Genomic DNA, 72,089 nt, shown 5'->3' with positions numbered 1-72,089 from the left:
AGGAAGATTCTATAGCAGGGGTCCAGGTGAAAATACAGACGGGAGCAACGCACATCCAACCAGAGAAGATGTCAGGGTGGCCTTTAAAATTCAGAATGGGCACTCAGCTCTCACTTCCTAAAGCAGTTTTCCAAGAGGACTTTTCCTGCATAGCTGTTAGGTGCTTTAATTAATAGTCAGTACGTGCACTCTTTAATACCCATCACCAGGCTAACCCATCCCCCCACCCCCCTCCCCTCTAGAACTCTCAGTTTGTTTCTCAGAGTCCATAGTCTCTCGCGGTTTATCTCCCCCTCCAATTTCCCCCCTTTCATTCTTCCCCTCCTGCTATCTTCTTCTTCTTTTTTTTTTTTTTTAACATATAATGTATTATTTGTTTCAGAGGTACAGGTCTGTGATTCAACAGTCTTACACAATTCACAGTGCTCACCATAGCACATGCCCTCCCCAGTGTCTGTCACCCAGCCACCCCATCCCTCCCACCCCCCACCACTCCAGCAACCCTCAGTTTGTTTCCTGAGATTAAGAATTCCTCATATCAGTGAGATCATATGATACATGTCTTTCTCTGATTGACTTATTTCGCTCAGCATAACACCCTCCAGTTCCATCTACGTCATCGCAAAGGGCAAGATTTCATTCCTTTTGATGGCTGCATAATATTCCATTGTATAAATAAACCACATCTTCTTTATCCATTCATCTGTCGATGGACATCTTGGCTCTTTCCACAGTTTGGCTATTGCGGACATTGCTGCTATAAACATCAGGGTGCACGTACCCCTTCGGATCCCTACGTTTGTATCTTTGGGGTAAATACCCAGTAATGTATGGTGATTAACATAACATAATAAAATTTAAAAAAAAATAGTCATGGGTGGAGTGATCGATATTACTGACTTTGGGTCTCGAGTAACTGTATATGTAAGAGAGCAGCTATGGTGTGTCATCTTATTTTATTATTCCGTAGATACTGGAAGCAAAAGATAAGGCTTTCTTTATTTCTAGAGTGTTTTATACCCCCATTGACACTTGACAATTTTTTCTAGAACTTTCTTAAATCATGACCCTTTCACGGCTATGAGCAGAATGGCACCCTGAGCCCTTCCTCTGGGCCTGTGGCATGAGCCCCAAGGGTTCTAGGGGAGGAAGTCAGCAAACCCTGCCCGTGCCTTTGAAAGCTGCCAGCAAGTGGAGGAGATCTCCCTTCCTTTCAGCTAGACTACAGGCCCATCTCAAGAGAGGGGAGGGGCGCGTGTCCCTGTGTGGAGCCAGGTTCCAAAGCTGCAGCCACCCAGATGTGCAGGACAGATGCAGATGGTACTTCCTGCCCGTCCTTCGGGCCTTTGAGAAATGAACTGTCTGCGTGATGATTAAGCACTCTGTGAGCCCAAATTAGAAATTTCATTCTTGTCGTTCTCCAGCTCAAAGCTAAGCTGCTCATACAGATGCCTGCATGCCTCAGTGCAGGAGACCAGCTTTTATTACCCACTGGTTCTCACCAGAGAAGGCAAGAATCCTGGCAAGATGCCCATCTGTTTGCTGCCCTGGCCTGACCCTGCCTACAGTCTGAATGTGACTGCAAGAAACTCCCATGCTGTGGGGATTTGATAGAATACTTAACTGTTCTTTTTTCTTACATCTGCATATAAAATGAAGTGTCCAGAACCAAAGGATTCTTCCATGTGGCATGGCACTTGGAATGCACCTGGAGAAACCAAGTTTTTTTGTTAGGGCAAGAACTTGCCTCGATCACCATTATTCCTCACTTGAAATCTTGCCTTCTTTGCTAATACTTTCTGTTTCCCTCTTGTTTTTAGCTCAAAACACTGGAATTTCAACTTTGTATAGGAATTCCTATGGTGCGCCCGCTGAAGACATCAAACATAACCAGGTAAAGGAGACGCACACATTTGTGTTCATTTTCCCCTTTGACTTGCATGAAATATCCTGGAATTGGAAAAAATGAATTAGCTTCTACATAACATATGTAAAGGACTGAAAAAAAAGAAAATAACATTCTCTGCTGCTCTCCACTCACATTTAACATAGTGTGCGTGGGGTGGTGGCAATCATCAGAGTGGCCTCAAATTTGAAAACACTCTTTGATTTCACTACAACCACTCGCTTCATTTGGTGGTAGCAAGTTCTCTACTATGATCCAAAATGAAAAGCCTCAAATACACTACTGGAAGAGTCTGGTTACTAGATAATATTGTGTGATTACTAGAGAGGGATTCGGTAGCTCCCATAACCCAACCAGTTCTCATTTGGAAGAAAGCATTCATTATACATGATAGTTACCAATAAAATAGAGACAAGTTCAAGAATGAACAACTAAAAGGGATGTGTTGAGGAGTGCCTTGCTACTCAGTCTAGTTGGGGGACCAGCAGCATCAGCACCCCATGGGAGCTTGTTGGAAGAGATTCTTCTCAGACCCCTACCCCTAATCCATCTGATGCAACAAATGCATCAGAGTTGCATTTCATCAAGACATTTAGGTGATTCATGTACTTGTTCAAGTTTGAGGAATGTTAAGCAGTAACTCCTTCAAGAACTGGGCTAAGTGTGTGTGTGTTTGTCTTCTTTGGCAAACATTCGCTGAAGGTTCGTTTTTTTTTTCTCTGTGGTTTTGTGGGAACTGTAAAAGCAAAAGGCACAGCCTCTGCTCCTTCACTGATTGATAACTTCATACATTTGTCATTCCTCCTAACTGTTGGCTACTAATAACCTTTGCCAGAGCTGGATTCTGCGGATGCTCTAGATTCCTGCCCTAAGTCAGGAAAGTTGGGCTGAGAGATACATCTGAAACCTGTTGGTTTGATCACAATAACCAGATGACAGTAAACATGGGGGAAAATGGGCTGTTTTTGAACATTTCTCAACACCTGATAGGGCAGCATCTTTCTAAAGGAAAGGGACCCACTCCTAGCAGATAGAATATCTTGCGCAAGACCATTTCCAAGAGAAGGAGGAGGACACGGAAAGTATCTCCTTGACCTTAAATTACCTTTTTGTCTAATCACTCATCACCAGGAGAAATGGTAATGGGTAGAGGAGTTATCTCCTTGCTCTGAACATTCCAGGCCATGCACAGCTCCTCTGGAAGACATCTGGTATTGTTGGCAACCCCCTGGTGAATGCCCAGGCCCCATAGCCTGCCTGACACGTTGCTAACATCTACTTTACCTCCCTCAGTTCTGTTCTTTGCTAAAAGCAAAGAGGTCAATGAACAAATAAGTGCATGAGCGCTAGACAAGTGATCACCAGGGGAGGCCACCAGCTATCCACATAACAACATGCCTGCCCAAACACAAAGGAAAATGGAAACAAAATGTATTGGAAATGACAATTTCAGTTATGGAAACCAACCTTTATCTTTTAGCAAATACCAGGTACAATGAGATCTATAGCTCTTAATGATACTGGTCAGGATGTGATAGGACCCTGACTTTGCATCCCAGAGTGTAGGAATAGTCTTCAGTCTCCGTAGGTCAAGAGAAGCTCATCACAAGAATTGGCTTATCTATAGCAGCCTTTCTCTCCCTGGATTCCACTATCATTGGCAGTGAAGAAATGCCCTGGTGTGGCCCAGAGGTTCTTGGCATCTTACAGGGTGGCTGCCATAGTTTCCTTAGGACTGTTTGCAATCTAGATTTACAGGATGGTCCCCAGTGGCTCCGAGGGGCACATTCTGGGATTGTTCATGGTCCTCAGTTTATGTCTCTAATCAACTGGTTGCAGACATCATTTTAAGAGTTAACTACCTAAACTCTCCAAAAATCCTACTAAGCTTCTACTAGTTTATCCCCTACTTATAAAGAAAACGTATTTAACTGTATATATCTAGCAAGAGAATTTTGTGTTCATAAACTAGAGATAGAGGGGTTTGGTGTTTTGATGGCAACCATCAAATTATTACATCAAAACAGCATCTTTAGGTCCTGGTTGGTGTCCTCAGTTTCACCGCCAAGTGGGCAGAGCAGGTAAAATTGTCCCCAGAGATGAGGAAATAAAGATTCAAGGAGGATAAGGGTTTGCTTTTGGTCACCCAGCTCAGAAAAGGCAAAGACTCCAACCTGGCTCATCTGCCTTCTTGTCCCATTTGTCCTCCTCTATACCAGTGGTTCTCAAGTTTGAGCACAAATCAGAATGCCCTGGGTGACTGCTAAACACAGATCACTGGCCCCCAACCCCAGAGTTTCTGACTTGGTAGGTAATTTGCATCTCTAACAAGCTTTCAGGTGATGTTGGTGCTGCTGGTCTCAGGACCAGACTTTGAGAACCATGACTCCTTACCATGTGACCTTTTTCGTTGTATATTAACACCCTGAGTCTTCAGCTTTCGCCCTGTGGTGAAGTTTGAAGATCTGTAATGGGCAGCTATTTTCCTTGTATTAGCAATCAATCCAGTTTGTAGGCAAACCCAGTGAGGACTAAACACAGTTTTCTCTCGTCATGCTAACATTGGGGCGGTTAGAGAAGTGGCACCGTCCTTCATAATTTAAACTAAACATCCTCCTATTGGGGAAAAAGTTCAATAACAATGACTTTATGGGAGTAGGAGCCACAAGACAGAGCGCCAAGAACATGGACCCCAGCCAGTATCCCTACGTTAGCCGGCTGGTTGCACCCCCCACCCCAAAAAGGACGCTGCCTTAAGGCAAAAGCAGGCAACAACCTCAGGCTCTTTGGATGTACCAGGGCTTCTCTGAGCCACAACAGACACACAAATCCAGAATACACCACTGCTATACGTGAGCCTCGTTCTACTTCCTTCATAGGAGTCTGCTTTATGCAAACAGTGCAACATAAAAAAATGCATTTATTTTTAGCTCCTCTTTGGGGAGGGCTTATATTTGAGAGCATTTTATCTGTCTAATTTTGAATACTGTCAGATAATCCCTTAGAGTAAATTATAAAGTACAGTCAACATTCCTCCACTGCAAATGTACATCCGCCGTCGACATCTGCACCACGAGGCCAGTGAGCAAATTTGATCCCTCCAAACACAGCATACCACCCGTCACCCATCCTAGAGAGTCCATTTACACACACTCTCAGAACTGCAGGACTAAACCTTAGAAGGGGTTGACATGAGACTTTTGACCAATACAGATGAATTGAAAAAGGCAATTCCTCAAGGTAAGAGACTAAAATAAACGTGTACACAACCTAAAGACGTCCACCAACCAGAGAGAACATGGTGGCAGTAAGAAATTTGAAACAGGTCATGCAAAAGCCTGAAAGAAGCAGCCGCTGTGGAGGAGAGCCATGAGCCTGTGAGTGATTGCCCGCACAGACCTCCCTATCCCCAGCCACTGAGTCCGGCACAAAGAAGTGAGAGCTCTCCTAGGGTTCCTTTGTCCACTGGCCTCCCTTCTTATTATAGAGCCTGGAGTCAACTCAGTGAGGCTGACCCTCTGAGGATTGGCCACTTGGGCTCCACTGAAACTGTGTTCGTGTGGTGGAGAAAATGTGGACTTCAGAGTCAGCCAGACTCGGGTTCAAATCCCAGTCTCACACCACCACTAGCCATGATATCCTGGACAAGTTTCTTAACTTCTCTGAGCTTCAGTGTCTTCATCTATAAAGGGGCAATTGGATGGATGGATGGATGGATGGATGGATGGATGGATGGATGGATAGGAAAATAGAGAAAAGAGGGAGGAAGGGAAGGAGAGATAGATGATTAAAGGTTAAACAAAGAGGAATTTGTTAAATGTTGGATATAGTGCCCACTGACATAGAAACACAGTAAATTCTAGCTCCCTCCCCATGTGATTTTTCTAAACCACCCAGCTCCAACCCTTTGTATGCTCCATGCTTAGGTCGCAGCACAGTGTTGGAGTGCAGAAGTTCAGCATAGCACCCAGCTCTTCAAAGAACAGCAAAGGACACCTCAGCCTAGCCAAGTAATTTCGTATACCTGGTCTTGTTTAATTACAGATGCTGAAGATTAATTCCAAATGTCCCTCCCATGGCCAAGCTCTTAAGCTAACAGATCTTTTGCAGGTAGCCCGACACCTCACTCATCAGCCACCACTAACTGGAAGTGTGGGACAGAGTGGATGTCAGCTATGATGAAGTTTACCACTTCTTTGAAGAACAGGTCAATTACTAGTGTAAATCAATTACATGTAAAAGAGGGAGTTTCACTTACTTTAGAGAAGAATTATGCACAAGTCATTAGACGCATTCGTTTACACACAACGTGCTAATTACAAATCATTATCTATTGCTAGGACCAATTTCTATAGGACGTTTCCATGCCGAGCCTTAGTTAAATTAATAGGGAATTACTGAATCTGCTTGGAGGTGATCAAATCGTGTTTCTTTAAAAGTGTTCCATCATTCACACCAGACCTCTTCCCCAGTTATTGCCATGAGCAGAGTTTCATGCATGATTGTATGCACTAGCTCTGGGGAGGTTCCACTCACTTTAGAGGCACAATGCTTAAAAAGGGACCCCAGAGGCAGTCAAAAGGAAAGGGGATAGTCAGACCCCCACATACAAGTGCTAATTATCAGCCCGTGAACACTCTTAGTCTTACTGTCCTTAAAACAAAGCAAAGGGAACTAATTCTTGACCTTACCTATCTCAGTGGCTCCTGTGACCCCTTTAGCCTTTCAAGGCCCCTGACATCAGACAGTAACATGCAAAGGACAAAAGGACAAACAAGGAGTATAGGGGTGGGCTGAGGGTCACCAGAGAATACTGAAGACTCCTCCCTGCTAACTAAAAGCTTCATAATCCCACAGCATTCTCAAGGTCAATCAATTCTTAATTAAACCAAGTTGGGAAACGTGTCGGTCCTTCTGAGTAGGTTATATTGGAGTGGATTCCCTCTTTCCATTATGTGCTTTTCTGTGTATCTTTTTGAGGCTACGGTCCCTGATCACTTAGGCAGGTGTGACGGAATAGCCCTACCAGTGGGAAGCCTCCGTCCTCCAGAGAGGGATTGATCACAGCCCACTGCGCTGGCAGGAAGATCCCCGAGTGACCATTAGACCTTGTACATCTTCACTGTCTCTTTGTCTGGGATCACAGCACCTAGAGAACAATTTGTAAGAGAACAAATGCAGGAAAGAGGAAAATCAACTACTCATGTTCTGTAGCTTCTAGTCTATACCTCTTTCATTTAAAAAAGGTTATCTAGAGCACTGGGTTTTATACGCAACTAATGAACACTATGTCAAAAACTAATGAAGTACTATATGTTGGCTAATTGAACATAATAAAAAAATTAATTAATTAAATTAAATTTTTAAAAAAATTTTTTTAAGTTATCTAGGGGCGCCTGGGTGGCTCAGTCATTAAGAGTCTGCCTTCAGCTCGGGTTGTGATCCCAGGGTCCTGGGATCAAGCCCCGCATCGGGCTCCCTGCTCGGTGGGGAGGCTGCTTCTCCCTCTCCCACTCCCCCTGCTTATGTTCCCTCTCTCACTGTCTCTCTCTCTCTCTCTCTGTCAAATAAATAAATAAATCTTTTAATAAAATAAAATTAAAAATTAAAAAAATATATTTAAAAAGGTTATCAAATAAAAAGTCCAGTGCTTAGGTCAGTTTGGCAATTCCTTGAAGAGTTAAACATCGAATTAACAAAGGATCCAGCAATGCCACTTCCAGGTACATACCCCAAAACTGAAAGCAGGGACTCAAACAGGTACCGGTGCACCCACGTTCATTACAGCATTATTCACAACAGTCAAAAGGAGCAAACAACCGAAGTGGCCACCAACAGGTGAATGGATGAACAAAATGTGGTATACTGATACGATGGAATATTGTTCAGCCTTAAGAAGGAACAAAATCCTGTCCCATGCTACAATATGGATGGCCTTTGGGGACATTATGCAAAGTGAAAGAAGCCAGACACAAAAGGATAAATATTATATGATTCCACTTACGCGAGGTGTCTAGAATAGTGAAATTCAGAGAGAAAGTAGAATGATGGCTTCCATAGGCTGAAGCAAGGAGGAAAATGGTGAGTTATGCTCAATGGGTATCGAGTTTCTGTTTGAGGTGATGACAAAGTTCTGGAATATTCTGGTGATGGCCGCACCATGCCACAAATATACTTAATGCCACCGAACTATACACTTAAAAGCGGTCAAAATGGCAAATTATATGTTATGTCTGTCTTACCATAATCATATTTTTAAATAAAGATTCTGTAGAATGCTAGTGTGTGGACACAGGAAGCAACCTTTAAAAGGAAGGGCCATCAACAGTTGGCGGTATTTGGAGACGCGCCATGCTGGTGGATGCGTGGGTGGCCGCCAAGCCTTCCTGGGAGGCTCCAGCGCCTTGGCCCTGGGGAGGCTGCATCCGGGGAAAGCAAACCAGCCCAGGTGGATCTTCTTTTCTGTGCAGGTTCCAGCACAGCCCGTCCCACAGGAGCCCAGCAGGAAGGATTACGAGACCTACCAGCCGTTTCAGAATTCCACGAGAAACTACGACGAGTCCTTCTTCGAGGACCAGGTTCACCATCGCCCTCCCGCCAGTGAGTACACCATGCACCTGGGACTCAAGTCCACCGGCAACTATGTCGACTTCTACTCAGCTGCCCGTCCCTACAGTGAACTGAACTATGAAACGAGCCACTACCCGGCCTCCCCCGACTCCTGGGTGTGAGGAGTGGGCGGCACGAGGCGCTCCGGGAACAGTGCATGTGCATGCATACCACAAGACATTGCTTTTTTTTTCCCCCTGCAAATTTAGTTTGTTAAAGCCTGTTCCGTAGGAAGGCTGTGATAACCAGTAAGGAACTATTAAGAGCTATTTTAGAAAGCTAAATGCACCGAACGTTAACTTGGAAGTCAATAGGAAGCTGAAGTGATCCTGAATATGACATTGTACAACACCTTTCTAGTTGGAGCTGTAGAGTATAAAAAGTGCTTTATCTTGAACGTGGCGGAGGGCAGCAGAGGAGACAGGCGGGGTGGTGGGGCGTGAAGGTTACCGTTAAGCACAAGGGGCGGTGTAGTTCACACACTTTAGAGGGACGGCTTCTCACGCTTTGTTTACTCTCTTCATCCGTTGTGATTCTAGGCTTCAAGTTGCACTGGGGTTCCTGTGTACAGCAAGATGTTTCTTGCCCTTTGTTAATGCATTGTTGTAAAGTATCTGATGTACATTACAGATTAAAGAAGAGAAGCGCATTGTGTATATTACACCATGCGGCAGTGTTTCCTCATCTATGGTTCTAAATATTGCTTCAATTTCAAACTTTTGAAAGATGTATGGATTTCCAGTTTTTCTTTTCTTTTCTTTCTCCCAGTATGTTTTAACAAAAAAAAAAAATGGGAAAAAAAAGGAATATTTAGCAGTATTGTTCGTTCTGATATGTGAATTTGTTTGTGGCAACTAAGCAAGGCATTCAGCAGTTTCTGACAATTAACATACATCATTCCACACTCCTTGTCAACAAAGTGCTTTTTCACTGCCTAAAATTTTAGATGTAGATATTTGAAATAGATTTTTTCATTTATACCAGTTTTCTTTATGATGATACAGTGTTAAAAGAAAATAAATTACAATTGATCTGTCATCCATATTTGCTAAGAATGTCTATTTCCAGGGACCTATCTTACAAAATACACATTCTTGCCTGTGTGTCTGTGCGTGTGAGGGTGTGTGTATGTCCACGTGTGTATAAAAATGACCTGTGTGAGATTTTATTTTGATAGAAGCTATTTCATTTGCTGTTCATCTTGTACAAGCTTTGTTTCTGGTTTTTGGTATAAATGTACATCACTTTGTTCCTCTTGTACTCCATCTATCCTTCCGACCATTTAGTGACTCAGGATATTAGGCCAGTTGAAGTGAAGTTACAAGATTTTCACACATGCACACACTCTTGGATACCACTTCTTTCTACAGGTCCATTTCCTTCCATGTTTTATGCCCTCAGATCACAATAAACCATGGCCAACTCAATAATTTCACTTTAGGGCCAATTACTTGAAGTATCAACAGAAAATGTAAACTGCTCGCCTTATTACCCCCAAACTTTTTGTTCATGTGGCAGGGAGCAGTGGACCATTATGGATTAGATTATTAAAATTGAACTTGAAGCTAATGTTAGAATAGTGGTTAACAGAGCTAAGAAATAAGGCTAACCATTTAAAAGAACACGGGCTGTGGGTAAATTAGCTTTGCTCTTTAGATGCAAGTGACTGAGGCCAATAGGTGCCTAAGTAAATGTTAACTGTTCTTGGAAAAAATAAAAATTAAATAACAAAAGAAATTGGCTGCCATCTTCCTTTAAAACTTGCTCCCCTTCATGCTATATAGTTTAATTCAGCTCAAAGTCCAAAATCAGTGATTCCTTCTCCAAATTTAACAACAATCAAAAGATTTTTTGTTCATGCATATTTTTGCAAACGAAAAGCTAATTTCCCGAATAGAGCAGGAGACAGAAATTTACATATGAATTGTCCTACAAATTACCTGCAAGCTGGACCTTGTTGCACTGTTTACTCCAGGACGCCACATTTGTGGCTTCCCTCACAGGAATGCTCCAGCCCCTGTGGAGAGAGAGAAATCTACAGCACTGAGAACAATGTATCCACTTCATCTGTGTCATAGAAGGAACTAGTGAAGTCCATCCAGGTAGATAAGACTTATGCATAACCCAGTAGCTGGTTGAACTTGTCCAAAAGTAAACAATGCCACTCCTTCCTGGCTGGATTTGCGCACGAGGGAATTCCTGCATGTGCTAAAAAGTCTTCCTAGCAGGAATTTCATATTTCCTTGATGCTTTTGAGTCCATGTGTTGCCTGCCTTTGTGACCGGGGAAGACCAAGGATACCTCTACTGCCTGGGATTCTTTGACGGCACGTTGTGTGGGGCAGGGATGACCAGTTCAGCCAGGGGCCTCTGGCTTCAGACGTAGAGGTAGGAAAAAGAAAATTAAAAGTGTTTGTTGTTATTCAAAGCAATCCTTTTCCCCTTTTCATACACACACACACACACACACACACTCACACACAAGTAAATTAGGAGAGAGTGAGAAGTGATTGATAGATAGAAGATGATAGATGATATAAATACATGAGAGGTATAGATGGGTACTAGACAAATAGATGAGATTTTACATAAACCATGAAATGACCTAAAGCCCCCACAGGCTCCCTTGGCAGTAAAGGTTGATCAGCGGGTGATTTGTTATTCATAACAAGGGCTGTATTGGATAAAAGCCCCCAGTGGCAAGAAAGCTTTGTTTGTTTTTGCTTTCATTGTACTGAAGTGACCCGAGTCCAACACCCCCACCACAACCCTGGCCCCCCGCAAATAGTTGCCTCTTGGGTCTACAAGGGCCTCCAGATCTTGGATTATCTACTGAGATGGGAATGGTGTTTTTCAGAGCAAAGGAGGGAAGAAAAGAAACTAGAAAATTTTTTTCTCTCAATTCCTGTAGTGGACCATGTACATACACCTAATGCATTTAATAAGTTGTAAAACCTGGACATTATGTATGAAAAACAGACCAATTTTTTTTCACTTGAGAGTTTTGATCACCAGGGACTAATGAAGGGAATACTTAAATTATACCACCTTGAATGATATTAATATTTAAAAATAAGATCTTTTAATACTGATTCAGGTTTCATGCCACACATTAATGCTTTAATCCGAATTCCCAATTATGAGTTAGACAATAAAATATCAAACAGGTTTATAAGAAATAGGGTGGCTTAGATGTCACATCCCACTTGGTGCTAACTAGGGGAACGTTAATCACTGATGACCCATTTCACCTTAGCAAGATTCACATGTTACAGAAAACTGCTGTTTAAAAAAAAAAAAAAAAGCAGTGTTAAATTCAGTAGCAAAATTTCAATTTATTTGGTTTGCTTGTTCCGCTTACTTCAGCTCCTCTTTAGGGCCTGATACTGTCCCCCCATCCTTGAGAACTGTGCCCCTGAGAAGTGAGGTCTGGCTGTCTGAAGACACTGAGTATTTTGTCCAACTTTGAGAACCAATTTTCTTCCCACCTGGTGATTCTGTCCCTTCAAAGGGAAAGTGGCACATTTCAGGTCGGGATCTTCATTAAAGTGCACTGGTCTCCGTTCCTTGGAGAGAGCTCATTGGAAAACCTCCTCTCGAGGCAAGGCAACATACTCTTTTGTAACCTGTAAACAGGAAGAAGGATCTGGGATGTGGGGACAATCCTTGGCCTTACGAAGTTGAGAGACCAAGACCTCCAGTTACTTACAAACAACAACAACAACACTCCAAAGCAATGAGCCCATGTTCTTCTCCAAACCAGAGAACTAATACAAATAGCCAGTTCAGGTCTAGCAAGGCAAGCACTTAACCTCAGTGTCTCCCGTCAGTTCAGTAACAAACCACCAGGCTACACCTGCTATCTCCTCAGCCACAGAGGAGGAGGTAGCTAAAAATGCAAACAAACAAAGCACACTAGGAAATGGGGAAAGTGGGGTTTTAAGTCAAGAGTTTGATCCTCAGTTAAGACAATGGAATTCTTGACATGAACTCCAACAATGGCCACGTTAGCATCACACATTTAACATTTTTTCACAATATTTCATTGCTTGGTTCCTCAATAAAATAAAGACAAAACTTTTGATAACATGCCTGGTACTCTACTAGAATGTGCTTACATAAGAGAGACGTCACCTCAGGTGGTGCTGATAACCATCATGAGAGATGATAGAAGACATGCATCGTGCTCCAGAGCTGTTTCTCCACCAATACACTATTGATGTTTGGGGCTGAATAATTCTTTGTTTTGGGGAAAGGGTGAGATGCAGGGTAGGATACTTATCAGCATTTCCGGCCTCTACCCACTGGAGGCCTATAGCACCACCACCCGCAGTTGGGATGATCAAAACTGTCTCCAGATATTGCCAGATATTGCCAGATCAGCCCCAGTAAGAAGCACTCTCTAGTGCAATGCACAAGGTGCTAGCCGCAACTGAGCACAAGGAAGGACCAAGATGCACTCCCAGCTGGGTGACCAGAGAACACCACACAAAGGAGACGCTGTTTGGCTAGAACCTAAAGAATGGATAGGCTTCTGATAAGCAATAATGGAGGCGTTTCTGGAAAAACAGGAATGAAAAAGATGTGGGAAGTATAGGGAATGGACAGGGCACAACATGCAACAAAATTAATTCTAAAATGAAGAACAGGGAGAGCATGGAGAGAAAAAGAAGTCAGGCTGCAAGCAAAGTTGGGGATCTTGAAAGCCATATTACAGAAACACTAAAGATTTTTCACAGCATCTTTATAGACATTCTGGGGGTGTATGGTGGTTGTAAAGGTAAGGTCTAGATCAGTGGTTCTCACACCATGCATCAGAATCACCCAGAGCACATCGCCTGAACAATGTGTTCAGACATTCAGTTTATGTTTGGATAGGGCTGGGACTGGCCAAGAATTTTCATTTCTAACAAGTTCCCAAGTTGATGTTGATGTTACTTGTCTGGGGACTATACTTTGAGAACCTCTGGTCTAGAAAGAGATCACTTCTGCAATGACTAGAATAATCTAGAACCTTGTTACTCAAGGGATAATCAGGAGACTGGCAGCATCAACACCACCCAGAAGCATATCAGAAATGTCCCACTCCATCCTTCCTCATCAGAATCTGCATTTTCATAAAATCCCTGGGTGATTCTTAAGAACACTGAAGTTTGAGAACAATGATCCAGAAAACATAAGAATCTGAGCTAGGAGAATGGCAGATAAAATGAACAAAACTAAGATGAAATGTTGCAGATGTAAAATCCACAGCACTTGAGGAACCCAGTAATGGAGTGAGGGAGGAACCCAGTGATCCTTCAAAGATGGGAGCTTGGGTGACCAGAAGCCCAGCAATGATAACACACTGGTAAGAAGGAAGAAAGATCTTTCTGCCAAGGAAAATCCACTCCATTTTGGACATGTTACAGAGGTTGATGGTAGATCCAGGGAGAATATTGCTGCAGGAAGTGGAAATGCAACCAGGACTCTGAACTAGAGGTGCAGAATTAGGCATCAACTGTTTGGGGTGGAGAGGTGGAAAGTGGCATGGATAGAGCATCCATAGAAAGGGGGATAGAGAGAGGCAACCATCCTGGGGATGCTGAAGGCTCACGGGCAACCAGCGTGATGCAGAAGGACACAATAGCGTATTGGAGGTGAGGTTTGGGGAGAACAAGACCAGTGCACTGTTGTCAAAATCAGGGAGAATCTCATATGAAGAGAGTGGAAAGTGTCACCAGTAAGCACAGAGAATAATAAGCAGGAAGACAACTGAGAAGCCTTTGAGTATGGTAATTCGGAGACCATGCAGGGCCTCAGTGGGTCATTCCAATAGCAGGTTAGGGAGAGTGAATAGCAGGGGAGGGGGCAGAGGCCTGAGAAGCTTAGCAATGAGCTATTGATTATGATGAACCTCTGGCCTGAGATAGTCACAAATAGAATAAAGGATTATTTTAGGGCAGCACAGGAAACTTGTAAAGCAAGGGCCCGTGCTCAGACAAATGGTTTAAAAACAAACGCTTCTGTGTGTGCCGCATTTTCTTGCTTTCACTGTGTTTTAATGGTCATTCTGCTTGTCCTCCTCACTACCAGGTAGGCTCTTACTATAACCCACCCTGTCTTTGAGATGAGGGGAGTAAGATGCAGTGATACCACGTAGCTAGCAAATTTTACTGTTGGACATAAAATTGAGGCTTTGCAACTGTAGACCATAATACCAGGATACCTCTTTCAGGGAAGGTGATCTTCCAGCAGTGGCTTTGGATAGGATCAGGAGTCCATAAAGCAAAGGGGCCATGGGGAGAGGAAAGCCTGATTCCCCGGGATCCACCCTTCACTCAGCACCAGTCCCACCATGTCTCAGGCAGTGGGACTCCAAGTTAGGAGGGGAAGGGTGTCTGTCCGCTGTTCCCAGAGTCTGTTTGTTCACCATACATCCTATACAACCAGTGCTTACCATGTCAGTTACTGCCGCCATTGATTTCACTTCTGGATGTTCATCCTTAATACCCCACCCACCTCCATCTGCTCCAGGCTATTTATTCTCATGTCTCATATGCCCAGCCTGCCCTAAGCCTGAACTTCGTGGAGCCAACAAGATGCCTTTTTTTTCAGAAATTCTAGTTTGGGAGCATGTCCACTCCGTGACCACAGCCTCCCTTAGTGACCAGCTCAACAGAGAAACCTGGTGTCCATTCCCAAACGGTCACGTGTCTTCATGTCCTCATACTAAAGAGCAGACAACTATGAGATGACCACACAGTTAAGTCACAGAGCAGAGGAAAGTGAACTGGCCTTTATGCGAATTAAACCCAAATCACTGGCCATGTGAAAAGCGAATTTGAACTGCATGAGCTGACTTGTCATAAACGGAAAAATTATGACAATACCACTGACTGTATGTATATGTGACTAACTCTTAATTATGAAGGAGGGAGTTGAAAATCACACACATAACAATTGAACAATTGAACTAAACCACTCCAAAATTTAGTGGTTTTTTAAAAAGAGAGAAAGAGAGAAGGATTTATTTTGTTCAAGAATTTGCAGTCTGGCCTGGGTTCCATGAAGACAACTCAGCTCCATTCCACTCAGAACCAGCCATGGAGGCATGAAGGCTGAGCTGGAACCACTTAAAGGCTCAGTCACTTAAGTATCTAGCACTTGTGCTGGGAAGACTCAAGTAGCTCGGGCAGGAAGAACTGCAACTCCTCAGGCATCCTGTGATCTCCACGTGCCTGCCCAGCAGAGATGGTTCACGGGACCAAACTTCTTCTGTATCATCTCAAGTTTCCCAAAGTCTGTCCCAAGAGAAAGAACCAGGCACAAAAGTCAAAATGCATTCCATTAGTCAATACAGTAGCAAAATATTGCTCAGTTCCAGAGGGTGGGGTAAGAAATAAACTATATCTCTTGATAGGGGAAGGGGGCAAGATTCTGGAAGAGCATGCACGGTTGGAAACATTGCTGTTGCCTTTTTGAGACAATCTCCCACAAAACTGATAACATTTTACCTTAATAGGTTCAGCTTCTTTCAAACATTTGTCAGTATTTCTTAATGGCAAAAGCAATGAGTTTTACTGTAAAAAGTTAAAAACTAATACTATAACTCGCAAAAATGGGATAAAACGGCCCTGTAATTTTGTCAGAAGGAAGGGTTTGGATCTTGGGTTTGTGTTTCCTCCAGCTGAATGAGAGCAAGAAAGCATGTGTTGACTCGTTCCTGGCAGCCATCTTGTGACCATGAGGGACCAGGAAAAAACTGAAGTTAAAGCTGAGGAAGGCAGAGGAGATATATAGAAAGAACCTGGCTCTCTTCTCAGAGCACATGAGAACCACCAAATTCCCCAGAATATTCCACAACAGGCAATCATTAAGTACTCATGCCCACATTCTAGAGACTTTCTGCTGCCCTCACCTAGGAAGTAATCAAAGGCTGAACTGACGAAAGCAATCTCATGGCAAAGAGTTAAATATTCACATCATCATTTCCTTAGAATAAAAGCTTACTTTTCCTAAAATTTAGTAAAATAGAATTAATAATAAAAAAACACCCACGTACCAATTTTGGCAAACATAAAGGCATTCCATAGATATTTTTTCTAGCCATTGTCCTAATAGATCTTATTTTTTAACCACTAGTAAAATATGCTACAGATTCGTAATTGAATGGGTTTGACATTGTGTCATTGACTCAGTCCACTATCAATATCAGATGGTTTGGGGGTTTTAAGCAAGTATGTTCTTCGTGTGTTCATTATCTATAACAAAGAGAGCAAATGGAGGATGATTAAAGGCTTGGAGAAGTGAGAAGGACCAGAGATCCAGTGTACCGAGCAGTGACGCAGCTTTCCTCTGGGTTGGGTTGTCTTTGGGAACGCACAGTTTGAGAATGGGAATGTCTCCAAGTTACATGGCACTTTACCACTTCCTCTTCTGCTAGCACCCCCATCCATTATCAATGCAGTGTAATCACCACCTTCCTTTTCCACAATCCCCAGCCCCACACCTTCTGAGATGAGCTCAGTAACACTGGTCCTTGGGACGCTGTGAAGATAAGGAGCATCCGGAGCATTCACAGCAAATGAAACGTTGATGCAGATGAATGACTTCAACTTCTAATTGCCAGGTGCCTGAGAACAGGTGCTCCCCTGGATCCACCAATAACTATTTCCCTGATCCTGATACATTCAGGGAAGAATTCCAACCAGATTTCCTGTTCACTCAACACCCGAGATTCTGAAGGGCAGCTTTACTTGTTTTCCCAAGAATTTTTAAACTTAAGAAGCAGCAGCTGAGGATAACAGGACCGACGCCAGCGTGTACTAATGGCATTGACTGTGTGCTGGCAGAACCTAGGAGAAAGGGCCAGTAAACTGTTATGAAATGGACATAAGTGGAAGCGAAACTGTGTCCTTAAGTGGTTCTATTTTGTTTTAGACTGTTCCAGAGATGCTGAAAAAGTCAGAAACGAGACTGGCAGTCCCTTTTAGGTGGAAGTTCACTGGGAGTTCAAAGTCACTGGCCCAGTTACTAAGTAATCTGAGCAATTGTATGCCATTAATGTTGACCCTAGTAGAGTTGGAAAGATAGAGCGGAGAGTAAAATGGAGCCAGAGTAAGTAAGAAAGAAGATCAGATTTTGTAAACAGGATTTAATAGGACCATAGCAAGAAATTTTCCCATCTTGTTAATATGTATACATACATAGCATTTAATTAGGGTTCCCAGATTCAGCAAACAAAAATATAGGGCATCCGGTTAAAACTGAATTTCAGGAAAACAGCCAATAATTTTTTAGCATGTCCCATGCAATATTTGGAACATACTTATACTAAACAATTTTTTCATTGTTATCTGAAATGCAAATTTAATTTCAGCCATTATTTTTCTAGGGAGTAATGCTTTATAGAAAAAGTAAAAATAAATTCAAGAATTGATTACTTGATTAATCTCTGCAAAAATACACATATATAATGGTGACTAGATGGGACTAGGACTCAGAAACCTATTTGTGTAAACTAGTTAACTTCTGGGTCATCCTTTCCCTATTAGTACATTGGGGGTGATAATACCTGTTTTGCTTCCATTTTGCCATTTTTGTGAAGATCAGATCAGGCTTATGACCAGTGGCATGCTGGTAAATGTTTAACAATGGAGTCTCAGGGGGTGCCTGGGTGGCTTTGTCATTTAAGCGGCTGACTCTTGATTTCAGCTCAGGTCATGATCTCAGGGTCATGAGATCAAGCCCCACGTGGGGCTCCTCGCTCAGCATGGAGTCTGCTTCAGATTCTCTCCCTCTCCCTCTGCCCCTCCCCCCACTTGTGCGCTCTCCCTCTCTCTCTAAAATAAATAAATAAACTTAAAAAAAAACATGGAGTCAAGAAAGAAAAAAAGGAGGGAAGGAAGGAAGGAGAGAGGGAGAGAGGGAGAGAGGGAGGGAGGAAGGAAGGAAGACCTCCTTGATCTATAGCACTTGCCAATTTCTCTGCTATAAGTGCACACGCCATGACCAATTTCAAACTGCCAATGTGTTGCTACTCAATGTGAAATCGGAAGTGGTACCCAGTAACAGACCAACACATTATCTCCAGGGTACAGTAAACTGTGTTATGAAATGGACATGAGTGGCAGGAAAACTTCCAAGAGCACAGGTAATAAAATGTAGTAAAAATAATCAGACTGTGTAGGGTACTATTTATTACCTTTATTTCTTACCTTTCTTGCCTTTATTTTTCAATATAATTCATTTAACCCTAAGCTTATGTAATGTGATACTCAATAACGGCTGTATTTAGCAACCAGCTTGCACATTCCCGAAAATCTAACCATCTGGTCTTGCGAGCTGTACAACCCTGCACATCACCGCTACGATACCAAAAACGGCTGTCCGAATGTACGTTATTAACATTCACTCATTCAGCCAACCTTTACTGAAGTCGCCATGTGAGGGGCACGATAGCAAACTCCTTGGGAGACGGATGTAACCAGGAAAGCAGTGCTGCGAATAACCACCCGCAGCTCCCTCAGGTGGCAGGCCGGCGCGGAGGGGGAGAGCGCTTCCCGACAGGTGGAGGGCTGCGCAGCCATCACCCAGCTCGTGCGGCGCTCCGTGATGGGACAGATGCTGCCCCGGAGGGAGAAACCGCCCTGAGGGTGAAGGCTGGGAGCCCTTGGGGTGGGGGTACAGCCGTCAGCTGCAGAGCTGCGGGCTCTGTGGGGGACAGAGGAAGGGAAAGGCTTCAGGCGGCAGGAGGGGAGGCTCCGTGTTAAAGAGCGATTGGCAGAGCGGAGGGCAAGGTGACCCCCGGGTACACCTCCCTGCCCAGCTCCCCCCACCCCCGCCCCAGGCCAGCAGCAGGTGGAACGAGGACAGGTCCACTGCCTGGGCCCATCCAATAAGCCTCTGATTCTGGAACAGCCCACAGAAGAGAAAGCAGCCATGAAAATGACATGCCACGTTTCTTATTTTAGAAAAATAAAGAAATAAACCTCCGTTCGCAACCTTGAGTGTGTTGTGGCAATTGTTTGCGTTACCAGCAATGATGTTACATAGTTACTTCTGGCGGCTTTGGGTAAATAAATTACCCCGGTGTATTCATTTCCTATGGCTGCTGTAACAAACTGCCGATGTAAGTTAAAGAGCTTGAGTGGGGAGATTATCAATGTCATCAAAAAGTTCCTTATAAGAGAACAGAGGGAGGTGGGAGACAGAGAGAGAGAGAGGAAAGATTTGATTGAAGATGCCACTCTGTGGGCTTTAAAGATGGTGCCGGAGAATACAGGTGGCTTGTAGTTGTTGGAAAGAGCAAGAAAATGGATTCTCCAGTTCGCCCCCTCCCTCCCCCGCCCCACAGGAACACAACTCTGCCAACCCATCTTGGGCTTCTGACTTCTAGAACTAATAAGTACCTGTTGTTTTAAAACATTAAAAGCGGGCGCCTGGGTGGCTCAGTGGGTTAAGCGACTGCCTTCAGCTCAGGTCATGATCCCAGAGTCCTGGGATCGAGTCCCACATCAGGCTCCCAGCTCAGTGGGGAGCCTGCTTCTCCCTCTGACCCTCTCCCCTCTCATGCTGTTTCTCTCTCTCTCAAATAAATAAATAAATAAAATCTTAAAAAAAAAAAAAAATAAAAAATAAAACATTAAAAGCGTGACAAAGTCCGTTTTGCCATGTAAGGTGACATATTCACCAGTTCTGAAGATTAGCATGTGGACATCTCGGGGGAGGGGGGGGGTCTTTATTTGATCTAGCACATCAGGCTTTTGCTATAATATCATCATAGAGTTCATGTAAAGAACAGTCTAAAATGGCTTCTTGCTGTATTGATACCTAGATTTCTAGAATAAGGCCCTAAAATAATCTAGTTCATATTAAATTCTTGGGGAGGGAGATAAACTCATTTATTTCTTATAGTAGTATACTTCCAGAATCCCCGAACAGGCGGCAATTCTCATACAAATTTCTGGTTTAAAAAAAGAAGGATTTCTTTTGCTAAATGTATTTATGTTAATTAATATTCATGCATCTCAAGGTTTGGGTGCAGGATAGATTAAATGCAAATAAAACAAAAGGAACAGGAGGTATAAGGAAAGGGAAGCCCTTGCCTAAGTGTAACAAAAGTTCCAGCATTTGAATTTTTTCTAGTGTTATTGATGTGTAATTGACAAAATTGTAAGATATTGAAAGTGTATAATGTCATGATGTGATATATGTATCTTTTGTGAAAGTGTCCCCCCATAGAGTTGACCAACATGGCTTGTGTTAAATTCTGCTCAGAACTGGAATCATAATTATAATGAGGAGTCTTACATTTTTAAGTCTCAGGCAATGAAATCAGCTTATTTGTAATCTTGTCTGCTGACTGCGGAGGTAAATGAAAGTTCCCGGCATGGACAGAAGTCGAGGCATAAATACCCCAAGGGGATCCCTAAAGCCTGGTTCTCTAAGGGAAGATGGCAAGGACCTGGTCTCAGCACCCCGATGTAACCCACCACCCCACCCCACCCCACTGTTCCTGCAGACCCATGTTTTCTGACTTTGCCTCATCACCCTACCATCTCATGTCTAAATGTTTCTTTGAAAGACAACGGCTTTCGGTGAGAGAAACATGTCAGCAAAGAAGGGGCAGGATGCATTTGGGTCACTCAGCACCGCAACATGAAAGAGAGTGCTTTACCCCCAAATCTGCCACCCATTCCTATACTGAAGCCATAAACCCCAGTATCTCAGAATGTATCCTTATTTGGAGATAGGATTGTTAAAACGGTGAGTAAGTTACAGTGAGGTCCTTGAGGTGGACGCCAATCCACCTTGTTTCTTATGACTGGTGTCCTTAAAATGAGAGGAAACGTGGACATAGACACGCACGGAAGGGGGATGATGTGAGCCCCCCAGGGAGAAGATGGTCATCTGCAAGCCAAGGAGAGAAGCCGCAGAAGAAACCCACCCTGCCGACACCTCCAAAATCCCAGCCTCCAGAGCTTGAGAAAACACATTTCTGCTGTTTAAGCCTCTGGTCTGTGCTATTTGGCTACGGCAGCCCGAGCTGACTAATACACGGGTCAAAGGTGGCACCAGTGAAGCCCATCAGCCTATGGAAAAGTCTAAAACGGAACATGCCCTTGAGCAACAAGTCTTAGTCTTGATGGGGTACTCGCCATGAGAGCTGTATTTGAAGACGCTGCTCAAAATTCGTCCTGAGGCCACTCAGCAGGCGACAGAGGAACATGCCAGCTTCCCAGACTGGGCTTCGTGACGCTTCCCCAAACATCACAGCAATTCCTGACTCAGCCCCTGTCCCTGCTGAGAAGCCGGGCCAGAAGGGTCCCCGATGCTCTCCACCCCCAGCCCTAGGTGAGTGCTGAGTGGATGGCATCCCCGTCTCTCCCTTGCCCCTTCCACTCCGCTTCTGTGCAAACCCTTCCATTAGCCCCCGGCCCTCTCCAAGGATCATGCCTTTCCTGGGGACCCCTGTGAAGCTTCTCTCCAGTCCCATTTGGGGATGCAGAAACTCAGCAATCTGATAAAATGTGATGAAGAATGTAATTTTTTTTTAATTTGGTAACAAAGTGCCTTAACTTTGTGTGCTGAGTTGAATAGTGCCCCCCAAATTCATGTTCCCCTGAAAGTTGAGAATGTGACCTTATTTGGAAATAGGGTCTTTGCAGATATAATCAAAGTCAGGATGGAGATGAGGTCATACAGAATTAGGGTGGGCCCCCAAATCCAAAGAGCATGTCCTTTTAAAAGACAAGCACATAGAAGAATGCCATGTGAGGGTGCGGGCAGAGACCGGAAGGACACAAGCCAAGGAATGCCACCAATCGCCGGCAGCCACCAGAAGCTAAGAAAAGACATGGAGTAAATCCTCCCTTGAAGCGTCGGGGAGGAACCACCCTGCCCATACATTGATTTCTGACTTCTAGCCCCCGGAACGGCGAGAGGACACATTTCTATTGTTTGAAGGCACTCGGTTGTGGTCATTCATAACAGCAGTCCCAGGAAACTAACATACTTTGTTTAGGAAAGATTACATCTAATTGTAAGAGAGAGTCTGACCTCATTCTTGACCTTTCACTGCTGACTCCCTTTTCAGTCTTACCCTCCCTTCCTGATCATTAAGAAGACCCTGAGCTCACATGCTCCTTTGGAACAGCAGGAAATTTAAACCTCCTGTACTTGGGAACTTCTCTGCAGTTCTACCCCTTAGCCACTTATTATGAAGGCCCAACCAACCCCACTCCCTCTGCTCTGCCTCAGTCAACCTGGACCTGCTTGTGCCCACCCAGCTCTTCCTGGAAGTCCTTTAAGTGAGTAATAAGCCTCTCAAATTCTCTTGGTGCATGGGAGTCACCGACCTCAATATCCAAGCCAAATTTGGGGTCCGGTCCTTGGTGCTTTTGCAGGAGACTCTACAACACTAACAGAGGGGAGAGGCTTCTCTGGGAAAGACGGGGGCACTGAGTGACTGTCATGTGCTGAAACCGGGAGGATCCCAAAGCTTTTCCTCCAGACCTGTGCCATCAGCCTTCGAGCACAAGTCAACCAGTAGACCTACCTGTCTCCTTGGAGTGCATGAGAAGAATTCCAGAGGTCATTAAATCAAGCCAACACTAGAAAGAGCCAAAAGAGGGACTCTGACAACCTTGCCCACTGATGGCACCACAGACCTGGTGTCATATCAGTTTTGACAAGGTTAACTCAATTAGCAAGCAGATGATAGCAGCAAAGTGACACAAAAAAAAAAAAGAAGAAGAAGAAGAAACAAAAAGTCCTGTGAATCTACTTTGTGACTGAGCAGATCCCAGCATTTCTGTTTTTGTTCCAAATTTGGCTTGCCATGAGACCCAGACTTGGCATTCTCCTATTTGGGCCAGATGCTAAATTAAGTTTGAAGACATTTCAGGTATTCATTATTGATCAGGCTTTTTGGCACCTGGAGGAAGAACTAAAGAAGCAGCAGCTGTGGTTTCAAAGGTACCATCTCTAAGCTAAGAGTCACCAAAAATAACAAGGAAATTTTCAGGTCTATGCTTCCTTGGTCCTTGACGTGTCAAAGTCGGCTGCCCTGGGCTCTAAGCAGAGATGATTAAGGAAAGCAAAGTCTCCACGGCTCCAAAGCTCCTTGCATGGAAGAAGGGAATGGCTGCCAGGTTGAGTCTTTACATTAAGCAATAATAATAAATCTATAAAGATGTGAGAATGTCTCTCTCCAGAATGGCACCTGTCACAGATGTCTTGTTACCCACGACTGAAAACCTGACCCAGGCTTCAGTAAGCAAAATGGAATTAATTTACTCATGTAAATGAAAGGTCCAGAAGTCAGCAGACTCCAGGCATGGTTGGATTCGGGGACCAGATAAAGTCATCATGGGCCTGTTTGTCTGGATCTCTCTACTGTCTCCACCTATCCTGGCTGTCATATCCAAGTTCAGATGTAATAAAACCTCCAGGAAGGTTGTCTTCTCAGCTTTAAATCCATTAAGCCAGAAAAACTCTAAGAAGCCAAGGCAAAAGTCTTGGGGCATATCCTTAGTCATTGTGGGGTCACAAGCTCATTCCTGAATGAGTTATTGTAGATGGAAGAATGGAAAGCTCTGGAGACACAAATTGTTTAAAAATTATCATGTCCTCCCCCATTGGCAAAATAAAACTACTGTACTAGACAAACATCTAAGGTCCCTTCCCATGAATTTATTCTGATACCTACAGTTTTGCTTTTCACATAACCAAAACCTCAATAAAGTGTTCGCTTCCTGCTATAATGCCTTGGTTTTGAATTTAGACATGATTTCGAAAACACCCTCAATTTCCTGCAAGCATAAGCAACTGTTAGTTCAGTGTCTCACCTAGCATGTTCACAACCCATCCATTTATTTGCTTGCTGATTTTTTTTTCATTCTCTCTTGCCCCCTTTCAAAGCTTTGCATAACAAACGTAGCTTCTGGTCTGTCCATAAAAATGTCACTGAGTAATTCCTGGGGATGAGTGAAGTGTACCATTCAGACATTTGAATATACACATGCCTCTGCTCTAAGCAGTTCACACCAGCAACTCTAAGTGCTATGCTTTCGATTGCAGGCCAGAAATAGGTTATTTTCTGTTAAAAAGAGGAAAAAGTCAATGGTACTTTATTAAAACAGCATTTCCTATCTTCCATGACCACATCTTGTCTACTTGACTTCTGGGAGCTCCTTTCCCCACTCACATCCTAGCTCAGAGTTGACACACTCAAAAGTCTGTGAGGATTTCCATCATAAGCCACCCGTATCCACGCTGCCTACAAAAGATGAGCATTTATCCATAAAAATGGCCCTCGTCTCTTCACCATGCCAAGTGTGCTCATTTTTCAAAAGAATGAATTACAAGTGTGGTGGGCACATGTTCTGAATGTAAAGGAATGAGAAGTTATAAAATTAGTGAAACCAGATGCTGTTTCAAATCTCCTATTAGAGGAAGCCATTTGTCAACTGAATTGGTCCCATCCCTTGATTACAAATGTCTATCTATGGAAGTGTTGATGAAACCTGGAAACTTGTTCAGAAAATATATGATTCGCATAGTGCTGACACAGTCATTAAAATACCCCATAACAATCACTGACTACCAAGAGGTTTTATTTCAGAAAAATTCATACAGTTGACAAGAGCACGAGATAAGATGAAGAATAAGTAATGCCTTCTCTTTTTTCTGGTCTTCGGCATTAGTCCATGACATACACAGATGGCATTTAGGTAAGGATTCTGATCTACTTGGAAGGAGCTATTTAAACTTAGCCTTCCCTTATTTGATAAAGCAATGTCCAATTTTTCGTGTACATCTTTGGTGATAATCCACTGTTCAGTCAAATAATAATACAATCAAGAAAATGAGTTTTGCAAATAAGCGAAGCTGACTCTGGCTGTTGGAGGAGAAATAGGAGGTGTTTTCAGGACTGTTGGGAGGGCTAGTGAAACAGAACTGCAGGTAAGACTTGGGATGTGATGCCTAAAACCCAGCCACCGAGTTGCCTGGCAGGAATCCGTGCCTCTGCTGCTAACTCTGGGCACAGAGGACTTGGCAGCGACTGCACAGCCCACCCACGCAACTTCTGCACCAAAGGGGGACCTTGCCAGACAGCTGTGCAACCCCCTCCTCTGGGAGGATGGGTTCTGCCTAGGGCCTCCCTCCTTGGGTCATACACTTCCCAACTGAAACATCTCATAGCAGAGGCTGTTGGGTTGAACTCAGGTCACATGTCTACACCACTGCCTCAAAGACTGCTCAGGGTTCTAGTGTTTGGGTTTCTGCCTTAGGAAGGCTTGGACTTAGATTAAGTCCAAGGAAAGCTGTCTTAATAGTGCCACCCTCCAGAAAACATGACAAGTGCCCATACTTACCCATGCGCATTCATCAGTGAACAAGGAGAAGCTCTGAGGAAGACATCCAGTGGTCAGAACTCTATAGCCAACCAGACCCTCCAGCTGTTTCTGTCTATTCCATGTGTCTCCCAAGGCCCAACCTCCCTCCCAGCCAGATGCAGTGGGTCCACTGTAAATATTCAGGGCCAAGGAGTAACAGGGGCTGGATTTACCACCCCCCTTCCAACCTTAAACACCTAGAAGACTGGACCAAATATATGCAAAGAGTTTGGACAAACGCCTGCACAGGGTAATGGTCCACGAGAAGAAGGAAACAAGGTGAGCCCAGTGATTACATCAGCACACAGCCAGGGGGCAGAGAGGAAAATAGGACCTGGCTAAGTTGAAGAGAGCTCAAAGTCTAGGCCTGAATTTGTAGAACAGATACAGGAGAGAAAGCACCTGCACGGAGTTAGATTGGACAGCACCCTTTTCCCATTGATCCTGAAAAGTTCTGGCCCTTGTCTTCCCTTCCTAGACTCCTCCTAGACCAATGCCTTTATTTTCACAGTCTTCAGACATGCTAGGGAACAGCTATTAGGCTAGAGATTTCCTCAATTATCATAGCGTGGTCCAAAAACTGTACACCTTTTGACAGGACATGGGTGTTTCCCAAGCATCTTAAGACATCCTTTTGAAAAAAGAGCATCCCTCGAGTTACTTCTTCAAATGTATTCATTAATTCAGTCTAAAATGGTCTTCTCATCAGCCCTTCTATGCCAAGCATTATGCTAAGTGGAGAGATTGAGATAACATCCTTAACCCTTAAAGAAACCAGCCTAGTAAGGAGCATAGCTCTGACTCACAGTGCATGAGGTAAGTTTTAGGTGGTCATATTTTCAGAGGGGAACCTTCACTCCGTAGCCTAGGAACATCTGCTTTCTCTCGCATTTTCTGGTAAGTGCAGGCATCTTGACTACCTGCAGCACCCACCTGCTAGTCCACTCTGGGAATTCTCAGTGGCCACTTTGTACTCATCTGTTCAATTTAATTGCTTGAAATACATACAGACAAAGAAACATGCCGGCTAATGTTTTCCTTTCCGGTGCAGTAGATATCTGTTGGGTTCTGGCCACCAAGCACCTACTCACTCTGCTTCCGGTAATAATGACACTGTTTTCCTGTGGGGCACCTCCCCCCGCCCCAATGGTGCGCACTGGGTGCAGTTGGCCCTGGCCCAGGCCCCAGGACTCAGATTTGACCAACTAGAGTATGATATCTCCCTGGTAACTGTGATTGGCTCAGAAATGATCACATCATCCAATCAGAAACAATGAAATGCAAGAAAACTTTTCTTGAGTGCTCTTTGGCAATAAGGAAGATACTCCAGACAGTTGCTGGCACGGATCACCATGCAAGAGTCCTGAGGATGAAGCCAAAGTGGCAGAAGTCAGAGCCCAAGATGAAGAGAAACCGCACTCTTCTGGCCATCTTAGAATGCCTTGGCTGGGGCGCCTGGGTGGCTCAGTCGTTAAGCGTCTGCCTTCAGCTCAGGTCATGATCCCAGGGTCCTGGAATTGAGCCGCCTGTCGGGCTCCTTGCTCAGTGGGGAGTCTGCTTCTTCCTCTGCCTGCCACTTCACCTCTTGTGCTCTCTTACTCTCTCTCTCTGTCAAATAAATAAATAAAATCTTACAAAAAAAAAAAAAAAGAAGAATGCCTTGGCCAAGCTTCACCTTGAGTTTTTTTTTAATAAATGACCCAATAATACCCATTTTCTGGCTTAACTTTGAGTTGACTTTTTTTTAATTTTATTATGTTATGTTAATCACCATACATTACATCATTAGTTTTTGATGTAGTGTTCCATGATTCATTGTTTGCATATAACACCCAGTGCTCCATTCAATACGTGCCCTTCTTAATACCCATCACCAGGCTAACCCATCCCCCCACCCCCCTCCCCTCTAGAACCCTCAGTTTGTTTCTCAGAGTCCATAGTCTCTCATGGTTTGTCTCCCCCTCTGATATCCCCCCCTTCATTTTTCCCTTCCTGCTATCTTCTTTTTTTTTTTTTTTAACATATAATGTATTATTTGTTTCAGAGGTACAGGTCTGTGATTCAACAGTCTTACACAATTGAGTTGACTTTTTTATCACTTGTTATTGAAGAGCCAAGTTCCACCTGAAACAGGTCTACTTGTAAGTTTTTCAATACATGAATGTATAATTTCCTTTTTTCTGCCAAAGTTTGAGTTGTGTTTTCCAAACTTGCTATTAAAATCCTCCTAACTGACACACCAGACGAGTAACTTCTCTGCCTCATTTTGTGCTGACTCTCCCCAAAATGCTTCACTGCCTGATCATCACTGAGGAAGACAGCTCATTTTTAAAGATCTTTTCTTTTTAAATGTGGTCTCAGATTGTCCCTGGTTCTTTAAATAATATGATGGGAGGTATTGAATAACATTAGACAAGTTATTTGGGGTATTTTGTTTTCACACGTGCCAACGTACATCATGAATTTCCAAGGATTATTTGGCAACTAAACATGCGACAACTATCATATGCTAGGAAACTGTGTTCTAAAGCATTCTAGTTAGGGGAGCCTGGGTCGCTCAGGTGGTTAAGCCTCAGTCTCTTGATTTTGGCTCAGGTCAAGATCTCACCATCGTGAGATCGAGCCCTGCATCAGGCTCCATGCTCAGCGTGGTGTCTGCCTGGGATTCTCTCGCTCCCTCTCCCTCTGCCCCTCCCACTGCTCATGCTTGCTTGCTCTCTCTGTCTCTCTCTCAAAATAAATATATAAAATCTTTTTGAAAAAGAATCCTATTTAAGGTATTATATTCCCAGCCATTCCAGAAAGAATAACAGAATAAGGTACATTGACTAGAACATAAAATGTGTGAAAACTGGAAGGAACTTGACAACATTGCTCTCAGGGAAAGATCCTCAAAGCTTGATGGAAGATGTTGGAGGAGAGTCGAGGGGAAGGGAAAGCCCAGGTGAGGCTCTTCGTCAGATGGCTTTGGAGAGTCTGCGAGCTGCATAATAACAATGGACACCTGATGAAGTGGGAATTAGGATAAATAAAGAGTGAGAAAGAGCAGGAAAGGGAAGGTGGGGAAACACTTCACACTCTGCATAGAACAATTGTTGGGAATAACAGACAAATGGAGATTTCCTTGTTCTATAAATATTAATTGGTAAGAGGACCAGCATCTCTCTTTTTGGACTTGAATCCCATTAAGTCCAAGTCCTTGGACTTAAATGACTTTAAAAAAAGAGACATTTATTAACAAAGGTCTTTCTCATCCCACTAGAAACTCAGATAAATAAATTGGCACTCTCAAATAATCAGTGTGGGAAGAAATTTCTCCCTCAACAAGCTTTTGTATGATTTTAAGAGTGATTGCCCTTAAATTGGACCAGAGCACTTAACGCTGTTTACTAAAAAATGGGAGAAACAGGTTGGATAGCGGAGAAGTTACAGATAGCGATACGACTTGCTACTTCTTTTTCAAGATATTGTAGGACTTGTTTTGTCTGTTGGAGTTTCAACTTACGTCAGTTGTACTTGTAACATTAAATATGCTACTTGAACAGATGAGATTTTTAAAACATAAAAATCAATAAATGCATTTGCTCTGGGACTGCAGCGGAGATGTGGTGTCGGCTACTTGTCACGCCTGCTGCCGAGTGCACAATGGGGCATTCATCAGGCTGCCATGATCCCCGTATCCTCTCCTATCTTTTCTCATTACTCATCCAGATTTGAGAGTTCATGCTATCATGGACAGGCTGCATATTCCCTGGAAATATTGAAGGTGTATAATCATTACTCCTGCTTAGGTCCTCTTAGAATGACTGAGGAAGAACAGAAGACATGTGCAGAAGAGGAAGGCAGAAGGGGAGAGAGATGGAGAATATAGTTGGTCTCTAGAAGCCAGAAAAAGGAAGGAAATGGATTCTCACCGAAAGCCTCCAGAAAGAGTGCGATCCTACTGATGCATTTTGTCCCTGTAAGGCTCACTACATGCTTTTGAGCTCCAGAACTGTTAGATCAGGAATTTGTTGTGTTTTCGGCCACTGCGTTTGTAGTAATCTGTTATAGAAGCGATAGGAAACTAATACGGACTCCATCCCGACTGGGCCCACTAGACTTCCTCTCATGCATGCCTATTTTAAAGATTTATTTATTTATTTTAGAGAGAGAGAAAGAGAGAGAGCAGGGAAGGGGCAGAGGGAGAGGAGAGAGAGAATCCACACGCAAACTCCCTGTATGAGTGCGGAGCCTGAGGCAGAGCTCGATCTCAAGACCCTGAGATCAAGACCTGAGCCGAAATTAAGAGTTAGCCGTTTAATCGATTGAGCCACACAGGCACTGCTTGTGCATGCCTGTTTTAACTGATAATTCACCTAGAGGACTTTAAAGCACACTAAGTAACAAGGGGAAATATTTTCCTACCTCTATTTTGAATTTTACTTAATTCACTCGGTTCAGGTTAAATACGTTGGAATGGGAAAAGGACAGAACTATTTTTACAATCATACAGACTCCCAAGTCAGTTAATCCTCTATGTATCCAAAAACAGTGAATTTTAAAGATGAAGTTTTTTCCAGTGAGAGTAAAAACCTTATAACAATTAGTGAAATTTGTCTGAGGCTCCTTTCTTATTGGAAAAGGGGTCTTCTCAAGGTGTTCATATAAACCTGTATATCTTAGTGTATAATTTCGTTATTCTTTTCTTGCTGGGGCTAAAAATGAGCTAACTGGCAGAAAAAGAGTTAGAATCTTGGGGAGGCGAACCATTCATTTCCCTGATGAGTTGTCAATCAACTTATTGATCAATGTAGGAATATATATTCATTGACAATTGCCAGTAGAAAAGGTTAAGGAAGTATAAAGAGGTAAAATACCTGTTCTCAAGGAGTTTGCAAACAATGTACTCAGAGCTCCCCTGACAAAGTAAAAATGGGGGTGCCCTCCCTTCATGTAAATCAATAATTCCAGCCATCAGCTGTTGGCTGAGTACTTGTATCTCCATATCTCCAGTCAAGACCCATGCCCCGAGGTCCAGACTCAAGCGTAAGACTGCCTTCATAACTTCTCCCCTGGATTTCCTGCATGTACATGTTGGTTTGCATCCATCCAACCCACTGCAAATTGCCCCTTCTCTACATTCCCCAGCTCAGAGGATGGCCCTACCACCCAGGCAGCAGTGGGAGTCATTCTAAACCCTTTCTCTTCACCCCTGCCCACATCAGTTACCTATTCGATTGTCTTGATATTTCTCAGTCCTACACTTTCTTGTTCTTTCACTGTCTCTGTTTTATAAAGCCCTTATTCTCCCTTGGATTACTGAAACAGCATCTTCATTGGCTTCCCTTTCTCTAGAATGGTTCTCCTTCCCAACCTATATCCTGTGATTTGGCCAGATCGATCCCTCTGTGACATAAATCCACTCATATCTCTGCCCTGCTTCAATTCCTTTCTGAGAACTTTCAGCATCAATTTTGAATTTCAAGACCCTCCACAATCAGCAGTTGCCTCTATAGCAGTCCTGCAACTTCATACCATACCTGTCCCTCCATCCGTCCCAATTAATGGCCATTACACAAAGTCTTCATGACCTGCTGTCCTTTGCATCTGGAATGCACATTGCCATTCAACTCCCATGCATTCCTCAAGGTTCAGACTAAACACCATCACCTTTAGGAATGATTCTCTGATGCTATGACCTGATGTGGACCCCTCTCCTTACCTCCTATCGCACCTACTGCATGCCTCTAGTATGTCCTCCCCACTCTATATTGTAATCATTGGTTTGCTTTGCTCATCCTCAACTTGAGGTCCAACCTGGGCACGTTGATGTCTTGAGCTCCTGGCACAATGCCTGGTGCATAAGGGGTACTCAATTCATATGGTGACACAAAAAAGTGCTTTGTAATTCTCAGGCAGGGAAGTTACTGAGATAATGGACTGGTTACACAAAAATAATGAGGTGGGTCTTTGCTCAGAAGCTCTCACACCTGGAAAAGACTTGGATTTATCAAAGGAAGCAACCAGCAAAGAATTTTAGTATTGCTTAATTGAAGTGAAGTTTCTAAAATTTGGGTAACAGAAGCATCCCCTGACAGACAAATTGGCCAGGTAACAGTTCGTGGTTCTCTAAGATAGGAAAGAGTTTAAGAGAAGTAACAGTCTGAAAAAAAAAAGATGATTTAATACTTTGGTTAATTTCTTTTTGCTTACTCTCCATTTTATTCATACCATCTCTCAGAAATCACATGTGGAGGTAACGCCAATAAAAATCACTTCCATTCTATGAACCGGGTTTTTTTTTATAAGATTCTATAGAGAAATAAATCTTATGTGAAGTCCTCTCAAATAAGCCCCAGATATGACTGTCTCTATTTGAAGGACACAAACCTCTCTTTTGAAGACACAACATATCTCCTATAAAAAACCATTGAAAAGTTCCATTTCTTTATTGTTTCTTGATTTACAAGGTATTGTCATCCACAAGATCTTTATTTCTCCTGGCATAAGTAAGAATTTACCCCAGAATATCCCAATGTACACAAGTATGAAGAGACCCAAAAAACCCGAATGCACTGTGGATCCTGATACAGGTTTGGTGGTTTAACCGTTTCTCAATTAGCAAAGAAAAACTCGCAAACCTTCCACCCTTCGGGGGCATGTTCCAAACTCCCATAACTACCAGGACATCCAAGCCATTTCTTTCACGCAGTTGGTAACCTCGCACATCAGCACAGAAAAATTCAGACATTAAAACACCATTAAAATCACTTTGGCTGGAAGATTCCCACAGGCTCAGCAAATCGGGGCCAATTACTGCCACCTTAAATGTGAAAGGAGGATATTCTGAAGTTGCTTATAGGAAGGCCTTGCACAATTAAAAAAATGAAAATCAACAGTGAGACAGTGGACAACCTTAACTTAATTAAAAAATAGCTCCTGGTGAGAAAAACAACATATACTCAGAACTGCTGACATGAAAACACAGAACCACCAGAAGTGGCCTGATAATTAGACTGAATCGAGGTTCTTTAGCAACCCCGTCTTCTTCCTCTACCAATGCAGGAGAGTGATACACTTCTCTTAACAAATAAAAAGAGGAACAAAAGAAAGAACATGACCCAATGAAAATGAGTTTTGGATAGGAAGGGTGGCTGGGAAAAGGGCCTATGAGGAGAATGTGTGACCTCTTTCAAGGCAGACCAGAAGAGACCACAACTGAGTTCTTCCTAAGCCCGAAGTCTTCTTTAGTCTCCCTCAATCCCACATAGTCCTGTCTTCTTTCATCCCTTCCTCTTTCTGATCTTTGCTTTTGCATCCACCGATCCCTGCATTCCTTCCTCATTCGCTTCCTTTTTCCATCACTGTTTGTGTTCCAAGTCGCAAGGCTGGGAGCTGGAGTGCAGAGGTAAGTAATGTGGATCTTCCCAGGGGAATGTTGTCTTGAGAGGAATAGCAGAGTTGGGTCAACATTCACATACAAGCCATTTTCTCTTAGTATATTTCAAGTACATTGTGCTTTGAGTTGGAATTAAGTTGGATATAGAAAAACTGTTCAAAGGACATTTGATTAGTGTCAAATCCTCTTGGATCCCCATTTCCTGATAGCTCTGTGTGTCTCTCATTTAGTCAGGTTCAGGGTGCACTTACAGGTTTGGGAGAATAGACAATTCCTGTGCAGCCTAGGCATTGCTAAAGAAGTTGTGATCCTCTCTCTCTAGCCCCTGAGCCTCCTCGAGACCTCCCTGTCTCCTCCCCATGGGGCTCAGAGCTATTGCAAACAGTCATGCAAGAGTCCATGTTGTAACCCAACTAAGGGGCCAACACTTCCTATCCCATTTTCCCTTCTAGAACCTAGAAGGTCGGTGCGATGTAAAAGGCCCATCCCTTCATGGTCCACCAAAATCCCCAAAGCCAGCACACACCAGACCGCTAAGTAGATAGAGATGGATAGATGACTTAGTCCATAAGCGCGGATGTTCAAGAACTGTAACAGTTTTTCTGCATCTAACCTGATTTCAATTCAAAATGCCCCTTGATTCCTCATAGGTGGGGGTGGGGGTGGCCTCAGACTTCAGGCTGCAGAACATCACTGCTCTCCTGTCCATCTTGGGGACAGTAGAATCCGAGGCAGGAGTCAGGATGGGAGTGGAGAAGAGTGTTCCAGATCTAGTCCTGTCTCCCCAGGGGTGAGAAGTGCATGTAGGCTCATGCTTTACAGGATGATCAGTGAAGGAAGCAGAGCCTGCAAAGACAGACTGCGGTCCTTACAAGCATAGCAGTCTGGTCCTGGCCCCACCTTGAGGGACGGTCTCGGGCAGCACTGGCCACAGTTGAAGAAGGATGCCACTAAGGGGAAGGTGGCAACTCAGGTGTAGAGGAAATATGAGCCTTCTTCTGAGGCTCTGCCTGAGAAGTCTTGCAGGGGCCGTGAACTGTGGCTCCTCTGGCCACAGGGACTAATTCATCAAGTCTGCATGTCCACCATGTCTGGCTGGCCAACTCCAGCCTCCCTGGTCAAGAAGAAGGGCCAGCAGTTGGGCCCCTGGGCTGTGGATGGGCTGCCACACCTGTGGCACTGTACGGGTCCGGGCGCTCTAGCCACCACTGACCACCAAAGGTGCTTACAACCTTTGTAACAAAACAGGCTGCTTCACAGAGTGGTTAAGAACAAGGACTTTGGAGACAGAAAGACTGCTCATATCCCGTCTTCCACCCAAGTTACAGTGACATTGGGTTCTTTCCTGCCATTACTTTCTGTCTTGAAGCCTCAATTTCTCCATCTACAAAATGGGAATGATAATGGTATCTACCTCTTAGATGCACTATGGAATAATTAATGAAAAGTACCTAGCATCCAACTGGTAGTAAACACATAATATATAAATTACAATTGTTCTTAATAAACAAAAATAGGGGCGCCTGGGTGGCTCAGATGGTTAAGCGCCTGTCTTCGGCTCAGGTCATGATCCCGGGGTCCTGGGATCGAGCCCCACATTGGGCTCCTGGCTCAGTGGGGAGCCTGCTTCTCCCTCTCCCTCTGCCTCGCTCCCTGCTCATTCTCTGTGTGTGTGTGTATCTCTGTGTCTCAAATAAATAAATAAAATCTTTATAAATAAATAAATAAATAAATAAATAAATAAATAAATAAATAAAATATTTGAGGTTATAAAAAAGATGGATACTACAACTTTTTTATTCTTTTTAAATTAACTTTGAGGTGTAATTTATATACAGTAAACTTGTACTCATCTAAGGGAACAGTTGAGTACTTTCAACAAATATATTCACTCATGTAATCACCACTCCAATCAAAATATAAAATATCACCCCCCTAAGGACCCATCTTGCTCTTTTGCAATCCAGCCATCTGTCACCAACCCTTAACCCCAGGCAACCACTGATCTGCTTTCTGACACAATGGATCAGTTGGCCTGTCTAGAATTTCAAGAAATGACATTGTACAGTATGTGCTCTCGGGTCTTTTGCTCAGCCTACCATCTCTGACGCACGTTGGTACATGTGTCAGAGGAAGCTTTATTTGATAGGAGTATTTAGTTGCGTGAGAACCAAGGATTGGAAGATAGGGAGACATCCCAAAGGAGAGTGGTAGAGCTATGTCTTCCTGGTTTCAGCTCAGTTTATAAAGCCTGAGTAAGGAAGCGTGTAGCGTTCCGCTGTGACTGGTGACCAGAAGGTGACATTCTTCTGGAAACAGTAACACTGCACAAGCTTACTTGCTGGCAGCCAATTGGCTGGGAAGTTGCGAGGTCATGCCGACATGAAGAAAGCTGAAGTTCTGTTGAAGGTCAGAGTCAGCATTTTGGGGAAAACGGATAGTTCAAGTATTGGTGACGTGGCTAGGGGTGGTTGGCTTAGGGGTACCCTCGAGCTGGGGCCTCCACTTTGGTTTTTCTTTAACACATGCCTGACACTTCATTCTCGTTGTTCCTGAGTAGTATTCCATCGGCAGGATACACGGCAATTTGTTTACCCATGCACCTATTGACAGACATTTGGCATGATTCCCACTTGGGGCCATTATGAATTAAACATTTATGAGTATTGTGTACTAGAGGTTTTTGGGGGTGGGGGAAAATGAAAATATTTTCTTTTCTTTGGTGTAAACACTTAGGAATGGAATTCCAGGGTTCTATTGTAAGTACGTGTGTAACTTTATAAGAAACTGCCAGATTACTTTCTACCGAGGTCACTGGGGTACCCACCCACCAGAAATATCCGAGAACCCCAACTGTCCATTATCATCACTAGCATTTGATATTGTCAGCTTTCAAATATTAGCCTTTTTAGTAGGAGACTTGTCAAATCTCGTTGTGGTTTTAATTTGCTTTTCCCTGATGAATAATGATTTCGAGTAGCTTTTTACATACTTACTGGCTCTTACAATATCTTTTTTTTCTCTTAGGAGACAAATGAAATATTTGACCTTAATCTTATTGTGTTGTTTATCCTTTTGTTAGTGAGTCACAAGAGTGCTTTACAAATTCTGGATGCAAGTCCTTTGTTATATATATACAAACAAATATTTTTACCAACTTTGTAGTTTGTCTTTTCATTTATTTTTTTTTTTTAAGATTTTATTTGTTTAAGAGAGAGAGAGAGAGCATGAGCAGGGGTGAAGGGTGGAAGGAGAGGGAAGCAAACTCCCAGCTGAGCAGGAAGCCTGATTCGGGGCTCAATCCCTGGACCCCAGGATCATGACCTGAGCTGAAGGCAGATGCTTAACCAACTGAGCCACCCAGGCACCCCTGTCTTTTCATTTTTTAATTAAAAGAGCAAAATTTTTTAATTCTATGAAATTTATCAGTATTTTAATTTTGTGATTAGTGTTTTTTGTGTCCTAAGAAATCTTTGCTTACCATGAGGCTGTGCAGATTTTCTCCTATGCCACTTCTCAGGGTTTTATGGTTTTAGCTATTATATTTAGGTTTTTGATCCATTTCAAGTTGTTGTTTTGTTTGTTTGTTTTGGAGGCTTCCTTGTTCGTTTGTTCATTGGGGATGAACATTTCCATTTCCTTCCATTTAGGATGGAAGTCAAAGGTAAAAGCTCAGCTTTTCCCACTCGGATATTTAGTTGTTTCAGCACCTTTTGTTAAAAAGACTATGCTTCTTCACTGAACGCTGACATTAGAGATTTCCACTTTTAACCATGATGGAGTAATAGGGAATGAAGTTACTCTTAAATAATTGAAAAACTGGACAACATAAATGAAAAAACAGACAATAGGCAGTTCAGGATCAGGACCATGGGAGAAGAACCCTACAATGGCACCAGCTTAATGCCTAGAAAGCTTCCAGTCTGTAGGAATGGGGAACCCAGATAAACCCAGCAATCTCCCTGAGTTGACAAGACCAGGGGTCCAGACCGGGAAGCAAGTGCAGCTAGAATTTACAGAGCAAAATACCTAAGTCACAACGAAGTGAAAGTATTTGTCTTCAACTCCCATCCATCATCAGCTGAGAGCTGCCCCTAGAGCCCCTATTCCCAGAATTTCTGACCTGCACAGGGAAGCCAAGAGAAAGCCCTCAGGCTGAAACACACATGCTCACTTGGGGCCCCTCTGGCATGTTCTGGAATGATAAGGATAGAGTTCATATGGGCAGGAAGCTAGCAGTTCCTGTGTCAGGGCACCTTGGGCCAAGTCTGCAGGAAAACCAGCCCAATGGGCATGCCCTGATGAGTGAAAACCTCAGGAGAGATCAGAGCCCTCCTGCCCCATCTTGGCAAGGGCTGAATGGTGGAGCCATGTTTTCTCTAAGAACATGGTAGGCCATAGCATGGGCAGGGGGAGCCCGAGCCATAACAGCAAAGGCAGAACTGGGTAAAATTGGCATGGGGATGGCTGCTGAAAACCTGTGTGGACACCTAAGAGGCATTTCAATGGACTTGTGCCCAGAAATAACTGGGTGTATTTGGAGGGAGTGAGTGAGGTTTGATGACTACCAAAGCCAGGACCACAGAGCTATTTAGTAGGCGAGCTCCCTGAGTGGAGCCCAAGTTCCTTGGCCCAGTCCGTATGGCCCTTCACCATTGGACCTGTCATACCTCTCACGTGTCTGGTACCAAATGCTTCACACTGACTAACATTCTTGGAGCATTGTCACTTGAAAAGGACCTCCAAGAAGGTAGGAACTTGTTCCTTTAATTTGCTGCTGTGTCCATAGCTTAAGGTGAGATCTGGCATCTAGTAGACCACAATAAATATTTGTTGAGGGAATAAATATCAAACAGCCTCACATCCATGTGCTTGTTCCCTCTGTGATGTATCCTTTCCCTCCCCCACCCTACCTGGGTGAAGCTCATGTCCAAATTTGCTCCCAGTGAGCACTTAGCTCTTGTTCCAGAGAGATTATAAACCCCATCACTGGTCACAAAGCTCGCTTAAAGATGACGCATATCACTCTCAAGGCCAAGAGACTAAACCTCCATTTGATCTGCCTCCAAGATGTGCCCCCATTTTAGACCCTGACTGAAGTGCTTGGTATCACTTACACCAACAGCCAACAACTGATGAAGGACATGTGCCCGGAGAATAATGAAAATGACAAGTCTCCTTTTTCACCTCCTAATTAGTTAATAATTACAGCGTCCTTCAAGTGACTGTAAGTAACAACCGTCACAGGTGGCGACCTCACCTGGAAGTAATGTCTTGGTGAGTGTTTCACTCCTGGCTCCTGAAAGAAAACATTTCACTACACAAAGAGCTTCTAGAAATAACCCAACATATTAATTTCAAAAGCTTATTCTCAAAAACCTTATTCTGTTGGATCCCGTGTTAGGCTGAATAAAAGGTTCATTTAAAAAAAAATGGAAATTTTAGCCTGGAAAATAGCTAAGAAGTCATGAGGCCCACCCCTTTTCTTCAGGTAAGACTTGTTTTAGCCTCTGTGCACACAGGAACTGGCTCCGTGTGGTTCTTAAAGATCTTCCAAGCAGAACATGCTAGCATTTGCTCTAAGCACTATTTCAGCGAGAACAGGGCTCCTCATATCAAAGTAAAGCCCAATCATCTCTTCTTGTGCCATCCTTTCTGGTTTGGGCACTTTCATTGGTCACAAAAACTCCAGATGCTACCAAACTAGGGAACTTCACGCTCGTGTATTTGAGACAATCACCAAGACCCTGTAAAATTCCACTACAGCATGGTTCAGAATCAGATATAAGGTTGTCCAAGCCTTAGGTTGGCCTAAAAGTTCCAGAATAGTCCTAATGTAACACCATTACACACATCCGCATGCCAGTGGCGTCCGGGGTCTCAGTGAGACGCAGCATGTGCAGTCGGCCACGTCCCAGTGATGGGTTCCCCGAGAGTGAGGAGAAAGGAGGCACAAATCCGCAGATACAGGTTTAACCATCACACTTGAGGAATAAAATCCCCCAGGACAGAAACATCGGAGAGGTCACCTCCTCCTTATTCCTTCTAGTTTGACTGTCCTAACTACCCCTCATGTGTTTCCATCAGACATTTTTTGTGCAGCCCTAGGGAAGCATTCTCCTGTGCTGAGCCAAATCCACTGTTTAAAAAAAAGAAGAAGAAGAAGAAGAAATTTCTTTAAATTTAGCCTGAAGTCTCCTAACTTCATGTCATGATTTCTTTGTGGCCTGAAATTAAAGAATCAATGACACATTCAATTGCCTTAATTGGTAGATACAGATCTTATCTGCAATTCATACAGGCGCTTTCCCCAGGCATATCTCAAAGTCGGCTTTTACGGTTCACTGTGCAATTTGCAAAAGATGCTTTAACTAGCAATTGTTTTGCCTTGCTTGAGGCCTTTATCACATCTGCCCTGGATCCTTTCAAACCCTCCAGGGTGCTCACTCAGCTCACATGCTGGCCTGTTCCTATCTTCCCTCTCCTCCCTGGAATAGACCAGCCCAAGTGGCCACCCTGGTTACGATCCTTCAGTGACTCCACTCAGAATTGGGGAGAAAGTCCAAGCACCTTATAAGGGTCTTCATCCTATTGTCGGCACCTCTCCCACCCTCCCGTCGTACCCTTGCCCCTCTTCCATCTGGATCAAAGACTAACTGCTGTCTAGTCATCACACACCGCCGGTCTCTGATCTCCTCCTTATGCTCTAGCCTCTGCCTAGATTTTCTTTCTTGAATTTGAAGTCTTGGGTTAGCCATCATCTTCTCCCTGGATCGGTCCTCCACACAGTACCCCCCAACGTTCATGCAGTGACACCCAGATGATACTTGACTGGCACCACGTCACGAAAGGATTGAGATGAAAGGAGGGGCTGGCGAGATCAGACCCTGCCCCTGGTCCCTCCGGACCCCACCCAGCCACTGCAAAGGGCAGCCAGCCAGCAATGGCGCACTCACGGGGAAGCCCCCACTCCACTAGGCATTCCTCGTGTTCTCGCCTGCTCCTCCCCGTCAGTACACATCTCACGCAAAATGAAGCTGTTGAATCATCCATTCCAGGTAAGACCAGTGGGTCCCTCTGGACACTCCATGGAGGTAGGGGCTGTGGCCTTTGTGGGCAGCACAGTGACCCTCGCATGGTGTCTAGTGCATCGGTGACTCTTGGTAAAGTGTGTGCTGGCATAAAAAAATGCTAATGAGGAACCTGGTACCACCCCTTTGCAGTCATGCAATTTCAGGCGTATGTGATAGGAGGGACAACGTAGCAAAGCAAACCTTGTGGCTATTGCTTTTGGCTACAAACCAACTATTCCCCTTGCTGGTGAACTGGAGCAGGAAGAATTCTAATGGTCTACGGAGAAGGCACACATAGCCTTCCCCTTACATTGTAAATAAGAGAGTTCTCACCTCCACAAAGGAGTTGATTTTGTTCCTCTTTTTTATATTCAACAGACTCAACTTCTCTGAATTTGAAGAGTCTTCTACAAATCGCCAGAGCTGGTTGTGATGATTTTTCTTGGACGACCGGGCCACTAAACAATTCCAAACCCTCCTTGGGACGTCTGCTGTCACTGGGTTCTTTCTGGAAGCCTGCCACCAGCATCTCATGTGGATTTCAAAACCAAAATACAGCATCCTCATAATTACGCAGAAATAGCCTCACGATACACTGTCATGGCATGTTCTGTTTCAGCTGTAGGGCCAAAAGTATTTTTTGAATCCTAGGGACCACTGAATAGACATCGGACTCCACGGCCCTCATTTTCCCACAAATTATTTTTTCCTGAGAGCTTTAGTTTCAGAGTTAATATCAAGGACACTGATGTTGCTCCCATGCAGCCTGAGCCCATATGAACAACAAAACAGAGAAGGAGAGTTTGTCAAAAACAGAATGTATTCAAAAGAGACAGATGCTTCTCTCTCTCTCTCTCTTTTTTTTTTTTTGGTAACTTACCTTGAACTGAACGTTATTTCAAGAGCTAAAATTACAGACTTGCTTTGCTGCAGGCCAAAGCAGCAAATGCAAACAAAAGCTTTCCTGGCAGCCCCAGAGAAACCCCCTGACCCCAAGTGCCCGTCACTTCTGTGGGTTGTCTTTATCACTCCTTTCTCCGTAAAGAAGTAAATTTAGGAAAGGACATAAATAGGCAAGTAAATCTGTCAGTCATTTTAATTCTTTATTTTTCCGAATAGCATGTTTTTCTTGGTCTATTAAAAAATACATGACCACTCATTCGGAATCCCTTCATTCATATAAAGCATTAAGTCTAATCCATTTTGCCTTTTTGAAGAACTGTCTTCTGCTCATTTAAAAGCCTGCTCTCATGATAAGGTTAACACCTACCCCTCTCCATGTGGTTTCATTTTGCACAAGCTCCCGACTTCAGTTACACAGGCATTTTTATTATGTCACCCTAATTTATTTTTGAACAGAGCTCATATCATATCCAAGAGACTAATACACGTGACAGCACTTTAAGCTCTAAAGAAGAATACAAGCATTAGCTCCCTTTATCATCCCTTCAGCACTTAATGCATAGTAAGAACTCAATAAAATGTCTGCAGAATGAACTTCAGTGTGGACAAAGAGGAACGAAAAAAGGAAACTATTTCATGAGGATGATGATAAATCCAAACTACAGAATCTTCCATAGGTGTCAGCATTGCCGACCCTGAGTGTTGGTTGCGGGCTGAGGGGGGCTCCTGAGGCTGAGTGTGTGACCACAGAACCTGATATGGCTGTCGTCCAACTCGGAGTCATCTGACCTCAAGCGGTATTCAGTGCTCCCATTCTTCAAAAATAAAATTAACCACACAAGATGTTAGTGAGCAATGAGATTTTACTGAAGATTCCACAGGGAGTCTGAGGATATCAATCACATTGCACACTGCCAGGAATGTTCTTCTCCCACTCCCCACCCCTGCTGCTCCTGCTGGCATCCTGTTCTCCATGCAACGTTGTCGTTGGAGAGGTAAAAGGCGGTCACACTGAAGACACTTACCAAACAGGGGTTTTGCAAACTGGGGATAGAGAAAAGGAGGTATGGTAAGAGAACAGGAACAGAAAGGACAAATTCCATCACAGAGCTATCGCACAGAAGACAAACAACATGGTAAACCTTGCCACGACAATAGTATTGCTAATGGGCCCAGAATGTTGCGAAGGGATGACAGGCAGCACACAGAAAGAGCACCAGAGATACCCACGCCCCTTGCATCATTCCAGAGAGGACAATCCAAAAACGTAATTCAGCAGGAGAACGCAATGTGCACAGGACCTTGTTCTCTGAAGCGTTATCGACACTGGGAAGAAAGACAGCCGGGGGGGGGAGCGGGGCGGGGGACACAAAGACATGTTCCTTCTGTTAAGTGATGGTGCATCTGCACAATGAGATATTCTTCTTTTTTTATTTATCTTTTATTTTTTATTTATTGGTTTTTTATTTTAATTCCAGTATCGCTCACAGGCAGTGTTTTATTAGTTTCAGGTGTACAATATAGTGATTTAACAATTCTATATGTTATCAGTTAAAAGTAGAACTACCCTACAATCCAGTGATTGCACTACTGGGTATTTACCCAAAAAGTACAAAACACTAATTCAAAGGGGTACCAGCACCCCTATGTTTATTGCAGCATTATTTACAGTAGCCAAATTATGGAAGCAGCCCATGTGATGGAGGTGTCCGTCAATAGATGAATAGATAAAGAAGATGTATATATTACAATATACAATGGAATATATATATGCAATATATATACAAAAACACTATATATATGGAGAGAGAGAGAATATTATTTAGCCATAAAGAGATATTCTTCTTTGATTTAAAACTGTAATTAAGTTGGCCACCTTAAAATACAGAAAATGTTTATAATCATATTAAGTGAAAAAAGAAATAAATAGGCCTTGATGACAGCTCCATTAAATATATATGTGTGGACAAAGGTTTGGATGTGCTTTTAGAATTTTTTTTAAGATTTATTTACTTATTTTAGAGAGATAGAGAGAGAGCAGGGGGGAGAGGGACAGAGAGTCTCAAGCAGACTCTGCACCCAGCCGGAGCCCATCGTGGGGCTCAATCTCACAGCCCTGAGATCATGACTTGAGCCAATGCTTAAGTGACTGAGCCACCCAGGCAGCCCCACACCAGGGTTTTGAACACGTGCCCTAAACTCTTTCCCCGGGAGACCATAAAGTCATGGCAAAGATGTAAAGCAAGGTTATTGGGTTACTCATTTTGAGTTTTCTGAGCAGCTCTTTGAAATTTGAAGCTTCTGATTCCATCTACATGGAAATACATTATTTCACATGTTAGGTAGGATGTTTCTTCAAGTCCAAACAACAATTAACCATCTGTTTATGTGTACAATTTTTCTTTCCGGGGTAATCTATCAAGGTTGGTTTGAATCAGTAAAAACAGTTCTATCTGGTATTCAGAGGAAATCATACAATGCCAGTTTCTCCCAATCTTAGTTGAAATTTGTTTCCTTAAGACCACTATGAGAACTCAGGAGTTAATGTGTCAAACTGTGCTTATGGGAGCTCCAAAGGTCCCACCTTCAAAAGCTTTGAGCAGTCACCATAAAAGCAGATTAAAACTATTGGTATCTTACAGGTTTAGTGAGAAACATGACTATTTATGAGAACTAAGGGGTGCTGGCTGTGTTCATACAGTGCTACCCTTGGCAAGAGGAATATTCTGGTAAGAGATAGGAATTGGAGAGCTCCCTTCCCTGCTTCTCCCAAGAGCCTTCAGTGAAGGAGGTGCACTTACTTCTCTTTGTGATGGGTGTATCTAAAGATATACCCAGGAACAATAGAGACCTGTCCTTCCATGTTTTCTTCTCCGTTCGATTTCCATGTACATAATGATTCATTGTTAGCATTTCAGTATAATTTCAGTCATTACATGTTCTCATGTGTTATGTCTGGTTACAGTGGCTCAGTAGCTAACAATTCTTAATCAGTCCCTACTCCTTTTAACCAAGGATAGGTTTCACTCTCATCTTGCTTCATCCTATTTCCACCATGCCTGTCATTCATCAGGGCAATCATAACTTGTCATAAACCCTTTATTTTTTCAGAGAAACTTAAAAATAGTTGAGATCTCAATTTCTATTGGTTCACATTAGATGCTTCTTTAAGACCACTTTTGGATTGCCAGGTGCATATCCTGACGAAGTGGTATTATTCTAGAATAAATCTTTTTAAGAGGCAAAATGGAATCTGAATCTGAAAATGTCTTCACTGCTATTTTCCTTTAGACTGGTGAATTCATTGATCTTTAGGGAAGTTCAAACAGAGGATTTGTTCTTAGAACTTCAAAGACTCCATGTGAAAGCATGTCATTAGAACATATGTGAACATCTTGTCCCTGTGTTATTTCCTATCCCTGTTTGTTGAGTATATGTTAAGTTTGAGATAAGTCTTACATGTGGGAAATGTTTTCCTTTAACTACCAAGTAAAACTACTATGTCAAAACTTGTTTGAGATCCATAACTAAATAGAAAAAGAAAAACCTTTTTCAGTATGGTCAAATATCTTTGTTCTTTGTTAACTCCAAAGTTGGTGAAGTAACTATTAGGTAAGTCTTCTAAAACAGAAACAAAACAAAACTTAACCTGACAGTCTTTTCATGGTCATGGTCACCATTCAAAAATTCTAAAAGCAAAACAGGCAGTGCATTTACTTTGCTATTTTTTTTCTGGAAGTGACTATAAACCACTGCAAGCCTTGCCTAAATCCAATTTTCAATAAATAACATAACAAGATTTGGATTGTTTTAATGACTTGCCTCTCTACTGGCAAAATTATCATTGGCAGTAAGAGATACCCTTGCAATGTTTTGGAAATTTAATCTATGGCATGCACTGTGCAAAATTCCCTCATTTCAAAACTGGTGTAATCTCTTAACCTCCAGAATTATAAATGCATCATGAGCCTGGGTAAACATTCTCCCACTTCCATTGCTGGGGAGATGGGCAAACCATGTGCTCAGGTGACCACTGGTAGAATAGCACCTGGCAAATCCCTGGCATCATGTCAACAATGATAACCTGTTGCTATATCAGAAAAATAAACCTGAATGACTAAAAAATGTACAACATGGAAAATACAGCTCTGTCTATACATTTCTGAATATTTTGCCATATAATTCTAATGAGAAAAAATTCATTACTGTTAGAATTTGAAAATGAGAAATGTGCATGTGATTATTTTCCTAGGGCTGCTAAAATATTACAAACTGAGTGGTTTAAATAACATAAATTATGTTCACAGTCCTGGAGGCCTGAAGTCCAAGATCAAGGTGTCATTAGGGTTGGTTTCTTATGAGGGTTCTAAGGAAGAATCTGTTCCATGCCTCTCCCAGAACTTCCAGTGCCTCTCCCAGAGCTTATTTCTGATAAGATTTCATGGTCCTTAACCTAATATAGAAGCATCACCTTGATCTCTGCCTTCACTTTCACAGAGTGTTTATTCTCCCTATGTGCATGTTTATCACCATATTTCTTCTGTTTATAAGAACACAAGTCATATTGGATTAGGGCCCATCCTAATGACTCATTTTAACTTGATTGCCTCTGTAAAGACCTGTCTCCAAAGAAAGGAGCTGGAGGTTAAGTCCTCAACATATGAATTTTGGAGGGACACAATTCAATAGCAGTTGTTTATAAGAGATAGAGCGGGAGATTAGTTTTTGCCTTTCAGCCAGGCCTGGAGTTTGCCAGTACATTTACTTCTTAGATGAAATCACTGCTTTATGCAGCAGGTGGTAGAACCACATCCAACACTGTGGGGAGCCACCATAGTTTGCATTAGATGAGGCTAAAACAGTTCCTCAAGCTGATGGGAGACCAGCCTCTTAGTTAAGCTAAGCTTGGTAAGAAATTAAATATTGTCCAGCACATTTCCTATCAGAAACTTTCAAGTTGCCATAGACAGTCTAGGGAGGATGAGATTCTTAGGCACATACCATGTTCTTCCAGTGTAGCATGGGATGGCACATTTGCTGGCATAGATATTCTATAATTTGCTACACTTTTGTGTGAGTGCAGTGGATTGAAGAGTATCCCCAAAAATGATTTGTTCAAATCCTAACCCCAGGTACCAATGTGACCTTATTTGGAAATAGAGTCTTTGCAGATGTAATTAAGTTAAGAATCTCAGGATGAGATCATCCTGAATTTATGGTGGGTCATAAATTCAACAACTGGCATCTTTATATGAGGAAGAAAGAGATTTGACACCCAGGCCTACCAAAGGAACCAGTACTTAAGAGACCAAGATCCTGGAATGAAAGAGAGTGAAGACAACTGAGCACAATAGTCTGAACCACTTTTCCCTCAAAACACTGTCTAAATATAAGATGTGCAGGCCAAACAATGTAGGGAAATCAGGATGACAAAAAAAGCTTGCAAAAGGATAAAAAGTTAGAAGTCTTGGATGGTATTGGGGAAGTAAAAATCAGGCATGAATCCCTGCTCAAGTAGAGGGGTCCTGGAAAATATTGCAGGGTTTCAGTGGGGACCACTGAGGGGCTATACCTTAGAAGTAAGGGCAAACTAGAAATCAACTAGATCTTACAAAGACTGAACATTAGACTATAATCAATTCAGTCCCCAATTGGATAGAAGTGATATGCTCCTACCCTCATTGCATATCAAAAGACCTTTCTCCAGAATAAGGTAACATCATTCAGAGACTCTAACAATTTCTCATAATGTGTATTAATGTATGTGAATTTCCAGCATTCAGTAAAAAACTAGAAGATATACCAAGAGCCAGGATATGTCAAGAGGCAGGACAAAGGGGAGAAAACAAAATAAAAACATACCCGCAGGTGATCCAAGTTAAAGGGAGTTAAGAGACGAGAATTTTAACTGTTAGGTTTCAAGAAAACAGATGACCCCATGGAGAATCTCACCAGAGGACTGAAATCTATTCAAATAATCAGATAGAAATTCTAGACCCCAAAAATACGATAACTGAAATTAGCAATAGCAGGTGTGTTTCAACAACAGACACAGCTAGAAAGAGTATTTGTGATTTTGAAGATATGCCATTTAAAATATCCATCCTGAAGCCCAGATGGGGAAAAGAGGAAACATAAAAAAGATGAGTGAAAGTTGTGGGATACGGTGAGAAGGCCTGTCATGTATGTACCTAGAATCTCAGAAATGGAGGAGAGACAGGATGGGACAGAAGTAACAGCTGAAAAAGAAAAAGCTGAAAATTTTCTGGAATTGATAAAAGAAATCAAACTGTAGAGTTAAAAGCTAATATAAACTCAGCAATAAAAATACACAGAAAATTACATTTAAGTACATCGCAGTTGAAAATCAAAGACAATAAGAAAATCTTAAAAGAAGTCAGAGAATAAAAATAAATTATCTTCCAAAAAGCAAGAAGATGGACTAGAAGTAAAGAGAAACATTTTATAAGGAAAAATAGGTCAATCCATGAGGAAGATAAAGCAAATAATATGTACCTGATAACATAACCTCAAAACACATAAAGCAAAAATTGACAGAACTGAAAAGAAAAATAGCCATATGTGCAATCACAGTGAGAGATTTTAACAACTTCTTTCAGTAAGTGATAGCACACATGGTGGGGGGAAGGATGCGAAGATAGAAACATGATTAACCAATATGAAGTAATTGTCATATAAACTACACTACACTACACTACTCATGCGCTTTTTGGCACATGCATAAGAAATATTTACCAAAAATGTTCGTATGCTGTGCTATAACGAACATCTCAACAAAATTCAAACCATCAAAATTATATAATATATGGTCTCTGAACTCAGTGAAATTTAACTAAAAATCACCAACAAAAAAATAACCAGAGGGGCGCCTGGGTGGCTCAGTCGTTAAGCGTCTGCCTTGGGCTCAGGTCATGATCCTAGGGTCCTGGGATCAAGCCCCGCATCGGGCTCCCTGCTCGGCGGGAAGCCTGCTTCTCCCTCTCCCACTCCCCCTGCTTGTGTTCCCTCTCTCGCTGTGTCTCTCTCTGTCAAATAAATAAAATCTTTAAAAAAAAAAAAAATAACCAGAAAGTCCAAAGTTTAAAAAATTAAGCAACATATATAAATAATCCATGGTCGTCACTATGTATTGTGTACGCTTTTTATTGTGTATTCACCTAAGCTATGGAGCCAAGGCTTTTTCTAAGCTAAGAAAAATCATAGTCTTTTATTCACATCTTACCAATAACAAATATTTAAAAATCATGTGAAAGCACTGCAATAACATTTACTAAGCCATGCTTTGGAAATCTCTCTTTTCCTTTAGCAAAGTTAAAAGATAAAGGTTGTAGTACAACCTTTACAGGATTGCAGTGGAATTCTTCTGAAAATAGATCTTTAATTTTTTTAACAAAAAAAATTCTACATTTTCAAGGACACCCTGAAGGGAATACCAATAAGCTGGCAGCTAGAATAGATGACCTCACCTCTAAGATTCTGGTTATTCTTAAATCCTAATTTGGCCTATATCTATTTTTTTTGATTAATGATTGAAGTATAAAATAGCCCTAAGACCCATGCTAAGACTATGTGACATGAGGTTAAATTTCTTTTTTTTTTTTAAGTTTGTATTTAGATTCCAGTTAGTCAACATAAAATGTAATATTAGTTTCAGGTATACAGTATAGTGATTCAACACTTCCATACATCACCCTGTGCTCATCACAATAAGTGCATTCTTTAATCCCCATTGAGGTTAAATTTCTTCAAGAGCAGACTTGGAGAGACAAGAGTTTATTCTTCATATTTGAATATAGAAAAGGGATTAGACTTGATCTAACTTAATTTCATTGGGCAAAACTAGAAGCAAAATGTGGCAAATAATGGGAAGAAGATTTCAAGTCAAAATAATTTCCCTTAATCTTAATGTAATAATAAATATCATTACATTAATTTAATGTGATATAGTAACATAATATATTAATATAATTATATCTCATTATATTATAAATGATTAATATTAACATATTATATTGGTATTATTAGCATAATATTAGAATACACAGAGCCTGCAGTTGGCAAGCCCTGTGACCAGACCCCAGTGTTTCTGAACCTTTGACAGCCTGAACTGGGAACAAATTGGTATCTGGTTAAAATGCGAGCAATGTATTTCCTATGCTTCTAAAGGTAAAGATAGAACTTATCCATAGGAAGAGCTCCCAGTGTAATTTCTGTAAGTAATTTTAAGGCAAGTACTTATTTGTCATCTTTGTGCTAGCCTTCAACTTTCCAAATGCAATGCTTCAAACAGAGATGTTAGCTTTTCTGCTTATTAATGTGAAAAGCTACCTTCATGGTAGACATCTTTAAGAGATTCTTATAATGGAAGTGGGGGGAGAGACAGGGCTGGTAACTGTGGCCTCTGGAACTCAGGGAGAACAGGAAATGATGAAGTGAACTTTAAGCAGGAGAGCTGGGCCCAGCAAAATGGCAGCACATGGGGATTAATGAAGGGCACAGCCAGTAGGGACCTGAGGAACTATAGGAGTAGTGAGCCATGGCATCTAATTTTAAGTTGTCCTTCCAGCATGTGAATTCCCTTATGTCATTCTCAAATCCTCAGTAAAGTATTTTAAACACAACCGTGTTGATGGTACCGTGTCTTGGGGATTAAGGAAGGGTCAGTGTCCAAATGCGAGATGGAATGAATCCAAGAGAGCTGCAAGTATAGACAGGAGCACCAAGATGATACATGGAAAATGGTGGAAGAGGTCAGAAGCAGGCCTGTGAAGTAGGAAGTGAGAAGTGAAATGGAAAGAATGTGCACAATCCCAGGGTTCCTCAGAAGCATTTGAAGAAGAGACAGGACTCTTTCTGTCAGCCAGGATAAAGTTCTAGATTCTGGGTATTTGGTGATTCCAAGGAGGGAGGTTCCCTGGAAGGCCAGAGACCTTGGGAACACTGGGACCCCTCTATTTTTTTTTTAAGATTTATTTACTTATTTTATAGAGAGGGAGAGGGGCCAAGGAAGAGGGAGAGAGAGAATCTCAAGCAGACTCCACACTGAGTACAGAGCCCGATGCGGGGCTCGATCTCAAGACCCCGAGAACATGACCTGAGTTGAAACCAAGAGTGGGATGCTCAACTGACTGAGCCACCCAGGCACTCCTGGGGCTCTTCTTATGCTGAATATCATGTGTGTGTTTGGGGGAAAAACCTTCTAACTATAAAATAATAGACAGACTCCCTCAGGAAGAGAAAGGTTCTTGTTATGGTGGCCAAGCAGAAACTGATGGCTACAGGGAGAGCTTTACCATGCAAGCTGTTAGATCCTATATTCTCAACATTAATAGAATTCTAAGCTTTTAAACTGCAGCATAGAAAAGCATTTCTGAAATATAAAAAGGAGGTCAACTGCATGCCTTGAGAACTTCTATGAGAGTCATCTAGCTCTCTCCACCCCCATGACTTGGGGACATCAATCCAGGACTGCTCCACAATGGCACTTGGTGTGAAGACCAGATAATGGGAGGTGTTTCAAGACAAAGGGCAAGACCCCAGAGCAGCTGTTATTCTCTGAGGAGTCAAGTCCAGCATTTATGTGTCCAAGGAATACTCCCACCAGAGATGAGTCAATTAGAAAGATCAGCTTTTGGACACGGTGGATCTTGAACATGGAGGAAAGAGAAGATTGGTAAGGGCTGGGAGAACAACCTTCCTTCTCCGAATACAGGGCCCTATTTATTTTAGGACACATCCATTTTCAGAGATGGTAATTTAAAAAATAAATAAATACACAAACCAGGCATCCTTAAATTCTACTTTCGATGACCTAGCCTATGTTTTGGAGAAAATAAATGAATAAAATGAAGAACTAAGTGAGTTGATATAAATGGAAAGAAAATTTATCTACAAACAACGACATTATTGAAATAGCCCTGATTTTCTAAAATTTCTCATCAGGAGAGCAGGACTCTTTAGATTTTAGCTTTTTGCTTGGTGCTGCTTTTGATTGCTCTTCATGATTTTCCAGCTAGGTTCTACAGAGCCCCTCACTTCAACCTAGTGCTACAATGGAGAACTATTATATTTTGTAAAATAAATTGCCAATCTGCTTTGAATTACTCCGAGAATGGTTGATTTAGCTACTCAGAACTGTAAAATTGAGAACCATACCCCAAAACAGAATTTTATCAGGCTTATATTTTAGGTAAGAAAGAAATTTCTTTTTTGCTACTGGCCTATAGTACACTAATGATGACTGTTCATTCCCTTGAAAATAAAAAAGATCCTGGGTGGTTTTCCCTGGGTGGTATGCCCACAGCCAAACAAATTTTCAAAATAACTATTTGCCCATTTCTTTTTCAGCCTATACAGTGAATTACGTTATCTGACTTCCAAGCCAGGAAGGACTAAATTAATCTCCCTCCCTGTATCCCCCACCTCCTATTCCAGTAATTAGCTGCCCTGGCAAAATTGTGAAATAAATGAATTTTGTTTCCATGGGCCTTTTTTCCCTCTTTTTTCAAATCTTCCTTCTTGTCAGCCCTGACTTTCAACTTCATCTTCTAGGACCCCTGATGTCCCAGAGTCATGGGCATTTTCCCTGCTCACTTTCCTGCTCAATTCTCCTCAACCTCAACCACCTGTCTTAAGGAACCCTAGGCCCATCTCCTGCCAGATGCTTCCAGCAAAGGTATCAATGATTTTGATGACTTACAGTGACATCATGTGTTTCCTCTGCCAGAAAATGTTTCCTTTTAACAGTAGAGATTAATGGAGTTCTCTGCCCTGCACATTAGAGTCACTGGAAGGACTTCAAAAATTATCAAATGCCTATGCCCATCCATAGATATTCTAACTTAGCAGTTCCAGGGTGGGACCCAGATGCCAGTATATTTTTAAAAATCCTCTCCACATGACTCAAATGTCGAGCCGGGTGTTGGAAATCACTGCCTATCCCAAGAGGGGGAGAACTGGGATAATTGCAGGGCCTGTGGTGAGTAGACAGGAGGAGACAGGATCAGGAGGAAGCCTCCGAGCTCACCATGTTGACAACTGGCTACTTCAGCCAAAATCTAGTTGTATCCTTGTTTATTGATAGAACTAATTACCTACATGTCTCATCTAATGAGGGAAAATCAAACAGCTGTGCAGAAATTCTCTTTTTCTGACCAACTGCCCCAACCAAGACCTTCGAGTTGGCAAAATATAATCAGTCCCAGGACATGGCACCTCCTAAGAGTTCTGTCACTTCTGAAACTGGCCTTTCCTTCCCTCATCCTAAGAGGAGCACAGACCTTCCTGTCTTCTGAGGTCCAAAAGAAGCAAATTACAAATATTTTTGTTTATCTCTCTCTTTCCCAAAGTGGGTATAAAGACAGGCACCTATTCAGGGTAAGGGAAACCAGTAGGTCTCAACTGGTATTCCTAAAAATTGGTGTATTAACAACAGTACAAGAAATGTGGTAGAGGAAAAGAAAGCTTAACCTTCTCGGCATCTCCGATTCCAGCAGGCATCTACAAATTCATGTAAGTAGACTCCCTACTTTCAGGGACCTGTCATCATTATTAACAATTAGATTATTTCTTATATAGGAGATGCCTATAAATTTTCTTCTCCCGTGTCTATGTCAGCCTTACTATCACAATTTGTGAATGTAAAACGTGGTAAAGCTGAATCCTTTTTCATATGACTTGAAGAAATTTTATGCTCTAGATTTTCCTCCTAATAATATTATTTCTGGTCCATACTGATGCCCTTTTAAATTGAAATTACACACCATCCTGGATCAGCATGAGGTGGCAGTTAGTGACATGGCATACTACAGTCCTGAAATGTTTTATGACAGGTGAACTTGCTCAATGGCTCCAACTGGGAAAACATGATGGGTGTTAAGTGATCATGTATTAAGTCCATGTATCCAAGAAGTCTTCATCTGTAAATATTAAGAACAGAAATAGTTCCCACACAAAACAAAAAAAGAAAAAAAGAAAAACACAAAGAAGGAAATTTCAAACAACAAAAAAAAAAGCCAGAGGATTTCAAAAACAGAAGAAACAAAAGCCAGCCAATGACTGATTGCTGTCCCTAGCATTCTCCTCGAGCAAGAAGCCAGCCAAGTACTGAATTGGAACTAAAATTCTGAAGCTATAAATTCCTTGGGCCAAATCAGATGGGTGAGACATTTTGGCAGGGGTATTTCAAACATCTTACTGATGTTTCCCAGACCCAGCCATGTTCTTTGATGCCTACTCTGGATGTGTATTTTGGGAATCCCAAGTAGCTTCCTAAAAGACCTGGTAACTCCTTGGCCAAGAAGAGCCCCTTCAAACATATCCACAAATTCTGTAAGGTTCTGTGGCCCCACTGGAGAGGCACTTTTAATCTCTAAGACTTAAGAGTTCTGGGGAAAAGGAGAGGGGGTGAGGACTAGTAACTCATTCCCACATTTGATCTACTGCACCCTACGTACATGGGCTTTTGCTTTAAAAATATGATCTTTAACCATGCAGATTGGAGAGGAAATCAGAAATCCAAATAAATGCTGAGAACATCCATTAAAATAGCTAGCAGACAAATAAGACAGATGATCAGGAATTTCTGGTCCCCTCATTTAAATCTACCAATTTATGCTGAAATGCATCCTTTTGAGCAATCTTCCACTCTCTCCACAGTCTGAAACCTTTTGGCTCATTCTCAAATGTTTTATGAATTTCTGAAAGAGCCATTTTCTAAAGAACCTTTTATATGTTATTGCTCTACTATATCTTATTATGGCCATAGTGTTGACTTGGTACTAGAAACTGTCACAAAAATATATGTTTGTATCTTCTCTTAAAATTTGTGAAGTTGAGCTGAGTGAGTTTGGGGAAACTTAACTGTTAAGAATATTGGCTTTAAAAAATAATAGTGATAATAGCAGTAAATCATCCAACTTGTGAGCCTAATTAAAGTCAACAGAATGAAAAACATCCCTTACAACATCTCATAACTTAAGGCCTATAAAACTTGTCAAAATATGATATGTGTTGTGATGCATGCATTTGCTTTGTGAGTATATTTATTGTTCAGTCTGTCCCACTTTTCTTCCATCCTCCCTGAAGTTAAGGAAAGGGGAGAAACACACTTAAATTACAGCTTTCACAGTTTGGATTGGATATATGCTTTTCTTGTGTGTCCTCGTGGACTCTCAAGTTGAAGAGAATAAAGCTCAGGACAGATATTTATCACTTCATGCCATGTGGACAAACACAGACTCTGAACAGAAAAACAGGTGCCAAAGGCCTACGGGCAAACCACTTATATCGCTCTGATCATTTTTATGTATTGGCTTTAGTTCTTTGTTTATTTGACCCTATGCCTTATCCTCTTTCATCCAGGTCCTTTTCCTTGCAAACACTTAGGTTGTTAAAGGTTTGTATAGGTGTTTCAGTATTGAGTAGTGAGGGAGCAAGCTAAATTAATGAGCTGTAGGGAAGATAAACCAACCAAGTTCAAAGGGAAAGGAAAACAGCAGGGTCTATTTGAGCACCAAGAAGAGAAACATCAAGCTTGGCCATTATTCCGATTACCAGTACTCTTCCTCTTTGTTTCAATGAAATATCATCAAAGAGACTTACCAACTTTCAGATTCCTGACACCATAAACTGATTGATCCAAGGGCTTCTGATTGCTTATTCTTCTAACATTTTCTTTCTAATTACCAATCTCTTTTTTGTCTCCAGTTTGAATTTCCTTCTTTTCTATCACCTGAGCTGAATATGTTATCCATTTAAAATGCTCTTTTGTAAGCTTGAGAGTCAATCACGTGTGAAGGTGTGGGGGCTCTGAATAAGGTAGGTATTCCTAGAGTTTCTAAATAGTAAGCGTTGACACTAGAATAGCAGATTGCAGTTTGTAAAGTACTTTTACACCCAGTATGTTAATTCTCACAAAAACCCTACGAAATAGACGGGGGAGCCACTGGAGAAACTAAGGCCCAGGGAGGTTTGTCCAGGATCATGTGGCTGACTGATATTACCCATTCCTGGCGCCCTTTCTGTTGTGCCAGTCTCCCAACATAATAAGGCAGAATTGTCTGAATATTTGTCAGCTGCTGTTTATTAATATCCTGCTGAAGGCCCAAGATGGAGACAAAGTAGACCTATAAATGACTACATCAGAGATCTTTCTTTTGCTTTCTCTGAACCTAAGAGACCTTTTCATTTCTTGGTAATGGATAAGAATTTTTAATTAAGATAAAAAATTAATTTAAACTTGTGTTAAATTTAGAAAACACACAAACATGTTTAGAGTCAGTCATCTATAAAATAACACATTTCATCAGTGTTTCCCCTACAGCCTTCTAAAAGTCACTGTCCTCACAAAAATTCACCGTGAGCTCACTCCACTTATTTTGCCAGCAAAACTTCTAACAATTCCCATTGTCACTGGTAGAAAGCACAGAATCTGCTTGTACTAAATGTGCTCTCAGTTCACCAAAGAACAAAGTTTCTTCAAGAAAGTTAAAATTTAGGGGCACCTGGGTGGCTCGGTCATTAAGCGTCTGCCTTCGGCTTGGGTCATGGTCCCAGGGTCCTGGGATCGAGCCCCGCATCGGGCTCCCTGCTTGGTGGGAAGCCTGCTTCTCCCTCTCCCTCTCCCACTCCCCCTGCTTGTGTTCCTGCTCTCACTATCTCTCTCTGTCAAATAAATAAATAAAATCTTTAAAAAAAAGAAAGAAAGAAAGTTAAAATTTAGGAGAAAGAAAGAAACTCTAGTGTGCTTCCTATTCAGCTCATTGGCTTCCTTTCACTAGGCCTGCACAGAGATGCAGAACCACAAAGCCTGCTTATCAGCCCACGGGTGTGGGCAAATATACTGACATCCAAGTCAGGACCCAAAGGGACCACATCAGGATAAGAACCACAGACTGGGCTTCAGGATGAGCTGTCACATAGATAAGTATAAGTTCCAACTCTGCAAAAGAGCAATTGCTCAAATACAGGACAAGAAGACATAAGTCCATAGGAGTAAATGGGAAAAAAATCCAGACTTTCAAGTCAACAGTGAAATCACAGTAAGAGGCAGCCCCCTGTGAGCCAACACAGCATTAGCCTGTCTAGACAGAAGTCATATGTCCTGAACATGGAAGGTAAGTGTTTTTTCCCAATATGAGTTGTCCAAACTATACTTGAGGACTGGGCTCACTTTTAGATATACCTCTTAGGAGCAGTATAGATAGACAAGACAGGAGGCATTCAGGGAAAGAACCAATCTAATGAGGTCAATCAGGCTGTGCCTGGCATGTTGGAGATTAAATAAATATTCGTCAGATGACTGATGCGTGAGGAGTAAACGTGAGGAACTGTAGAAGGGATTGGGCCTGCTCATTCTTGATACAAGACTTGGAGAAACTCTGGGTCCTCTGAGAAGCTGATGTCAACACAGGTGTTACATACAAGGATCTGTTTTGACGCACTTCGATGTGTGTTTTTTCCAACACTGCCAAGGAATTAACTCAATTCTGACATTATCTACCTAGAGATAGCATTGGATCTCACAGGTTCAGGGTTCAGATCTACAAGACTGGCCCACTTCCCCACGTCAGACACCAATCACAAGTCTGTCTATGGTTTGGAGGTTTCCACAACCTGTCCTTGGGTTCAAGTAATTTGCTAGAGGGGCTCACAGAACTCAGGAAACCAGTTTACTTACTAGATTATTGGTTTGTTATAAAAGGATATAACTCAAGAACAGCCAAGTAGAAAGGATCCATAGTGCAAAGTATGGGGAAGGGCAAGGAACTTCCATGCCCTCTCCAGGTGCAGCACCCTCCCTGAACCTCCACATGTTCACAAACTCAGAAACTCCCCCAACCCTATCCTTTTTGGGTTTTTATGGAGGCTTCATTACAGAGACCCGACTGATTATATCATTGGCCAGTGGTGATTGAACTCAGTCTCTAGCCCCTCTTCCCTCTCAGGAGGTCCGGGGTGGGAGTGCAATTTCCAACTCTCTAATCACGTGGTTGGATCCACTGGAAACCCGCCCAAATTGTTAGGTTACCTAGGAGCCTAGCCCCGCTCCAGTCACCTCATTAACATAACAAAACATGCCTTTACTGCCGTTATCACTTAGGAAATTCCAAGGTTTATAGGAAATCTTGCCAGGAAAGTGACATGACCAAATACACATTTCTCATAAATCACAATATCACACCCACCTTGGGGAAAGATCCTTCTACAGCCTTTGCCTTCTTCCCCAGTTTTCCCCTGGCTCAGCAGACATCTCCACCTGGATGTCTCCAAGGTCAGAGCAGCACTTCTCAAATGCTGCTCCCATTAAATTCTTATAGCAGAAGCAGAGTGAATTTATAACCCCTGATAGTCTGAGTCCGGAACACAAAAAGTCCCAAGCCTAAAATAAAATTTTTTGTAGTCTAGTATTTTATGTTAACATTTCATGCTCCTAAGATATTTGTGACTGTAATAGAATAACAATGTACTTTTCCCAAACTTTGATCAAAATGAACTCCCCAGAAATGTGTCAGATCTATCCGTAACTTCATATGTCTCTGCACAATGCTAAGGGTTGGCGGCCATAGTTTGAAAAGCATGGAAATTGGGAAATTCGTTTCTCTCTCTCCTTTTTTCCCCAGTTCCAATTTCTCCATGACAGTTTCCTGTATTATGACTTCAGCTGATCACTGTCTTCTCTTTCCAGCCCACTTCTTCTTTTTCTTTCGTTCTTTCTTTTTTTTTTTTTTTAATTAAGTAGGCTCCACACCCAGCATGGAGCCCAACAGGGGACTTGAAATTACAACCCTCAAATGGAGACCTGAGCTGAGATCAAGAGTTTGATGCTTAACCAACTGAGCCACCCCAGGGCCCCTCCAGCCCCAGCCCACTTCTGAGTCTCTGCCTCCTGCCTAGAGGTCTGTCCCTCAGCCCAATCCTCCTCATAACTGTCTCTAAACTGTATGTATTCTAACTACTTTCCAATACAACAATCTTCTCAAGTCCCGTTACTCTACTCCTTCCAGGGAAGAGAATTTTGTTTTTGAATTCACCCCACTATCCAAATAATTATGCTAACACTTGTATTTAGTAACCTTGGTTAAAAATCAACAGTGACTCCCAGTAACTATTGCATAAGTCCAAAGATTTTTGGCCTGACCACTTCATGTCCAAGACTTCCTTTCAAAATTTACTTGTCTTTACTCTGAAATATTCAGATTGGGCATCACTAGGAACACAGTGTGTGCTAGGGACTAATGCTATGCATGATTCAAAGAACAAGACAGACCTTACAACGGAATAAGGGCCATGAAATATGCACCCAGATCACTCTAATTTAAGATGAAAATTATTAGTGCTTTAGTGGAGGGACAAACATCAGACCAAAGGGGCTCCAAGAGGAAGGTCTTATTTCTGGCTGTGAGGACAGTAGTGAGCTCTGGGAGAGATATCGAATTTTGAATATGCTTTGAAGGGTGACTAAGATACAGGCAGATGAAGATTTGGAAAGAGGGCCAGTGTGACCAATAACATTCAAGTATAAAACCATATATGCAGAGGGGCGCCTGGGTGGCTCAGTCGTTAAGCGTCTGCCTTCGGCTCAGGTCATGATCCCAGGGTCCTGAGATCGAGCCCCGCATCGGGCTCCCTGCTCTGCGGGAAGCCTGCTTCTCCCTCTCCCACTCCCTCTGCTGGTGTTCCCTCTCTCGCTGTGTCTCTCTGTCAAATAAATAAATAAAATCTTTAAAAAAAAAAAAAAAAACCATATATGCAGAGTAGTGAAATCTACAGTTCTGCTGGGCTGAATAGAGAACACAAAGCACGGTGGTGAGGAACAAGTTCAGAGAAGCAGGTTGGCCCAAATCCCAAAGACCCCCCACACTTGTCTTCTCGTGGAAGGAGACCAGCCAGACAGCACATTCTCCCTGCCAGCACGGAGGCTTTGTACAGCCCATGCCTGGGATACCCTCTCTCTTTCCCTGGCTTATTGTTGGCATCTAAACACACTCTCCAAGTCACTTTGCTCTGTGGAGTCTTTGCTAGCTGCTCCAATACATGCTTAGGCAAGTTGCTCAATCTCTGAGCCTCAGTGTCCCCATCTGTAAAATGCAACAGTACCTCCCATCTGGGGTGTGAGCTTTACATGAGACTGTTGTGCTCCATTAAAATAAATGAAAAGTATTCTTTTCAGGAGTGATACGAAAAATATTTGACAAGCAGATTAGCACAGGCACCAATCAATCAGAATAAACACCAGCCATATATACCTTAAGTGCTGAAGCAGTGCATCCCAGATGAAGGCCAGCCTAGGCTGTTAATATTACCCTCTTCACATCATCATGAGTACATACCAATCCATCACTTTTCTTCATTTCTCTAAACTCCCAATAAGAGTTCCTGTAGACTAGCAGTTAAATTCCGTCCTCTATTATGGACAGAAGTTTTGAGGTGTGTGAGGGGGAATCGTGTCTTACCCAGCTTTGTATTTTCTATAATTTTACTATGATGTTTGGAAATATTTAGCAATTAGCTTGAGCCGAGAGAGATTCTATTCCCACAAAGGCCCTCAATTTGTCTATATGTACCCACATCAAGTCCACAATATTTGCCAAAAAGAAAAAAAAAAAGATTAAAAATGGACATACAAGTGTTTTCTTAAGTAAAAAAGACACATATCTTTGAGCCAGCATTGCCACTCCTGGACATTACCTGTTAGAAATGAAAGAGTCAGTGTACAGACATGTAGGCAAAGAGGTGATGTTACAACTTTGTCCAAAATGGCAAATCCTTCCAAACCTGATTGATTGAGTGCACTGTGGAGCCTCTACCCATGGGCTACCATGCAACTGCTAAGAATGTGGTCGACAACATCCACCATTTTCAAGGATGCTGTCTTAGTCTGCTCGGGCTGCTGTAACACAATACCACAGACTGGGTGGCTTAAGGCAACAAACATTAATTTCTCACCATTCTGGAGGCTGGAGGTCTAAGGCCAGAGTGTCAGGTCTGAGATCAAGGTCAGGTTCTTAGCGAAGATCCTCTTTCTGGTTCAAAGATGGCTGCCTTCTCACATAGTGGAAAGAGAAACCTATGATCCCTTCATTTCCTTAGAAGGGCACTAATCCCATCATGAGGGTAGAGCTGCCATCAAAACCTGATTACCTCCCAAAGGAGTCATGTCCAAATACCATCACATTGGGGATAGGATTTCAACATATGATTTTTAGGGAGACACACCATTCAGTCCATAGGAGATGCCTATGATATGGTCAAGTCAAAAGAGTAAATTAATGAATGCCATATTTAGTGTGATGCAGTAAACATAAAAAGAATATGCAAACATATGTTTGTATGAGCAAAGAAAAGAGTATGGGAGAAAATGCATCTCATTGTTAATTATTACATCAGAGGTAGGGCTAGAAGGAGGGTTGGGGGCATTTTCAGTTTGACTTTAGACTCTTCTGTAGTGTTGGAGTTTTTACTGGGAATCTGTATTACTTTAGAAGTTCTAATAACGGACTAAGAAAAAAAAAGAAACATAAGCCCATAATTCACAACAACTGTACTGCTCATGCCCAAGTAGTATACAAGTCCTATATATACCACACTGGAAATGTGACCTCTTAAGAATGTACTTCTTCAAGAGCAGTGGCTGAATAATGTCTATACTCTGAGTACTATGATGGGGGGCCAAGGAGGACTGACCCTCCTGCCTTGACCAGAAGGCCCATCATGATTCCTGTCCTGAGGTGATACACCCTGCCCATGATGGAGTCAGCAAGCAGACTGCAGAGCTGGGAAGTATGACTGCACATCTCAAAGAGAAGTATCCTCTAAAAGTTGAAAGAGAGCCAATGATGAGGGCTGTCAGAGTAATTACAACCTTCCAATAAGAGGAACTTAGGTAATTGCAGTGGGTGAACCATTCTATTTAGATTCACAACTGACTCATGATTAGAAATGGTTGGCCACATAATTACAAAGTTTGGGTTCCTGAATGATTAATTAGATGCAGTGGCTTCATTTCATGTAAGTCCTACTTAAAGGTCCCACATTGCCTGAAATAGAGCCCCTTTGAAATGAATCACACTGTATACTAGAGACTGGAAAAATAGATTACATTGAAAATGAATCCAAAAAATCCATTTTTTTTTTCTTCTGACTGAACTTGCCAAGCTTTTAAAAACTTGTATCCATGTAGGGCTTTTGAAGTGCTCTTGGTCTAAACTCAAAATATAGGTTACAAATCATGTTATAAAAAATCCTTTTCATTAATTGAATTCTTTTCAAGAATTACGAAAGAATTGTAACATTTTACAGATTGACAAAACCAGAAAGGACCTTCAGAGGGCGTCTGTAGAATCACCTGGTCTCAATGACAACTTGACCTTCCCAGTTCTTCCCAGAAACGCAGCTAGCTAACATTCTCCTCCTTTCTTCTTCTTTTTTAGATTTATAATTGTGGTAGAATACACACAACATAAAATTTACCATCTTAACCATTTTTTTTTTTTGAGAAAGAAAGTGTGCACAAGCGGGGGTGGGGGAGGCAGAGGGAAAGACTCTTAAACAGGCTCTGCACTCAGCACGGAGCCCCACTCAGGGCTCGATCTCACGACCCTGAGATCATGACCTGAGCCAAAATCAAGAGGGAACGTTCAACCAACCGAGCCACCCAGGTGCCCTCCATCTTAACCATTTGTAAGTGAACAATTTGGTAGTATTAATTATATTCACATTGTCATGCAAGCAGTCTCCAGAACTTTTTCATCCTGGTAAGCTAAAAGTTCATACCCACGAAACAATAGTTCCCCATTTACCCTGGCAACCACCATTCTACTTTGTTTCTATGAGTTTGACTGCTGTAAGTACCTCATGAGGTGGAATCATATAATCTTTTGTGACTGGGTGATTGCACTTAGCATCATGTCCTCAAGGCTCATCCATTTGGTAGCATGAGTCAGAATTTCCTTCTTTTTTAAAGCTGATTAATATTCCATTGTAGGTATAGACCATATTTTATTTATCCATTCATCCATTGTTGGACAGTTGGGTTGCTTCCACCTGTTGGCCATTGTGAATAATAATGCTACCCTGAACATGGGTTTACAAAGATCTCTTTGATACCCTGCTTCCCTATCATTTGGATAGATACCCAGAAGTGGAATGGCTGGATCATATGGTAATGCTATTTTTAATTTTTTGAGGAACTGCCATACTGTTTTCCATAATTACTTCTTTCTTTTTAATTAAAATAGATTTGTTTGGGTTTTATTCTGGCAATGAAAATTATATATGCTCATGGAAAAAGCTATCGAAAGTGGAAAGTGGATATGACCAATAACACCACTACCCAGCAAAAACTGTTAATATAGTATGTTGCCTTCCAGATTTTATAATTTTTCCTAGTTTATTACCTTATTCCTCATAATCAAGATATTTTAAAAACGAAGTAAATGTCATAACTAACAATAATCACAAAAATCAACTAATGAAATGACCACTTATAAAACTGGTACTCACTGAGCTTCCCTCCCTAATAACACTACCCGTCAATTGAGAATGTTTATTGGGCAGTCTCTCACTGGTTGTGGGATATTCAAATAAAACACAAATTGATTCTAAACTAGAACTAGAAATACGGCAAAAAGTGCTAAATTTCATTACGTCAATGCACTGATTTAAATGACCTGAACTATGGCTGAGTGTGGATGTTTCTCAAAGTCCCCCTGTGATTCTAATGTGCAACCAGACTTATGAAATGTGGTAGGTGGACTGTCCATGCTCCCAGCTAAGGCCAGCCCATGCTGGGCCCTGGATCCAGTCCCTCCTTCTGCTCTAGGATGTGACTCCAGCTGTGTTCTTCCCCAAGGTCAGCAATTTTCTTCCTTCTATTGGATCATTCCCATCAGCATGACTCAAACATGCTGCTATTTCGCCCTGCCCCCCCAAACATCTTTTCCTTGTCTTATCACTCTTACCTCCAGATTCTGTCTGATTTCTCTGCTCATCTTTATAGGAAAACACCTTAAAAGAATTGTCTACTCTTATCTCCACTTCCTCTCTCATTGCAATAAAGCTTTCTTCACCACCTCTCCAGGGAAGCTGGCCTCATCCAGTGACTTCCAAGCTGCCAATCCAATGGTCTTTCTCAGTCCTTCGCTCACTTGATCTCTTGGCACAAAGTTCTCTCTCCCTCCTTCCTGAGACACTTCATCCACTTGGAGGCCAGGTGCCCATTCTCTTTTGGTTGTCCTCCCTCACAGACCCCTTCTCCTCAGTTTATTATGTGCGTTCCTCCAAGTGTCCCCAGCACTGGCCCAGCCATATGGGTGCCATTGTTGCTCCTGAGACATGTCAGCATCAGTGCTGGCCCCTGGTCTTTGCACCAGCATTTCCCTCTGCCCAGAGCCCCCTCCCTGCGAGCACCCTCCCCACTTTCTGTGGGTCTCCTCTCAACTTCCCCTGATCATACTGTCCTTCTGTTTCCACTCCCCAGGGACTCTCTATAGTCCTCACCTGGATCTATTCTCCCTCTAGCATTTACTACTACTTGTTTGTTGATTTGCTCCTGTCTGTCATCCCCTCTAGAAGGGAGCTCCAGGTAAACCTTTGTTTTGTTCACTGTTTGCTGTATCCTCTGTGTTTACAAAGTGCCTGAACATAATAAGCACCTAATAGTTGTTATCTATACACACTTTGTAGGGAAAGTTATGCCAATACAGTCGAGTATTCATTGTTTTAAAAATTACTGCTTAGTTACCCTTCTTTTATTTTTTTTCTTTATTTTTTTTATTATGTTATGTTAATCACCATACATTACATCATTAGTTTTAGATGTAGTGTTTCATGGTTCATTGTTTGCGTATAACACCCAGTGCTCCATGCAGTATGTGCCCTCTTTAATACCCATCACCGGGCTAACCCATCCCCCCACCCCCTTCCCCTCTAGAACCCTCAGTTTGTTTCTCAGAGTCCATAGTCTCTCATTGTTCATCTCCCCCTCCGATTCCCCCCCTTTATTCTTCCCTTCCTGCTATCTTCTTCTTTTTTTTAAAGCATATAATGTATTATTTGTTTCAGAGGTACAGGTCTGTGATTCAACAGTCTTACACAATTCACAGCACTCACCATAGCACATACCCTCCCCAAGGTCTATCACCTAGCCACCCCATCCCTCCCTCCCACCCACCACTCCAGCAACCCTCAGTTTGTTTCCTGAGATTAAGAATTCCTCATATCAGGGTGCCTGGGTGGCTCAGTTGGTTAGGTGACTGCCTTCGGCTCAGGTCGTGATCCCGGAGTCCCAGGATCAAGTCCCACATCGGGCTCCCTGCTCAGCACAGAGTCTGCTTCTCCTTTGACTCTCTCTCCTCTCATGCTCTCTCTCACTCTCTCTCTCAAATAAATAAAATCTTTAAAAAAAAAAAAAAAAAGAATTCCTCATATCAATGACCTCACTGATACCCATCTATTTTTAAATTTTTTTAAGAATAAAATATAAAATTTGTCAACAGTTTTAGGTTCAATCATTAAGAGAAAGTCATAAAATACCTTTCTTTATTCTCATGTTTTTACTCCAAAATTTTTTGCAGGTTTAAATAGATTTATATCAAATGGCTACTCTCTAGCATTCCTTATTCTGATGTAGCAAGACTTTATATAATTCAGAAATGTATTCATATTACAAATGCTATTTATAAATCATATTTTCACCTAATAGTATATCTTAGACATCTTCCTGTGTCAATAAACACAATTTTGCATCATCATTTCAGTGCCTGAAAGGCTGTACAATATGAATAGACTTTAATAGTAATGACAATGACAGTAGCGAAAATTTATAGAGCACTTATAATACATCAGGTATTTTGTTAATCATTCAATGTGCATTGCTTCATTCAATCCTCACAACTGTAAGATGTAATTAATCATATCTGTTGTACTCATCGAGAGACCAAGACTTAGAAAGTCATGTGCTGGGATTCAAACCCAGGCCTGTCGACTCCCAGTGTCCACTCTTACATACCCAATTCTGCTGCCCACACATTTTCTCCTGTCTTGGTTGCCCTGGTGAAGAATGTCTAGAAATAGAGTTTCTGTGTCAAAGGCTATACACACATGGACTTTTGAAGCATATATAAATTTTCCTCAAAAAGTGTGTTATGAGTTTATATTGCTGATTTTCCATAACTTAAACATCTTTGGTTATCTCATTATTGCTTTGATATGCATTTTTTAACTGAAATTGTTATAATTCTTCTTTTATAAATTGCTTGTTTGTGAACTTGGCTTGGTTTCTTTGAGGGGGGGGCTTGTTTTTCTATTGAGGCATATATTTTTCTTATATCCATAGAAACTCTTTATGTTTGGATTGTTAACCCCTTATTAATATTTTTCCTAGTTTGTTTGCCTTTACATGCATAAGTTTTATCATTGAACTAAAGATTTTCATTTTGATATAGTCAAATCTTCTCCTTGGTGATTTCTAGTTTTGAGCCCCTGAAGTTTTTTTTTAATCATTTTAGTCTTTTTTTTTTTTGCATTAAAATATTCAATTATTCTGAATTATGCGTTTGTGTGTGCGTGCAAAAATTATGAGGTAGGGATCCAAATTTGTTTATTTCTGAATTGTTAGCCAACTTTCCCAATCAACATTTATAAAGTATATTTGAAATGCCATTTTTTTTCATGTATACTTGAATCTTTTTCTAGAGTCACCATTTTACTGATCAATCTTTTTTTTGCATCAGCAATGTACTCTTTTAAATGTGTAATAAAATAATTTAAAAACTGGTAGGACTAGTTTTACTCCCTCTCACACTTCTTTCCTTTAAAAAAATCATGGCTACTTTCTCATGTATATTCTTTTTTTTTTTATTATTAACTTTTTAATTTTAATTCCAGTTTGGTTAACATACAGTGTTATTACTTTCAGGCATAAAATATAGTGATTCAACAATTCTATACATTACTCAGTGCTTATCATGATAAATGTACTCTTAATCCCCATCACCTATTTCACCTATCGCCCCACCCACCTTCCCTCTATTAACCATCAGTTCATTCTTTGTAGTTAAGAACTTATTTCTTGATTTCTCTCTCTCTCTCTCTCTTTATTTCTCCTTTGTTCATTTGTTTTGTTTCTTAAATTCCACATAGGAGTGAAATCATGTCTTTCTCTGATTTATTTATTGCACTTAGCATCATACTCTCTAGCTCCATCCATGTTATTGCAAATGGCAAGATTTCATTCTTTATGGCTGAATAATATTCCATTGTGTATATATACCACATCTTCTTTATCCATTCATCTCTTGATGGACACTTAGGCTGCTTCCATAATTTGACTATTGTAAATAATGCTACTATAAATATAGGGGTGCATATATCACTTTGAATTAATGTTTTTGTAATTGGGGGGTAAATATCCAATAGTGTGATTACTGGATTATAGGGTAGTTCTATGTTTAACTTTTGAGGAACCTCCACACTGTTTTCCACAGTATACATTCCTTCAAAAAATTTAGGAGGAAATGACTTTAAGATTTGAATTTATAGAATAATTTAGACTAAACTGTTATCTTTCTAATTTAGGATCTTTGCAGCTAAGGAAAATATATTTATCATTATTTACTCAAGTCTTTGTTTACAATCCTTTAAAAACTGTTTTAGGGGGCATCTGGGTGGCTCAGTCGGTTAAGCATCTGACTCTTGGTTTCAGCTCAGGTCATGATCTCAGGGTTGTGAAATCCAGCCCCATTTCAGGCTCCACACTGGGCATGGAGCCTGCTTGGGGTTCTCTCTCTCCCTCTCCCCCTCCCTCCCCTCTCTGTCTCTCTAAAAATAAATTAATTAATTAAAATAAAAAGCGTTTTAGTTTTCTTCATACAAATCCTGTATAACTTGTTGATTTTATTCCTAAGAACTGTATCACTGCTATTATGAATGAGACCTTTTATTTCCATTACATTTTCTACTTATTTATTGTTGACATAGTAAAAAACATGATTGATAAAACAAGTGTTTGAGTGAGGATGTGAAACAATGAGAACTTGTATATACAGTGATTTAAACATGAATTCAGCACAATTGGCCTCTGTATAGAAAAAGTGAAGATATGGACTTCTCTCCAATTCTTAGTGCATACTCTAAATCCCTGGGGTCTATAGGACCACTCACATTTGTAAAAAGAGAACATGTACATGAATGTTTATGACAGCAAATAATGGGCTGAGTAGAGCTAGATTCACACACTGGAATAATACATAGCAACGAAATGCATGTGCTAGAAGCCCATGAACCTACTCAAGTGAACCCCACAAACATGATGCTGACCCAAACAAGCAAGCCAAAAAAGAACCCTTTCAATAAGATGCCACCTTGTTAGGCATCAAACAAACAGTAAGGAACTTAGGAATATGTACATATTTAACAAAAGTGTTAAAAGCTACACAAAAATGATGCACATCAAATTCCTAATGAGGATTACCTCTGAGGGAAAGATGTGACTGGTGGGGAATACACAGGCTTCAACTGCATCAGCAATGTTGTATTTCTTAAGCCAGATGGTGGGTATACAGGTCTTTATATAGTTTTCTTATACCGTTCTGTGTCAGGACTACGTTATACTAATTTATAAGTCAAGATGCTATTGCTTTTGTACCCTCATTTTGTAATCAGGCAGCTTATTTGGGTTTCCTCTTGTTTCTAGGAGCTTTTCACTGGATTTTGTTGGATTTTCCAGGTAGATAATCATATCATCTGATAATACTAACTGCCTTTGTCTTACCCGGATATGGAACTCTGATTTAAATCTGAAGTATGATGCATACACATGTGATTGATGTATGTGTATAATATGATGTGCACACATCTGGGTGGTATGTTGTAGTATGATGTATATGTGATTGCCATGTGTATAATATGATCACACGTGCATGTCATTGGTGTGCATGTGATGTGGTGTGTTCACACATGTGACTGGTGTGTTTTAATATAATGTGCACATACATGTGGTTGATGTGTGTTTTGTGGTGTGTACCCATTTATGACATGTGATATGACATGAACATGCATGTGTTTGTCACGTGTGTTGTATAAGGTACTCACACATGTGTGATACAGTGTGTGCATGAGGGTCGTTCAGATGTTTGATATGTTATACACATGCATGTCATTGGTGTGTTTATAATATGGTGTGCACATACATGTGATTGTGTTTTGTGGTGTGTACCCATTTACAACATGTGTGATATGACATAAACATGCATGTGCATGTCACATGTGTTATATAAGGTGCTCATACATGTGTGATATGGTGTGTGTGTATGAGAGTGGTTGATATGTTTGATATATTATACACATGCATGTGATTGGTGTGTGTGTAACATGTGTGTATTATTTATTGTTTCATATCTCATATCTTACAATAAGGCATCCTGTCATCTATTTTAGTGAGAATTTGGGACCTGGTATACATGTTAAATATTATCATTTTTTCTCATATAATATAATCTATTAAAAGGGTATACTATGTTAATAGATTTTCTCATATTAAACCATACTTATATTCCTGGACCCTGATCTCTGGGCATTCTTTTTCTAAATATACTGCTGTGTTTTATCTGCTCACATCATAGTGAGGGTATTTGCTTCCACATTTCAGAAGAAGTCCAATGTGTTCTCTCCATTGGTGACAGGGTTGAACTGACACCAGGAAAGAAGAGAGAAGCTTTGTTCTTTCTATTCTAGAACAACCTATACAGCCTATGAATTGTCAGTTCCTTGAAGATATGAAAGAACTCTCCAAAAAAAGCATGTATTCTGAGGTGGGGGTGGGGGAGTCCTTCTCTGACAGTTTCTTAATTTTCTCCTTTCTGTGATTGTCTTTTCATCCTTAGGAATGACATCTAAAGGTGACATTGTCTTACAGTGTAACTGCAGTTACAACACCCCACAGTCACGCTGCAAAGAAAATCATTCCTGTATAAACTGAAGGCATATTCAACCTCCACCTTATGATGTGTGTTTTATTTGTGGAAACTGGGTTTTTGTTTTTTTTTTCCAGACTTCCCTTTTGTAAAAGAAAACCACCTCCTTCGGTCTTCCTGTTACGATTACCCAAGTTAAAGATAACAGAGTAGGGAGAAATTGCCAGTCTTTTATCTGAGTTATGACAACCTCAGTATGGTTAACAATATATTTTCAGCTGGTCACAGAACCTTAGAGTGACTAGCTACTTTCTTGCTAAGAAAGGAAAACTAATGAAGAGGTTTCAGGGGAAATATAATAAAGTGCAAATAGTCTTCTTTACGGCAGAATTTTAAAAGGGTGATGATAATAAACCTCACAATTAAAAAAAATAAGTTTCAGATGTACACCTTTATAACTCAACATCTGTGTGCACTACAAAGTTATCACCACCTCTAGTTACCATCCATCACTACACAGTTGACCCCCTTCACCCACCTCCCAATCCCTTACCCCTCTGGTAACCACGAGTCTGTTCTCTGTATCTACGAGTTTGTTTTTGTTTTATTTTGTTTCTTTGTTTTGTTTTGTTTTTTGAGATTCCACATATAAGTGAAATCATTGCTATTTATCTTTCTCCACCCGCTGACTTCACTTAGCATAATACCCTCAAAGTCCATCCATGTTGTCACAAATGGCAAGATTTCACTCTTTTTTATACCTGAATAGTATTCCATTATATAAATATACCACATCTTCTTTCTCCGTTCACAGTCATATTTCTTTCTTAATGTTGACAAGTTCCTGCCATGAGGTAGACAGTAGAGGTCAAATGGGACCATTGGTTGGAAAAGTTTCAAGCAGAGGAGTAAAAAAACCCAATTATCTCAGACACAGCAACAGGGTCAAAGCTAACCTGTGGAACATTCTGAACAGTGACTTTCTGGGCAGTAGCAGAAAAACACTGATGTAAATAATTCTTAACTTTTTTAAAGTAGCCTCATATTGTTTTACAACATAGCCTTTGTTAATAGTAATTACGATGGCTATTATTATTTTGTAAATTTCCCAGTTAATATTCACTAAAAATCTTTATCTTGTTGTTTAGTAATTCCAAGAAATGATAATAAGACCCAAGCTTCATGTTATTGGAGGTTCATTATCACTTTTCAACATGTATTTCTAAGATACTGACTGTGAACTTCTTTAAGCCTGAATGAATATTGGATGTGCTCAGAACTGCATTAAGATAATCAGCTTCTCCTTCTCCCTTTGTTTTAATTCAAATCTGGGAGATCAGCTTTCCTGGGCCCAGTGCTGTGGGGTAACACAATGACTTTCCTGCTAGTAGGCAAAGGCCAAGTATGGCAGAGGAAACAGGTTCGCTGCAGTCTTGAAAACCAGAATCATCTCTGTTCCCACTCTAGGGAAACCGTCCCACTGTCCCTTCCAAGGGAGGCACTGGAATGATGGGTGAGAGCTGTGACTTTGCAGGCCACTAACCTGGAGATTCTTGGATTTTCTGCTTACTTCAGTAATGCTTGGCAGATTAATCTTGCCCATCGTAAAGATGTCCCCACCATAGGATGGTTCTGAGGATTAAAAAAAAAAAAAACCATTTATAAAGGGTTTACATGGTACTCAGCATTTTGAATGGTACTTAGACTATTTCAAAAGCCTTTACTAATGACTCTAAACAACATTTTCTGCTCTTTGCCTGAATTCCAGAAACAGTGTATTTCAAACAAGGGCTACAGTCTATAAGAATTTTATGTTCTTGATATATTTATCATCTTTAAAAAACAATATTATCATTATCTGGAGGAAGATGATGATGTAGGACCACATGATCTTAAGCTGTGCACCTGTTCTCGTGTTGATATCTGTGCAAGGTGAAGTCCAAATCCCCGTGCAGAAGACCACACAGAGATTTCACAGTAGTTTGAACAGAGAAACGTGGGGACAGAATGGGATCAGATTCACCTTCTTGGGACAATTCATTGGCAATGAGCATAGTGACAAATATGCAATGATGACTTTTTTTATTACATGCTATCTTTACTTTGCATCATCATATTTGGGGCCACTTTTTCATTAATTGACTTACCAAGATAATGCATCATTGATATAAAATAAGATCATAACTTAAAAAGAACATTTAAACAATCATGATTGATACCAATAGTGCACTTGCTTAATGCTCTGTACCAAACACTCTTCCATGTGCTTTGTATAATTATTTATTTACATACATATTTCACATCCTTTAATTCCGACTAAAACCATAAGGGGTAAGACTTACTATTTCACCCTCATTTTGCAGATGACAACAGCAAGGAACAGGGAAGTTAAGCAGCTTGTCCAAGGCCACATAAGTCCTGAGTGGCAACCTCAGGCTTTCACACCCATGATTTTAATCATGCAGCTGACCTTCCACAATGACGGTGACTCAACCGATGGTCCATCTTAGGGAAAGTCATGAGACAAGTTGACAAGAAAGAACAATAAACCCATTCTTAAGTCCCTTGTAAGCAATTTAGTTTCAGGAAAACATCACCCATCAAAGAAAATTAAATTAGATGTGAATGTTATTGGTTTCATAGTTTAGTTCCTATATAATTCATAAATATGCTACTCTATAATCCTTAAAAATTATACTTGGTTTTATGTTTATATTTAAATAGCTTTGTAATAAAAATAGTTTAAGCCAAACCTGGAGGACAAAATATTTTATAGGGTCCATCCACCCCAAATTTGAGAACATGGTGTTATAATATTTCCTGTCTAGCTCACTCACTTAGGCACTTATGGTATCCTTCCTGCTCCGAGGCCTAGAAAAATTCTTTTTTTCCCATAAAC

The 72,089-nt window shown here is 41.6% G+C and overlaps 1 protein-coding gene and 1 long non-coding RNA gene across 6 annotated transcripts in view; one reads left to right on the top strand and one right to left on the bottom strand.

Moving 5' to 3' along the window:
- CTNND2 (catenin delta 2) overlaps window positions 1-9,553 on the top strand; it is an 887,227-nt gene extending 877,674 nt beyond the window's left edge. For all 5 annotated transcript variants that reach the window (XM_032415368.1, XM_032415365.1, XM_032415366.1 and 2 more), the window contains 2 exons: window positions 1,821-1,894; window positions 8,377-9,553. In XM_032415368.1, coding sequence (XP_032271259.1) covers window positions 1,821-1,894; window positions 8,377-8,637 — 335 coding nt within the window. In that variant the 3' untranslated portion in view covers window positions 8,638-9,553. The remainder of the gene's footprint in view (window positions 1-1,820; window positions 1,895-8,376) is intronic.
- A 32,621-nt stretch (window positions 9,554-42,174) lies between these two features.
- Window positions 42,175-71,689, bottom strand: LOC116639135. Its single transcript, XR_004300773.1, has 3 exons — window positions 71,533-71,689; window positions 70,734-70,822; window positions 42,175-42,299 (listed from the first exon to the last, which is right to left on the bottom strand). It is a non-coding gene; the product is annotated as an uncharacterized LOC116639135 (long non-coding RNA).
- Between the last annotated feature and the right edge of the window lie 400 nt (window positions 71,690-72,089).

The sequence above is a fragment of the Phoca vitulina genome, unplaced genomic scaffold (assembly GCF_004348235.1).
Source record: "Phoca vitulina isolate PV1807 unplaced genomic scaffold, GSC_HSeal_1.0 scaffold17, whole genome shotgun sequence".
Taxonomy (NCBI): Eukaryota; Metazoa; Chordata; class Mammalia; order Carnivora; family Phocidae; genus Phoca; species Phoca vitulina.
This window is presented reverse-complemented; position numbering and strand designations above follow the sequence as displayed.